General features: G+C 44.7%; 2 protein-coding genes and 1 long non-coding RNA gene across 8 annotated transcripts; 1 reads left to right on the forward strand and 2 right to left on the reverse strand.

The window, feature by feature from the left end:
* Positions 1 to 5,232: 5,232 nt before the first annotated feature.
* On the reverse strand, positions 5,233 to 7,513 carry LOC142029090 (uncharacterized). Of its 2 annotated transcripts, none has more exons than XR_012649809.1 (3): positions 7,296 to 7,513; positions 6,799 to 6,954; positions 5,233 to 6,233 (listed from the first exon to the last, which is right to left on the reverse strand). It is a non-coding gene; the product is annotated as an uncharacterized LOC142029090 (long non-coding RNA). The 2 variants fall into 2 exon arrangements; XR_012649810.1 differs by having other exon boundaries at positions 5,233 to 6,236.
* TRIM55 (tripartite motif containing 55) lies at positions 6,329 to 47,210 on the forward strand. Of its 5 annotated transcripts, none has more exons than XM_075023375.1 (11): positions 6,329 to 6,909; positions 7,324 to 7,496; positions 15,449 to 15,614; positions 17,335 to 17,430; positions 21,296 to 21,529; positions 22,596 to 22,618; positions 22,718 to 22,842; positions 25,034 to 25,254; positions 27,188 to 27,475; positions 29,777 to 29,867; positions 44,535 to 44,624. In XM_075023375.1, the coding sequence occupies exons 1-11, from the start codon at positions 6,721 to 6,723 to the stop codon at positions 44,543 to 44,545; spliced, it is 1,617 nt and encodes a 538-aa protein (XP_074879476.1). In that variant the 5' UTR covers positions 6,329 to 6,720; the 3' UTR covers positions 44,546 to 44,624. The 5 variants fall into 5 exon arrangements, with proteins under 5 accessions (XP_074879476.1, XP_074879480.1, XP_074879475.1 ...); XM_075023379.1 differs by having other exon boundaries at positions 6,338 to 6,909; positions 27,188 to 27,334; XM_075023374.1 differs by lacking the exon at positions 29,777 to 29,867 and having other exon boundaries at positions 6,340 to 6,909; positions 44,535 to 47,210.
* A 2-nt stretch (positions 47,211 to 47,212) lies between these two features.
* On the reverse strand, positions 47,213 to 48,516 carry CRH (corticotropin releasing hormone). The gene is made up of 2 exons (XM_075023381.1): positions 48,378 to 48,516; positions 47,213 to 47,837 (listed from the first exon to the last, which is right to left on the reverse strand). The coding sequence occupies exon 2, from the start codon at positions 47,820 to 47,822 to the stop codon at positions 47,295 to 47,297; it is 528 nt and encodes a 175-aa protein (XP_074879482.1). The 5' UTR covers positions 47,823 to 47,837; positions 48,378 to 48,516; the 3' UTR covers positions 47,213 to 47,294.
* Positions 48,517 to 71,251: the final 22,735 nt, after the last annotated feature.

A 71,251-nucleotide genomic window follows, 5' to 3' on the forward strand; every position in this document is an offset into this window, starting at 1 on the left:
CTCACACACAGTATATTTGTTTAGTTCTAATACCATAATGTTCAATCCTTTGTCTCCCAGCACTGAATCTCTATTCTGTCCTGGAGGAATGACCCTCAAGATGGGGATGGATGAAAACATAACCTAGACCAGCCTAGGGAGCTGGGACGGAGTCTCAGCAGGTCTCTGGTGTGGTGTAAAGTCATGTGCCGAGTATAACCTTAAACCCAGTCTCTCCTTTGAACTACAGACCTCAGCATTGTCCTGGAGAAAAAAATACGCACGCTCCTCTGCTCTGCCAGCTGAGATATGGAGGGCACATACTGAAATAGCATCAAGAGTGGCTTATGTTGAGCAGTCCAAGGCTGGGGAGAAACCTGACACTGGGACAGGGCTGTATCTCTGCGAAGTGATGAGCTGACACCAGCTGGGAAGCCTGAGCTGGATCTGTGCTGTGAAACACAAGCCGCTTCTCTATTGAGCATCATTCCCCTTTCCTAACAACAGAGCTGGGGTGGGAGCAGCGGGGTTTAAAGGGGAGTGCTGTGGCCTGTTAAGGCCAGAGCAGAAATCAAATCTGTACCCCAGTCAAAATTCCTACTGTTATAATTCTGCAATAGCCTTTTCCTTAAATTCTGGTATGCCTGGGAGGCCCCCTAGCACTGCCCCTGCTGTGCCACCTGCATCCAGCCTCTCTGTGACAGTACCGACTCCTCCACTGCTAACCCGGCACTCGACATCCATGTTATTCCACAAAATGCAGGAACTCCAGGAGGACCCATCATTCCTTCCTCTCTGCTAGCAGGGGAGACATGTAGTGACGACTTACAAGCAGGCTCCCATGGGACACCGTGATACCAAAGTAGAGGGGAAAGGGTCAGGGCTGTGTTTAAAAAGCAGGGGACTGTGTTAAAATAGTAAAGCCCTTGGTCGCTTACTCTCCAACAGGAAGCAGGATTCTCCAACTTTTCTAACTGGTGTGTTCTCTCATTTTTCTAACTGGTTTTTATTTATATCCTTTCTTCCTTCGCGTCTCGTTCTCACTGCAGGGCATATTTGGGGGTGTGGAAAAGCAAGCCTGTGCCTGTTATCTGTGAAACTTGTCCCTAGCCCTGGAGAAGACCTATTTTTAGGTAGGCAGTAGTGCGGCGCTATTTCTTCCCCACATGCAGTACTTTCTCCATGCAGTGCTTTGGACATACTTTTATGCCTTGCCTGTGAAATGTAGATCTCTTTCTACCAGTAATGTGTTGAGGGGATGAGGGTTTGGGAACCTCTGGGCTTGTAAAGTCGTGTATGGCTCAGGGAGATGCTGAACCACTAAACTCATGTTTAGTTCCACAGCACCAGTAGCCTGTCTTTTCAGGCTCGCTGATTTTGAGACTTTAGGGAATACAGGCAATTGCAGGGAAGATGATAAACACCTCATCTTAATCACCATTCAGGGCCATGCTGCCTCCCTGAAAGGGTATGGCCCAACCACCGTTTCTCATCCTGATCTCGAGGACTGTGAGGAAACCAGGACTTTCTGTTGGTTGGGCTTTCTGTTGCCCTGTGGCCCCTAAAGCCAGGTGACACTCAGGTTCATGCTGGCCTGCTGGCATTGCTGGAGGGCAGCAGAAAGCCATAGGACCCTCCTTCTTCCAGGCAGGCAGCTGGGAGCAGTGACCCCATGGCTTCATGTCCCACCAGTGGCAGAGCCACGGCACGGAGGGGTGACTCCCTGATGGAGTTCGTCCACGGAGTCTCCCTGTTTCAGGGTCTTTTAATCCAAATTTCTGAGGTTTGTCCACTATAATTTATGTTGGTACTGCTGATGAATCTGGAGCAGAAATGATAATCTAGTTCATCTGCCCTTTTATTCCATGTTTCTGTCTGCCTGCTGCAAACTGTGGAAGCTCCTTGAGCATGGATAAGCCCAGAGAAGGCTGCTTTCGAGCACAATTCAGCTTGGGTCAGTGTCCATCCCCTACTTGAAAGAAAAGGGCAGACATCATCCCTCTGACTGATCTTTGTAGCTTGTCCCTGAAATCCTGTGCTCCTGCACATTTGATGTGCTCCCAGGGACTCACCCTTAGAAATGCTTTGAGCTTGCCCCTGCTGCTGTGATTTTGTATGTGCAAAAGGAAATTTCGACAGATGTTGTTATGTCCTGTGCTGGCCCTTGTTTTCCTGGAGATCTGAAACTGCCTCTCAGATTCTTTTTAGAAGGTCTCCAAATACTGACCACATATGGCCTATCATCATGTATGAGGTACACAAAGACAAATATATATGTTGAGTAGAAAACTGTCAGTCTCAAAAGGCAACTGTTTTTGAAAGCACTTGTCTGTTGCAAAGGCTCTTTTTGGCTGCATAAATTGAGTTGCATACAAGGGTAGTTTCAGTATTTATCGTGGGATGTTCAGCGATCACAATAAAATCATGAAATGCAAGATACTGTTTGCAGTTTGCACTTGTATAGGCAGGAGGGCTTCATCTTATAGCTGGCTCATTGGCTTAGTAAGTTGTTGCAAATGTAAATGAAATTTGAGTTTCTGCAACATGCTGGCTGTAGGTGGAAATGCTGGTGCTCACCATCCGCTGCTGAGGGACTGCTCACTGCAGGGTAAATGGGCACAGATGAAAGGTGAGATGGATGGAGAGCCTCCCCCCTACCTCCCCGAGGGATGCTTGTCTACAAATGCAAATATTTTCAAGTCCAAAAACCAAGCAGAGTTAGCAGGATGCGGAGAGGGGAAGGCCACATTGTTATTTTACTCTAAATCTCACATTCAGGTGGGCCGAAATGGAGGCAGCAGCCTCATTTTTGTTAGGATGTTGTATTGCTTGGGCAGCCAGGACTTCTCACCAGAGGTGAGCAAGGCAGGGCAAAGCTGGGGGGAGACAGGCAGGTGGGCCTGGGGGTCCCAGCGACAGTGGCTGCTCCCCTCTCTTGGCCCGAGAGGGCACCCACCAGCCCTGTCCTCTTCCAGCAGCTGAGCTGTCAAGCAAAGTCCTCAGGCAAGCCCTGCCGGCCTCGGGAGTGTGGGGAGCTGCCGGAGGCAGGGATGGGTGTCGTTCCCTGCCCAGGGGACGACGGGCAGCTGCCCACCTGCTTTAGGCGGCTGCCGGTGGAGGGGTCTGCCCACCCCTGGGCTGGGTGTAAGGGTGCTCGCTCGTCCCCGAGGACAGGCGGGAGGTGGGATGGCGGCAGGCCAGGACACCGTTGCCCCGTGGACCGGGATGCTCCACACCACCCACCAGGTCCGGGTGAGGACGCCTGGGCAAGGAGCCTGGTGCTTGCAGAGCGGGCTTTGTCTCTGCTGGGCTCCGCGGGGAGGTAAGTCACATGGGAGTTATCCTCTGGTAAAAATATGCTTTTTTCTCTTTGTTTTCCAGCCATGCGAGAGCCACGGGGCAGATTTTCTGTGACCGACACATGAGCGCTTCGCAGCACTGGTACAAGATAAGAGGTTGCAGAGGGGAATTCTGTGAACGCAAAACCCAGGGATGTCATTATGGCATTGAAACCTGAACCTGGACATCACTCAACCTCTCTTTCCTACTCCAAATCCCTCTCCTAAACCCACTGCTTTGCAGCCAGCCTCCCAGGCTCTCCTGGCCGTCAGTCCACAGACAGCCTGCAAGCTATTATTCGGCTGCAAAAATAGAGGAGTTTGCAGCAACGTCTGTAAAACCAAGAATAACTCTAGGACCTAATGTTCTGGTTGTGTCAACAAAGCCAGGTAACGTTCCCGGGCAAGTAACACTGCAAAAAATATCATTAAAAAATTATATTTTCTTCTTGGTGATGTCTGGCAGACACCCAGACTTTCTGTCCAGGACTGGGGTTAAAGCAGGTCCTCTTGCCGTTTGTTAGTCCCCCTGTGAGGCTTGGCTTGGTGACTCTTTGGAGGTGGACAGCTGTGCATGTTGGTGGTGTTCCTTTGTGGGTGTGGAAGGGGAGGAAGAGGAGGGTGACAGCACTGCCAGGGAGAGACAGGAGGGTGCTGGGCTTTCTCAGTGTGAGTCCTTCGAAGTCCAGCCCAAGCAATCCCTGCTGAAGACCTGCTGAGGACCGCCCCATGGCTCCACAGCCTCTTGAGCTTTGCTCTTCTCTTCCTCCTTGTTGCAGCGTGGTCATACAACGTGTGGCTTTCCTGGCACTTTTCATCCAGCCTTTGCAAGCACGGCCAAGCCTCTGCGTTTCTTTACCTAGCAATCACTGCTGTGGTTCGTAATACTTTGACAGAAAAACCTGTACTAATTTTTCACGTCTCTGAACTACATATTCCTGCCAGAAAAATATTTCAGCTTAGGCCCGGCTGCAGAAGATGGGTTTATCTTTGTTTTGTCAGCTTCTTTTTGTGGTTGTGCTGTTTATTATCTGTTCTGTGTTAGCGTGCTTCAGCAAACAGAAAGGGGAAAACCTGCAGCAGACTCTCGAGACCTCACCTTGTTGCCATCAGATGTCCTCTGCAGATGCATCAGGTGTCACACCTAGCCTGCTAACAGGAGGCTTTTGTGGGCTACCACAGGTAAGTATAAATTCACCAGAATTACATCCCAGAGGCATGTTACACCCTGAGAGGTGCCTCAGTTCATTGTCCAAAGGGCTGGCACAGCGGCACGATCCCCCGGCTTTTTTCCATGCCGTGAACACCTCCTTCCCTACATCACCATATGCAGGTGCTTCTGTGCACTGGCATTTCTAACCTTCAGCTTTTCCTCCCAGAATTTCTCTGTTTCTCCCTGTGCAGCGAAGTGGAAGTGCCTGCCTCGCCAGGCAAAGACGGCTTTCCTCGTCTCATTTAAAGCCCCTTATTAAAGCAGGTTTTGATGCCCAAGGGGCAGCTGACTCAGAGTTAAGAGGGTAGGAATGAGGCATTCAAATTCCTCCAGACAGGAAAGTCACCTCTGACCCAGCCACGGAGGGGAGGGGAAGAAGAGAAATATCTTCTCACTGCTGCCAGGAAAGACTCCCCGCCAGCCCTGCCAAAGCGCCAGCTGTCCGCAACTCAGCTGCTGGAGCAGCTTCTCCTGCTCGGCTCCAGGCTCTTGTCTGCACCAGGCAGTCAAAGCAAAGGTGTGATTTTAAACGGATTTAACTAAGCTAGCACAAATTTCCCGTGAATGCAAGACTTCAGAAAAATCTATTTGGTTTTATGTGACTGCTGACAAATGTGTATGTTTACATAGGGGAAATTCCAGCTCGGTGGGCTGCAAACGGGTACAGGATTTCACCCAAACACTTAAAAAGTATTCGAGGCATTGAAATTAAAATAGTCAATAATACATTTAATTTAATATGATTCATTGCCATTGCATGCAGAGAATAGTACTCATTTTCATGTGGAAATCAATGAAAAGCTTCAGTTTTATATTTCCCTGAAGTGCAGTTTCCAGACTGGTGTTGCAAGCAGATAAAGGGCCCTGCTTTGGAGTTGGGCTCTGCCCCTGGACGCGGAGGGGACTCGCTCAGCCACTCTACAGCATATTTCAGATGTAAGCCCTATACAGTCATGACGTGGAATAAACATGAGAGCTTTCTACAAGACACTTAACAGAGAAAGTATTAGAGTTATTGATTAAAAGAGAAGACAACATTCTGATTACATGTACAGTACAGTGGCAAAGTGATTTTATACAGTACACACAGGGACTTTGGCTTAAATTTGAGGATGAGATATTTATTGCTTGTACAGTTGTGTGATAAATTATTGGCAAGTAGAAGCACAGATGGCTTTCCCTTAAGATCAGGCATCACATGCCACAAATTATCTGGGAAATTGTCATTTTAAAAATAACTCTGGAACAAGTGCCAAGCTGAGAGGGATATCAGTGTCTAATAAACAGATATAAACACAGCAGTGCCCAAAACTAAAATATATTTGAATTAAACTATGCAGAGAGAGAGTATATACAATTAGCACCTATTCTCTAGCACTACAAATGGAAGCTTTTCATACTGTATTTCTTCTGTCTCTTTCTCGTGAGGAAATTCAAATAATCTTTTTGCTGCATATTTAAGTCGCTGTGGAGTTAATGGCTTAAATAGTTGTGTTGGATTCTTATGTCACAGCTCCTAAAAAAAAATTCATACCGGAAGAAACTTAAGCACAGTTATATGCAGGCAATTTTTTTTAACTGGTTTTCAAGGTGGTGACATATTTACACCCTGAAGTGTCTGAGCTCCGATGCAGCCATTGCTCCTATTGTCTTCTCCGGCAACCACGTGTGCTTCACACCTTGGAAAGGCAAGATCCTGGAGCCTGCTGAAACACATGGGCAAAATTACACCCTGCATCTCACGGCCATGGCTGCTTGCTCAAACCGGAGTGTTTGTTAGGCTGAGGCGTGTGGCTGGGCAGACTGGGGCAGCCCTATGCTCTCCACAGCCGTGCAGAGATAAGGGGGGGAGCGGGTTGTGTTTGCTTATCGCTCACCCTCCTCCTCAAGGGGTGAAGGCCATCATGTGCGAATGAGGAGAGCCAGGGCCCTGCCGGCCGCCCCCCCGTCCCCCCGCCAGCCATCACCTGTCCCAGCCTGTCCTCCTCTCACGCGCTTATATGGGCACGGCAGGATGGCATCTTGTGACGCTGCGCTGCTAAAAACAGCCCCAGCTCCCTGCGGCCCCTCGTTTAAACAATGTCCTCCAGCCAGAGCAACCCAGAGAGCCTCTGATCGCAGCACAGCCTTGGACTTATTTCAAGGGAAATTAACCCGGAAACCCCTCCTCGAGGCCGTGATCCTGAGCGTATGCCCCTGGAAAAGCTAGGGATGAGCACCTCCCTGAACTACAAGTCCTTCTCCAAAGAGCAACAAACCATGGATAACCTGGAGAAACAGCTGATTTGCCCCATCTGCTTGGAGATGTTCACCAAGCCTGTGGTCATCCTGCCCTGCCAGCACAACCTCTGTCGGAAATGCGCCAGCGACATTTTCCAGGTAGGTTTCTTCCCACAGAAAGCTCTGCTTCCCAAGCAGCACTGGCTGAAATGAATGGAAAGCAGATTTTTCACATGTTTTGGTTGATTGCTTTTAAAAGTCAGCAAGACGGGGCAGGGGAGTGATTTAAAGCAGAAGTTGAGTGTCCCCAGGGGCCAGGGCTGACCCCGCAGCAGATTAAAGTGTCACCTGTTGGCTGCGGGGACATGGCCGCGTGTGCGAGCTGAGGAACCGGCCCCTCACCCTGCGGTTGCTGGGTGCTTTCCTGGGGGTGGTTTTTGGAGCTACCCTCTCCTTGGGCATATTGACAAACAGTTTCCTACAAGCGTGTTTTTGCCCCGGTGCTTTTGAAAGAGGTTTTCATGGGTCTGCGTGGCCTTACTCACCTCTCCTTGTGCTGCTTGGCAAGAGCAGGCCTCCAACCCCTACCTGCCGACGAGGGGAGGCACAACCATGGCGTCGGGAGGCCGCTTTCGCTGTCCCTCCTGCAGGCACGAAGTGGTCCTTGACCGGCACGGTGTCTACGGGCTGCAGAGGAACCTGCTGGTGGAGAACATCATCGACATCTACAAGCAGGAGTCCACAAGGTAACAAGTGAGTGTGTGCCCTTCAGAGGAGGTTTGCCACAAAAGCAGACGCGGCTTAGGAGACTGGTGGCCTTTGGTCTTTCTGTTTAGGGCACGTGCGGTTGACTTAGTTGTTTTCTTTCTTGGAAATGCGGAAAGGGATTGTGCTGCCATGCATGCCTGTCTGTTTGCTGTGCAATGAAATCAGCTCTTGCTAAGCACAGAAACCCGTATCCAAATAGATGCTGGATTTCCCTGCTGCCACTTATAGCAGAGGATTGTGCCATGCTTATTCACATGAGCAACACTCACCCATGCAAGCAAAGCCCTACTGATATGAATGGCTACTCACACGAATAAGGGAAAAGTAGCTAGGTTCACATCATTTATTTTAAACAGTTCAGACAATTCTTATTTGTCTTTAACCTGTGCATTCTCATACTAAAGTAGGGAAAGAAATTTCAAATCTTGTTAGAAAATACTGAGGGACAGACAGTGCAAGAAGAAGAAAACTGAATTTCACACAGAAGATACCCTGCATCATAATGTCAAATCAAAACTCAATAAAAATAATCTTCATTCCTGTCAGCTTGGGATATGAACTCATGAAATCAAGTCTTATTTAGGTCTCCATAAACGAGAAGGAATAGCCAGAAATAATACTTATCAGTGCTGTGTGGCTGTGCACAAGAATCAGGACCTCAGGGCAGAAGAATGGGTTAATCCTAAAAAGTAAGATTACTCCTGAATGTTAATTGCCTGCACTGGATGTGTAATGGATCCAGCAACAGAAAAATGTTGTGTTCTCATCTCTCTTTCCCTGGGATGGGTTGGACGCCTGTTACCACCATGGGGAAGGTAGTAAGGTAGGGAGGGATGCTAAGCCTGGTCCCAGGCCACCAAGCAAGCAGCTCTCACCCAGGGAAGCTGCCTTTTGCAACCAGCATGGATCCATAGGGCCGGTTTTATATGGCAAGGTGTTTTGTATGGCAAGGTGTTTTGTACACCTGAAAGAAGGTGTAATCCTGGACGTGCTCCCTGACAATCTTCCCATCCTACCCCAACAATGAGCTGGGTTTTGCAGGGACAATGAGGCGATGTTGCTGGAGCATGTGGACACAAGTGTAGGAGCCCAGTGCCTGGGATGCCTTAGGGCACTTCTACCCTCCTCCGGCAGAGGAGGTCAGTCACCAGCAGAGAGAACGTTTTGGAGCCCGATAGTGGCTGTGGCTATTCTTGGCTGTTTGAGTCCCTTCGGGGACAGTTGTAGCTGGGCATAGGTTGGAGCTCCAAAGCATTGGAGAGCATGAAGTTGGCTTAAAATTGTCCTTTCTGCTGCCCTTCATGCTTGGTGCCAAGCTACCCTTGTGTGTGTCATTGATACCCAAATATTATTTTAGTCAGGAAAATCTCGGAGGAAATGAATCAGCAAAGCTACGGTGGTGGACTTTGCTTGTGATCAAATAAGCTGGACATGTGCGTCCTCATGTCTTTCTTGGTTATGTTTTTTTTCAGCTCACAGTTGTATTTAACTTAAAAAATAAAGAAATGCAGCTCCTTTTCCCATTTAGTTCATGGGCAATTGGAACAAAGTTCAGTTAAACAGAAATGTAAGAGATTTAGGAGACTTTTTTAAAATTCCATGACAGTAAAACACATGATGAATAAAAGGGGAGAATAGAAAAAAATACAAATATGAACATATATTTGCTGAGATATTTGTCCAAAAGATTTGTTTATTTAGTTTGTTAAGGTGCTTATTTAACCTTCATGTATGACCTTAGAACGAAAGCTATCGTCAGGGTTACGTAGCAGTAGCAATGCATAGCAGCATTATCTAAACTATTTGGCACTTTGTAGGCCTCAGCTGCTTATCTCCCTCTGCCTAACGTCCCTCAGGCTCCCATGAGAGTGTGAGCAAGATCTGCCATAGCTTTACCCAGTGCTGTCCCACTGAAACCAAAACGTCAAGGGAAATCACGTCTCCACTTCTTCCTTTTGTACCAGTCTGTTCCAAATGGAGCACTGGGGTCTGGCAGAGGTACATAAGAGGAAAGGTGAGATGTGACCTTTGCCTCCTTGTTTCTTCCCAAGACAACCCTTCAAACTGGCAGCACCTGTGATTTCCAGACAGGAGCCTCTTCCCCTCAAGTCCTCCTGTAGGTATAATTCACCATAACTGTGTGTGTGCCAGAATGGTGCCAGCTCCCAGCTGCATTTCACATGAACTTAGGAGAGTGAGCGGAATTCAGCTAGGGAGCAAGTTTTATCTCCTGCTTAGGCAAAAAAAAAAGAAAATTATTTAAAAATATTTTTTTAGAGTTGAGTTTCTATTTGGATTAAGGAATTGGGTTTTTTTAAATAAAAGCTGGGGCAGGAGCTGAGCTATGGTGTTGGGATGGTCTGCCCAAGCCTGCACAAGCACCCCCTCCTGTTACTAAAAATCACATCATATGGTCTTTTATCCAATTGCTCATCAAATTCCAGCTGATGGCAGCGTAGCCTGATGCCCAATTTAGAATCTATTAGCAACTCAAGGAAAGAATTCTTCAAGCAGGATGTGGCTCCTACAAAGCTTTAAAGGATGGCAAAGGACTGAACCCAGTGGAAATAGAGTTGGCTAAAATATTAAACCAATCTTTGAAAGTCTGTTAAACCAATCTTTGAAAGTCTGTAGGCCACTGATTACCTGAACTATCTGAGGAACATCAGGGTGCCTGCTGCCACCAGGAAAGGATAGCAACAGGAGGCTGTGACTTCTCACAAGATCTGGCAGCCTCTAACGAGCTCGGCTGGCTATTCCTGATCAAAAGGTGCTTTGGGCTTTGTTACCAGCTGCATCCTGATCAGGGAGGGTCGAGCGCTCTTTCTGCCTTGCACCTACCAAGGAGAGCCCTAGGTACAGGCTGTCCCTGCAGACCCAAGCACAGATGGAGCAGTGTGCGCAGCAGCGCGCGCAGCAACGTGCGCAGCAGGGACCAGGCACTGTGCTGAGGGCAGTGTACGTGGGCTCTGCAACAGTGGTGACATGCTGCCGGACGGGGTAGCCAGCACCACCAGGAGCAGCTATCCCTCACACCTCAGAAGCCTCGGCCAGAGCTCCCAAGGGAGGATGTGGCTTTCCAGGATGAGCTGCAGGGATGCCTGAGGACCTCAGATAGGCTGGGCCAGGGAGACGGGCTCCCTGCCTACAGGTCGTGAAGCAAGGGAGCCACAGGAGGAGCCCTGCAGACTGTGCAGCAAGAGAGATGAGGAGAGAGATCACCTGGATCTTCTCCAACTCCCCACCAAGACAAAGACCCAAGCTCACCTGCACCAGTGGTTTTCTTGGGCCAAGCATTCACAATAGTACTAGTGTAAAGGAGCTGCAGGAATCCCTAAGTCCATATGAACTTTTATGGTGTTCTCATTTTTCAAGCCCCATTTCTACCCTGGGTATTGATGGGCTTTTCACTGGTTTGGGGAGGGTCCATCATTGTTGTTGATTTTCAAGGAACACCTCCTCCAAGCTCACGAATGGTCTATCCCCATATACATGAACTCAAGCAATGGTGGCAGGATACCAGCTTTGATTAACAGGGAGCTCCTGATAAAAATAAAACATTAAAAAAGAAGCAAAAAGAAGGTGGACAGATGATTCAGGAATACTTTGAGAAACTGCCCAAGCATGTACAGATAGAGTTAGGAAAGCCAAAGCCCACCTGGAACTGAATCTGGCAAGGGACATGAAAGCTAAAATGAAGAGCTTCTACAGGTACATCAGCAGCAAAAGGAAGATTAGGGAAAGTGTGGGTCCACCGCTAAAAGGAGCAGGGGCATCTGTGGCAAAGGACATAGAAAAGGCCAAGGTACTCAATGCCTTCTTCACCTCGGTCTTTACTGGTAAGATCAGTCTTCAAGAGTCCCAGGCCCCCAAGACCAGCGGGAAAGTCTAGAACAAGGAGGACTTAGCCTCAGTGGAGATGGATCAGGTTAGGGAATATTTAAAAAAAAAAATTGACATCCTGATGAGAGGCACCCATGAGGGGTGAGGAAGCTGGCTGATGTCATTGGAAGGCCACTCTCAATAATCTTTGAAAGGTCGTGGTGATCGGGGTGGGTTCCTGAGGACTGGACTGGAAGAAAGCAAATGTTACTCCAGTCTTCAAGAAGGGCAAGGAGCAGAATCCAGGGATCTATAGACTGGTCATCCTCACACTGGTCCCTGGAAAGCTGTTCGAGCAAACCCTCCTAGAAACTATTTTCAAACATATAAAAGACAAGAAGGTGATTAGAAATAGTCAGCATGGATTTATGAAGGGGAAATCAGCCTGACCAACCTGATAGCCTTTTATAGTAAGATGACTAACTCAGTGAATGAGAGGAGAGCAGTGGATGTTGTTTACCTAGACTTTCAACACTGTCTCCTGTAACATCTTTGTTGACAAACTGATGAAATAAGGTCTAGAGTGGACAGTGGACAGTGAAGTGGACTGAAAACTGGCTGAACTGCCAGACTCAAAGGGTCATGGTGAGCACCATGAAGTCAGGTGGAGGCCAGTCATTAGTGGAGTGTGTCCAAGATTGATACTGGGGCCAATACAGTTTAATATCTTCACTAATGACCTGATTGAGCCTCATGCAGTCATGCAGATTCTCTCCATGCCCTGACCAGGTGCAGGCACTAGGTGATGTTATTGTACAGGAAGGGCTACAGCTATCTTAGGGTCCTCAATAAAAACACCATCAAAGTTGGATTCAGGATTTCAGTAGAGACCTTTCTGGATTTGTAAAAATCCTAAGGAAAACATGCCTTCTAACTAAACAGCAGTTTTCCTAAGGTCTTACCATGTCCTTAATTAAAGTGTGCTCCTTTATATGCCCAGCAACTTTGCATTTTCTCACCAAATCACAGAATCACAGAATGGCTGAGACTGGGTGAGGCCTCTGGAGGTCATCTAGTCCAACCCTCCTGCTCAAGCAGGGCCACCCAGAGCCAGTTGCCCAGGACTATGTCCAGATGGCTTTTGAGTATCTCCAAGGATGGAGACTCTACAACCTCCCTGGTCAACCTGTGCCAGTACTTGGTCATGCTCACAGTGAAAAAGTGTTTCCTGATATTCAGAGGAAACCTCCTGTGTTTCAGTTTATGCCCATTGCCTTTGATCTTGTCACTGGGTGCCACTGAAAAGACTTTGGCTCCATCCTCGTTACACCCTCTGTTAAAGTATTTAGATACCTGAAGGTATTGGTAAGATCAAGGCCATCGTTAAGATCCCTCTCAACCTTCTCTTATCAAGGCTCCAGGCTGAAAGTCCCCCCTCTCTCAGCCTTCCCTCACAGGAGACGTGCTCTAAACCTTTAATCATCATGAGGGCCCTTTGCTGGGCTTTCTCCAGTGTGTCCATGTCTCCCGTGTACTGGGGAGCCCAGAACTGGACCCAGTACTCCAGGCTGTGGCCTCACCAGTGCTGAGAATCTTCCTTTCCATGAAACATGCACAACACTCCACACATTAAGGTCCAAACTCAATTTTAACGGAAAAGAATAAGCCAGTAACAGTCGAACACAGGCTTAGCATCTCAATAAGAGAATGAGAGCACAAAGCTATTAGGCCATTTCAGCAACCTGCCACTTCTTTGGTCACAAGCACATTTGTGACAAATCTTTTCTTCTACTAAAGCCATGCTGTCATTTCTCTATCGACTACTCTTTAATCTCCTGTTTCAGGAGCAGTCACCATTTTAAACTCAGAGGTTGTGTTTTGACCTTTGCTACACCAACATAGACCTAGAGGATCCCCTCTGAAGTCAGGGAATGTTGTGCTAAAAGTCTCTCCTTTTGCACAGCTTAGGAAGGAGACTGTAGATCTGTTTACTTCTAGTCTTCTGTCACTGCCTTCAGGGCCCCACTAGTTCAGGGAGTTCTGCCAGGTTTCTTCCAGCTCTTTGCGGCACCTTTGAAGGTTGGCTACTTCTGGCTGAACTTGCTTGACACCGTCACCTTTTTGCCCTGTGCAATGTGTGTTTTATGCTAGTGACACCATTCCAGTGTCAAATAACATTCTGGTAGTTTCTGCTTCTGGTCTTGTAAATATTTGCAGGAAAAGCAGCTATTTCAGGCTTAATTAATCACTTTGAATTTCATTGTCTGTTATTGCCCTCACATGCGGGCCCTTCCACTGGTGCACTATAACATGAATATATTAGGCACTGTTTGCAGTCATATAAAGCATTGTTTGCAAACAATGTAAAGCAGTTTTTGTCGTGGAGAAACACCTCTCTTGACTAGCATTGAAACGATGCTGGATTTGACACATTGAGTGCCTTATGTAAATGTACATTAGAAATCTGACCCAAATTATACTGGCTTCCTTCAGAAGTGTCCATCTTGGTTTATTCTGCTGTAGCGTGTTATATTGCAGATTACAGATTTTCCTTACAAACCCTTTAAATTCCAATGCCCTTTTGAAATTAAAAAATATGAATGCATGAGACATTTTATTTGTTGCTTGATCTTTTTTTTAAATGCATCTAATTGATCACATTCTGTTCCCTTTGGAAGAGAAAACCTGTACTTTGTCATTAAAAAGTAAATGCCATGTCCACTCTACCAAATTAAATTGAAAAACTCTATTGTGATATAATCTAAAATAATTATTTTTTGATACATTTTTAAACTTGAAGAGAGTGACTGGTTGCTTCCTTGCTACAGAGCTCTGCAGAATGGCTTTAAAAAGAATGTTTCCATGTAATTTCATTATATTCTATAGTTCGGGAAAATATTTTCTCTCTAATGATGAAAAGATATATTTCTATGATACCATTGCTCCACTTGCTACAGGTAAGTCATAGTTCTCCTTCCAGATAGTAGCAGAAGGGGATAATGGCTTATGCTGGAAATATTTAACATTGCTACAGTAGGAGTGGCAAACTTTGGAGGCTTGAACCCCCAGGCACACTCCCTCCATCAATCTACTGACCCTGTCCTCTGGTACCACACACTCACATACTCACATGCTTGCCACGGATGTGCTGAGGGTGCTAAGCCTGAAGCGTGGGCTCAGAAAAGCATCAGCCTGCCCACAAAGACTGGACCAGAGAGTTCACTTACACTGGGAATGTCAGTTAAGTGCCTCATTTAAAGGAAGCTGAAACTAAATCAGTTCCTAAAATAGTAGGGATTGACTTGTGTATGTATGGCTAAATCATTTTGGTGAAGAGAAGATCAGGACTGAGCTATAGTCTGGTAACAGTTCCTGGCTTAGCACAGGGGAGGAATGCTTCTTGTGTAACCCATGCCCTTGGTGACAGTTACAATCAAGTTACCTACTGTTAAAAAGTTCTATACTGTACAAGTTAGGAATATGCCACCCAGCTAAAATTAATTTTTGTGAGACTATATTTTGGTTGCTGGCCTAGTGTAAAGGCCATAAGGACCCAGTCCTGTTTGATATTGACAGTCCTGACCTGGGCCTCACAAAGCTCATCAGCAGAGATAGAGAGTTAAGGGCATAAAGGTCCATCAATACCTACAACTCTTGCTTCAGATTAGTCCCCTGCAAAAGAGCTTTGCTGCATTAAGGCCAAGTGCCCAACATTTTGCATGATGAACCCAAAAGAAATTACGTATGTTTCATATTTCAGACAGATGTTAGATAACATGCTAATTAAAGTACACAAGTAGTCTAAGATCAGTCTTAGTGAGGTTATTTACATTTTTAAATATGAGTGAGGGTTCAGTCACACGCCCAGCTAGAATCCTCATATGAAGTCATGTTGCTATATTTTCATCACATCCTGTTGTGTCAGGACATTAAACTGTACCACTGTCTATTTAGTCATCCCGTGTGGCAGGTTTAAGTTTACGCTGTGTATTCAGGTCAGCCTTGGGCACTGCTACACAAATGTACCGTATTTCATGCTGATACCCTAAGTGCTGTCATCAGAAACTCATGGGCACCAAGCTTGTTTTAAACTTGTTTTCTTTTGCAGACCTGAAAGGAAGTGTGACCAGCCAATGTGCGAAGAGCATGAAGATGAGAGAATTAATATCTACTGTTTGAACTGTGAAATGCCCACCTGCTCCTTGTGCAAAGTTTTTGGTGCCCACAAAGACTGTCAAGTTGCTCCTCTCACAAATGTTTACCAGCGACAGAAGGTAAATATCTTTTTGTTTCTCATATTCCTCCCAGCAACTGACAGGACCATCAACAAGAAAGTATTCCCATGGGCTTCCTGCGAGTTTCCAAAGGGGCCTGGGGATGCCTTTACCATTCCTGTGTGTGAGTGAAAGGCTCACACAAATCTGTAGGAACTATTTAGAAACACAGGAAAGTAAATTTATGAGAGATCACACAGAAAGATATTACAGTGTCCCAATTTTTGTTAGTACAGTGAGTAAACATTTTAGACAGTGATTTGATGTGAAGCTGAGAACCTCTCTTTTGAGGTTCCTAATCTCTTTTTTTCAGTGTTTTTAGATCAGAAAAACAAGTGGAATTCCAACACATGAACTGGAAGGAGAATAGACCACTACAAGCCAAATAGTTATCTATCAGCCACTTTTGCCTTTCAGCATCCCATTTTTTAAGAAAAGTTAAGTGAAAAACCTCCTCCTGCAAGTGAATGCAGGAATATTCAATAGTTGGCTGCACAGGACGTACCTAACATCCTCTGCCCTTGCTGTCACCAGTAAAAGACTTGTTTATTTTTAATACAGTATTAATTTAAAACCTGACTCACTGAGTTATCCTCCTGAGATAAACAGCTCATTTTTCTGGAGGGCCCCAGTGGGGCAAGCAATCAAACAGGCCAGGTTTGCAATCCCAGCCTCCAACTTTGTCACACAGATGCTTGTGTGTGGAAACTACAAATGAGAAGTCACTTTAGGAAAGTAGTTACATATCATCCTTTTCAATCAAAAAAGGAGGGAGAAGGGGGAGAAGTTTCTTGGACTGAATCCATGCCCCCAGTCACTCCCATTGCATGGAGATTTGCAAGCCATGGTTTCCTTCCCAGAGTGCCTGTGGAAAGGGGCTGTCATGTCCAAGACTGGAGGCGTAACCCAGAGGCTGCAGGATGCATGCTTCAAAGAATCCTTTACAAAGCTGTGGAGGCCACAGACATGGTTGCCTCTGTCACTACAGCCATGTGCCAAGGGCCCCTCACCTTCCCCAGCACCCTCACCAAGTTCCCTAGGGACTAGCTTCTGTGTCTCTCCTCTTCTAAGGATACCTCACAGTCATCTCCATCCCCACACTCAGGCCATTTCCTTCTTCCACCGGTTTCCCTCATGCCAGTGGCTCAGCCTCTACCTTCTCCTCCTCCTTTTCTTCCTTCCCCTCTCACCACAGCCCCAGCCCCGGCCCCACTGCCCTTGTGCCAGGGGGTCTGTAGTGCCCGGGTCCCTCCAGATCCATTGGCCACCTCTTCTCATCTCCAGGGCCAAGAGCCACAGTCCTCAGGGAAATACCGCAGCGGCATGGCTAGACGGAGACACTAAAAAAAACAGCCCCTCAAGAAACAGTCTTTTCTCTCAACAAACCCAAAGGGAATATTTTGGGGCTTTTGAAGCATAGCACTTCAGACAAAAACATCTGGAAGAGCCTCCTAGAACAAAACACTTCCTCCTTTCCAAACCACAGTTTCTTCTCCATGAAAAGTTTCAAAATGACAATGTTTTCATAGTGTTTTGGGAGAGGAAACAAATGTCAAAGTACTAGCAGGTAACGCGTGGGCAGGTAAAGCTCCAATTTTCCATGGTTCTGGTGGAAAGAAGATATTATGGCTCATTTGTCTCCTGCTCCCCGCTGTTAGATGTGCCACCCTGAAGTGTGATGGTGTCTAACCCTCCTGCTTGCTCTCCCCTTACTGCCTAGTCCGAGCTGAGTGATGGCATTGCAGTCCTGGTGGGGAGCAACGACAGAGTGCAAGGGATAGTCACGCAGCTGGAGGAGACCTGCAAGACGGTTGAGGTAGGTACCATCTCTTTAAATGCAGTTCTTTCAGTGTGAAGTCACATCTTTTAAACTGCTGGTAATGACCATTCTTTAACAGACCTCACTTTGCTCAAATGCGTCCCCACACAGATTCGCAAAACCATTACCTGTGGCTTTGTACAGTATCAGCTGTACTTCCTCAACCAAAGGATACGTCCTGCTCGGCACCCTGCCTCTGACATTGGCCATGTGGTTGAGGACAAAGAGTAAGGATAATCCATACCAGCACGTTTGCTCAGCATTCTCAGTGGCATAGAGCCTGTGAACAGAGCTTTAGTCTCAGCCACAGGGTAGCCACAGCGTGGCTCCCAAGCATATCAGTGAGCTCTGTATTTGGTTGCTTTACCTTCTGTGCAGAAGTACTTTTAAAATAGACTTATGTTGCCCTTAAGGAGTCTTGTTTTGTTGCTCATGGGAGGGAAGAGTTTGGGTTCTTACTAGATTTTCTGGTAAAGTTCTTACTCTGACTGGGCTGGAATTAGTTTTGTGTCATTCAATGGCAGAAGTGGCTTTCATTTCCTCCAAGAGATTTGCACCAGAAAGGCAAATATAAATATCAGCTCTGACCAATTTGAGCATCACAGAGCAATAGGCTGAAAGCTCATATGAATTGATTTTGTGATCAGAGTTTGATGAAGCATCTAGTGAAGGAGTTGCATCCCTCTCAGCCCAATTAGAATTATATTGACCCTTTAGAACTCGAGCAGAAAAGAGAAATGGCAGAGAAAAAGAAGTTAATCCAAGATGTATAGATTCTAATTGGTAAGAAAAGTTGATTCCACAGTCTATGTACACAATTGCCCAAGGCTCCTATTTCCTCAGAGCAAGGAAGAACAGAAAATGTCCAAATTTGGTTCAAAGAACATCAAACCATTAGGCCAAGTAAATGAGAGAGCATGTTAGCAGCAGTCAGAACTTTGTAGTCAGGAAGCCTTCATGTCGCAAGGATGAAATTAACTGCTATCAGGACTTTGCAGACAGAAACAAGCCTTTCAAGTAGGTTAACTGCAGAAATTTGAATGATACAAAAGCAAAAGCTTATACTCATTTAAGTTGAACTGGCTGAACCAGAAACAAAACTTCAAACATCTAGTCTGAAGTATGGAGAAAACACTGTGCTAAAAATACCTTAATAAATACAACAGTTTCTGAAACTAGCTTCCTCAGAGTCATCCACTCAGTTTAAAGTCTAACCTTTAAACTCAAAGCCCAAAGAAAGTGCAGCCATTTTACCTTCAGATGTTTTAACAGCCTTTTCACCTTTAAAGTCAAAGATTGCAGAAAATAGATCTTAGAGCTTACCTTGGCACTTCCATGTTACATTTCAAGCAAATCACATTTCCCACCACGTAAGAGCTTTGTCTGAATTGACATCAGTTTGTCCTTGAAGATGAAAAGCTACAGCTAGAGCTGAGAAATGTGCACACATGGAAGTAACACTTATAATCCAAGGAATGTCTCCTCTCTCTGCGTAACACTTTGTAGGGAACAATAAATATCAGCTTTAGCAGAAAATACATGATCATTTTCCTTTTAGCTGGAGTAAGCAATAGCCTGCAGTTCTATATTTAGCTATTGCTCCTATCCAACCCTAAAAGCCAGAAAAACAAACAAAAAAATTGATTAATACTTGTATAGTTTTTAACTCATTGAAAGGTAGACCAAATTCACATATTATACTGAAAATAAAAATAAAGGGAATATAAAGTGCTAAATACTGGAAAACAATAATAAATAATTAAGTACTGTTTAGCCCTGTAAACAATATGAGTCAAACAATGACAGAAAAATTACAGTGTTTCTTTCAAATGCTAATAGCGTAGTCCAGTCAATACAGATACTTCAGAACAAGCAGTGCGACTCATGCTCAGCGGCAAGGACTCCTTTCTTTTTGCTGTAACTGTGCTTTAAAGAACAAAAAGGCTGAGAACTTTTCAGATTGGAAAGTCATGTATTTGTTAACCTTCTTCATTACTCAGAATCTGATTAGAGTAATTCCATCAGGCAGAGAACATTGTATACAGAAAGAGAGTATTTCAGAAATATTTCAGCATTTGCAGTTTGGAAACCATTCTGCACTGTCACTCTTGAGGTTCAAACTCTGTCACATCTGCTGGCAGGAAATATTATAGCTTAGAGCTTAGAGATAGGGAAGGCTCTCTCAGGGCAACCTGCTATCACTCTCTTGCTCTTCTTCCCCTAACACTTGTCCTGTGCCAAATGGCAAAGGCAGCACACACCTGTCTTGAAATTAAGGTTACTTTACAAGTGATCTGAATGACGTTTCAGAGGAGGTCATTGTAGACTAAACCGAAGAGGAGCCTGGAGCAAGCAGAAGTGAAGGAAACACTGGGAGGAAGTTAAGAGAGGAGGGAAAGACAAGAGGAAGATTATTTGAGGCCTGAACAATAGAATGACACCCAGGAACCATGACTCACTTGGTTCAAAAGCTTCCTTATCCCCACCCTAGAATTCACTAATCAGGAATTTCTGGGAAGTGGCAAGGACCTCCAGAAGGGCAGGCCAAGCCTGCCCCCATGCAAGGAGTTTTAAATTAGAAGTGCCTGTTTAGCCTAGTCTTCCTTATTGGGAAGCAGAGGTGGATACCTGGGTCAATGCAACAAGATCTGTATTCACCCCCCTCCCCTCAATCTATTCTCTCCCCTCCCCTCAATGTAGACAGTGATTTTTGGCCACACGTCCATCTTTGAAAGGCTTTCTCCTTTGAATGATACAGAGCAGACTGTCACCACTCATAGGAAAGAGCTCTGGCTGAAAGTCAAGAAAAAAGTGGGATTCTCTCTAGCCAAGTGCTATGAATAATCAGTCTTATCACTTCCAAAAGTACTGTGGGACTGTTAATAATCCTGTGCTGCCAGGATCTCAGTATTATGCCTTAAGGGACAAAGATGAGGAATTGATTCAGCCTCAGTTCCTAGCAAAGAGATTTAAATAACCGCCACCACCCCCAACCAGATATAACCACAATAAGGTTAAGCCCTGGGGCACACAGATGACTCAAGTACTTCTGTTTGGTAGACCTCAGACATTATAGATAACCTGTCTCCAATTTCCTCCCCATAAATCCTCCCTTGCAAGTGCAGCGTGTTCTTGTTAGAGAGCGCTCAATGAAGCAGTCATCAAACCCATTCTCCTTACTCAGTGAAATATGCTATGTTGTCTGGTTGGAAGGACAATAAAAGTGTCTCAAAAAATGATGTGAAAAACAGTGCCTGAAGGTAGGGTTGGAATCGGATTCCTCGTTCTTGTCTTTGTGTTTTTGTCACACACCATTTTCTTTGTGGTACCTCTACCTCATTCAGTGCACAGTAAATGGAACATAATGGACACCTATTGTCAAAATAAAGTCTGAGAGGGTGTATGTGAAAATCATGCCCAGCCAGGATAGTTCCAGGTTCTCTGGTAGAAAATGAAAATTCTCCAGAGCTGATTTGAGATGATCACTTCTTTAAAAAACATTCTGTTCATGCAAATGAACGCAGCTGCTAATATGGTGCGGTTCTTTACTTTTTCTGCAGACTTTGACGTCTCACTACAGACATCATAAATACCTTTCACAATTTTTTAGCAGACTGACAAGTTATACAATAATCTGTTTAGGGGTTTTCAGTGGCTTGAAACTCAGAGTTTGAGAACAGTTTTAAAACTTTTGTTCCAATAGCTTGGACTTTGAAAATTCTAAAAGTCTCTGGGGTCATTCAGAATCCTTTGCACTGTTCAGAAAGAGGAATTTCTTTGATGAAAATGCTTCCAAGTAACTGTAAAAATAGAAACTCTTTTAAGAACATAACATGTTAAACATAAACCAAATGATTCACAGGAATGCTGCAGACGACAGAAAGAGCAGCTGTGTGAAAAATTTGATTATCTCTATTCTGTCCTGGAAGAAAGAAAAAATGAGATGACACAAATAATCACTAGAACCCAAGAGGAGAAACTGGAACACGTCCGCTCCCTGATGAAGAAGTATGCGGATCATTTGGAAGCTGTGTCAAAGCTTGTTGAATCAGGAATCCAGTTCATGGAAGAACCAGAAATGGCCGTGTTTTTGCAGGTATAAAGTCTATAAATAGAGATAGAAAAAGAATGATGGGTTTATCGAAATACTATTTAAGCATTTCTTAATTTTAGGCATATTCAGAGTTTGGTCATCTTTGAGTGAACATTTATACAAATTCATTTTTTAAACACTTTCATCAGCACAGACAAATGACTAGTCTTCTTGTGAATAGTATCCAAACCAGGAACATAAGTATTTGTTATTTGCACCAAAATATACTATCCTGTGTATGAATTTCTGGTCCCCAAAGAAGAAACAGGAATTTTAACATTTTCCAACATATCTTTATTGTCCCACCACTATAATATATGTGTATAGGAACTTCTGTGAGTTATAGGTTTCATTTGCCTATTGACAGAGTGATTAATTTTCCAAGAATTAAATATTTATGTTCTAAGTCACATTTTTATGCCTTTACTTCATCTTCTTTTTTCTTCCGTTTTCTTACTATAAACTTAGGAGAGCTGATTAGGAAACCATTAGCAGCCTGTTCGCTGAATTCATTGGTGTAGAATTTCTCTCCTGCGAGTTTACAATTTCTCTATATTAAAGGCTGGAAGGGTGTTTTCTAAAAAAAAAAAAAATAACACCACAAAAAAAAACCACAAAAACCAACACCTTATTTTCATCAAAGAATTGCCTTTGAAAAGTACAGTATTCGTTCCAGACAAATAAAATTTTGTGGCTCCAGAAGTATGCCCTTATGGATAGTCAAAGATATAGTTACTGTGACTAAAGGTGGTAACAGAACAATTGCTTTTCACCACAAATACACAAAACAAAAGAGCAAAAATATTTCCATTTAATTTTTGTAGAAATTGTACGTATTTCCCATCATATTCAGATTTTAATTTAAAGTCTTCAATTAACTGAAAGGTTTACTCAGCTGTATACTAATTACCATCCAAATTTGATCTCATTCATAGATCTCATGGCTGTCATTTATGAGATCCATAGTGTGTTTAGAAGCAGCCAGTGTAAGAATTAGATCTCAATGCATAAAATCTTTGAAAAAATGGAACCAGTTAAGAAGTCAGTTCTTTCCTTTTTGTTTTCACAGAATGCCAAAACATTGCTACAAAAGTAAGTATTTAAACTTGAGACTCTTGATCTTTATAATGAATTACAAATTACAGATTTATCTGCAAATCCAAATGCCAATAACCAATCTCTCTGTTTTAGAATTACTGAAGCATCTAAAGGTTTTCAAATGGAAAAAATAGAGGATGGGTATGAAAATATGAACCAATTCACAGTGAACCTCAGTAGAGAAGAAAAGATAATACGAGAAATTGATTTTGACAGAGGTATGTCATTTATTTTACCTAAGTTACTTTCTTAAATTGTAGCTGTGTGTGATTTACATGATGATACTGAGTAGGAAAATACTCAGAACTTTAATCAGATATTTCTCTCCATCCCAAAGTGTAACTAGACCATTTTGTATCAATTATAAGCAAAAGCAAAAATCCATCACAGTCAAAAAAATCACATAACCTGTTGAAACCGTTAATCTTAGCTTTTATGTGGCCTCAACACTTTCCTAAGCCCATGAACTTTACTGACTCCTCATGTGAAGGGACCACAAAATTAAGCTTTTATCTCATTCTGTAAAGTCCTTTTTTTCCCTAAAAGATGTCTTTATTGTATGGCCTGTCGGCTCTAGAAAGTCATTAAAAAATAGAATGTTTATTACTAAACAATGTACTTATGAAAGATACTTTTTTAAAACTCTTTTTTATAATAATCAAAAATATAATCGAAATTCAAGATCACAGAATTATAGAGGGAAGCAAAAATTGTCATCATCTTTCATGCATTTGACATCTTGTGTCATGTCAGTTGTCATGACATCATGACTAAACATGCTTAATATGTCTATAATGCAAAGTTGTAATTCTACATTTACCAAAGTAGCCTGAAATCTAGGCTCACCTGTGCTTTACCTTGCAGAGTAAGCCACAAGAAGTTAATGGAGATAAATGTTTCAAATAAGCAGATGTCTCCTATTAAAAGGCAGCAGTAATAGTCATCTGGATATCTCCAATTTTGTTGCTAGCACTGGATTCTGCTGGTACATTTACATTTACCTTTCTCAGCCCAGTTAAGTCTCATGCAGATGCCACCCATCGCTTACTCCCCTGCCACGACTTATACTAACTTAAGAGTGCGTGGCTGCTCCCTGCGAGGGACCCTGCATGCCTGCTGTGCAGATCTTGGTCTGTCGGTTGGGATCCGTGGACTAGCTCTACTCGTACTTGGCCCAGGGGTTCATGTAGCAGGACAGCAGCTGTGGCACCAGTCAGCACCAGAGGAGCAGGTGCCATCTTGCAGGGCTGTGAACTTTCAGGGATTTGTCCTGGGAGGGACAATCCCTAGTCACAGCCTCATGCCCAGTTCGTCCCTGTGATCAGCCCCAGCTGCCACATCCCTGCCACACACGCGCATCTGCCAAGACCGTGACCTCCTGCTCTGGGCAACCCCCCCCACCATCTGATGGGGAATGTGACACCCACCTCTTGGGAACAAGGCATTAGCAAGGGTTTTGGCAACTGGGAGCTCAGTCCTACATTTGAAACTGCTACTACAGTCAGTGAGGTGTTCTCTGCACCCAGGGGATGTGGAACCAGAGATGCGGCACTCTGCTTATAGGAGTGTATTTGCCTGCAGAAACATGCCTCTGTTACGAGGGCATTACGTACTTTGCAGATCTACATTCCTTCTACATACTCAGGCAGAACCATAACCTGTGCAAAATGTGCAGCCAGTTCGGAGCTTGGGTTAATGCATCCATCTAAATTTATTTCTCTGAAGTGCTAGGATGGCTCTGAACAATATCTGACATTTGTGAAGATGAATAGTGTGATTATGCAAAGGAAAATGCATTGTTGTAGGGCTCCCTCTGGAAACGAGCCAAGCCACAAATGCTGACAACAGGATGTGTCAGATGATGCAAAAGCAACGGTTTGACCAAGTTTGACAGTCTGGTTTTAGGGAGGTTGGTATCCCAAACCTCCAGTCGTGTATTGCAAAGCACTGACCTGGTAAAGATTTATTATGATGGCTTCAGTGGTGTTTAAAAAAAACATATAACTAAAATTGCGAGAGGGACTGTTTTCCTGGCAGATTGTGCCAGACCAGGTGTTGTCTCCCCTAAAAGTGCAGGGCCGTGCTGCACGTCACTCATGAGGATGACTGCATTGGCGGGACTTTCTGTCCTCCTTCCCATGGAAAGGGCCAGTTTAAGATTTTAACAAGCATGTGTGTTCTGTGTCCTCCCTGCTGCAAAGCGCCTGCTGGCAGCTCCATGGCAGTGCCCAGTCCAGGCTGTCGGGAGCAGGCTCTTTACCAATGCCCTCTCCCCAGCCTGTGTCCACTGCCAGGCAGCAGATTATCAGTAGCTTTGCCATGCAATTGTAAATGGCTTTTTAATTACATAAAGACTGTAGCCATCTTCACGTGGTGCTCAGCCCTGTCCTTTTACGCATGTCCTATCAGAGGAGGAGGGAGAAGAGGAAGAGGAGGAGACAGTGGATGGTGAAGATTTGGATGAAGTCCACACGGAGTCATCAGGAGAGGAGGAGGAGGAAGAGGTGGAGGAGGAAGGGGCTGAGAGAGCATCACAGCCACCTCAGCAGGACCCTGAACCACAGAGTGCAGCAGGAGAGCCCCCAGCTGAACCCACTCCAGTGCCACTGCCCACTGCCCCGGCTGGTCAGGTGAGTGCCCCCGATGTCCCGCTGCCCTGCCAGCTATTCTGACTGCACCCCAGCAGAGCAAGAAAACACTCCTCTGTGACCTGTAGGCACTGTACGTCAGGAGCGTGGCTAAGGGAGTCCATGCTCTGGAGAGCAAAATTGTTTATTGTCCTTGTACACATATACGCAACTGTACACTGTGCTCTCGACCTGCATATACATTGCTCGATAGGCAAAAAATTACGCTGCTAGATAAATTGAGATATATATGGGATACATAAGACAAATAAGAGATGCTGTTTGGGAGTTAAACGCATTACAATGGATGTTCTGCTTGCTGTGATTTAACTCAGACTAACTATTATAAATGAAATGGTTGTTAAAATATTTATACTAAGAGAATTTGTCGTTCCCTCTGGATTTAGTGAGCTTTCCACCACTAATTTTTAGATCATACTTCTAATCTATTTTCTGTGAATGCTGTTAGCTGCCTTCTGCCCTGGTCATCCTAGGGATATCATCTAGGTGGAAACAGGGATGTCATACACCAAACAGGAGAGGAAACTGCTCCTTGCAACCTAGCAGCAAAAAGATTCAGGTTGTGAATAATTTAGGCGAGCACTTTTTCTTAAGGAATGTGATTAGAATGAGACCATGATTGCCGCATATTCTAAAAGACTTACATAAAAAAATATACTTTATGTGCTACTTTAGCTGGCCTCACATTCAATTAATTTAGCAAATTCTCCTCTTATGCAATTTACCCAGTGAAGTTGCTGGGCGGGTAAAGGCTGCTGTGAAGATATTGGAGGAGGCCAGTGTGAAAACAAGAGAGCACATAAAGAATCTTTGATTGTAGCAAGCTCCCAACATAAAAAAAAAGGAAAATAAACACTATAGATTCATTCTTGCTTTGATTTAGAAAGATATGTGAATTTGCACCAGTTTTGTGAAGATGCTCTTAAATCAGGCTTTATTAATATAACCAAAGTTTGTCTTTTGAGGATTTGCACTGACTTAACTAAACTTATGTCGCCTAACTGATGTAGGTTTTTATGCAAACAAGAACTAAACATAAGCAATTCTGCCCACTAACATGAAGTCCCTCACTTCTAAGACTAAAATGGGAAAGGTACGGCATGCTGCTGTAGCAATTGTAAAATGCCATTAGGAGATGGTCAGACATGGAGTCAGACATGGCATGTGGGTGTTACGGTGTGTGGGATCCCTGTATTTCACCTTTTGCCTTCTGGTGTAATAAAGGCAGAGCAGAAATGCTGTGGTGATAGCAGGTGCTGTGTGGGTGAGCCCCGAGAGCTTGATGCAGGTAGAGAGGTGTAGTTCAGCCAGCTCCTCCTCTTCCTGGCAGAGCAACTGTGCTTATAGCATTGACAGCAAGGCTGGTGGGAAAATGTTTCTTGCCAATGTCTTTGTATTCTCCTTATTCTGACTGCTCATATCAATAGACTCATTGGCAAACCTGTTGTTCTTAACCCAAAATGCAACAAGCCATTCAAAGGTACCTACACCTGTCGTTCATGGCTGGTACTGGTTCATGAGGCTCTTATGCAGAATTTCTTATATTTTTAGGATTGAATTGGGTGTTTATCTGAATTAAGGAACCGCTTGCTCACTCCCATCTCAGTCAGCATCCCCTTCCCAGATAATTCTATTCTATTTTTTGAGTATTAAAGTATATGTATTTGAGTATATTTTTGAGTATCTCTCCTATTCTATTTTTTGAGTAACTTATTTTCTTCCCCATATCTGTGCTATTCGAATGATAGTTGCTTTGGCTTCGCGTTTTGATTGTAATTCTTTCAGACCATATATTAGGACAAATCTATTCCTTGCAGTGAGCTATAAGAAACATGGCATGCAGAGCAACGTGGCTATGGCAGGAAGGTAACATGGTGCACTCTGCTTGTTCTTCTCTTTATCTGTCCTGATTAAGGATGATGTTGTGACACCAAGTGGTTCTCAACAGACCCCAGAGTCTGACACTCAAGTGCCGGCCACAGCAGAAACCATCGATCCCTTGTTTTACCCTAGCTGGTATAAGGCTCAGACTCGGCAATCAAGCAGTCCGAGCTCAACCCCGGTGAGTGGGTTGGGGAAAGTAGGGCCTCCTGTTTCTCTGGAAACAAGTGCAAAGAAGGCAGAAGCCCCAGCAGTGGCAGCAATCGAGGAGAGTGCACCGGGGAGTGGTAAGGAAAGTAATACCACTGCAGCGACGTCCAAGGTCAGTGCTACCGAAGTCACTCCAGAGGGCTGTGACATGCAGCAAGGCGGGAATGGCAATTGTTAAGGAAAATGTGACTTAATTTTCCTCTGCATGCTAAAGAATACGAATAATTTCAGAAATATGGAAACTGCATAAGTTGTCATTTCAGCAAATCCACTGGATTTACAGATGGTTTCAATATGTGACAGGCTGAATTTTCAGCTTCAGAGTAGCATGCCGATGGCTGCTTGTGCTTAACGGCCAGTGCACCTCGCTTGTGTGAGCTGTTATCCAAGTTGCTCACGCACACACTCAGGAGCTGTTGGAGAGGCTGGCAATGTCTCTGTGCATCAGATATTTGCATGAATTAGTAGCAGACAAATCCTGTGCATGACATTATTCTCATCACCTGTTGAAAGCCTGTGTACATCACATGTCATCCCACCACCGCTGATTGAGGAGCTATGGCTTGGCTTTGCCTTCTGCAGCTCTGTGGCTGCACCTGGAGTGTACGGCTTCCCCACGTGAACACGAAGCTATGCAAATACCCGGAGCCTTCTTGTGTGTTTGATTGCCTCTCAGTAAGCAGTGTGATTTCCTGGGTTCAGATCTGTTGCAGAGAGTTTCCTCCAAGGATTCTTGGGACTCGATTAAAGGAGAGCATGAAGATAATATATTCCGGTTCTAGGTTAGACTACCAGCAGCATGATGGGATAACAGAGACTGATGTGTGGGTATGGGAGGGGGTTTGCCTTAAGATTACAATATTAGAGTTGGTATAACCTGAATTTGAATATTCCTTCTTCTGCATAGTGTACGAACTCCACATGGGTCAAAGGTCCGAGGAACAGAGCTGAGGGAGCTGTGTGTGAAGGATTTGCATACTACACCAGCTCCTGCTCTAGTGCCTGGCTACCAGCCCATGAGCAGCACTCTCTAAATTAAACCATCCTGATTTATAGGCTTAAGCCATATGTTTTAAAAAAAAGCAATTACCTGTATGTGTGCAACGAGAGAATATGTGTGTGTGTGTGAAAAAGCCCAAGTAGGTAGTATTTCATACTGTTTCCTTTAAAGTTGGGAGTCAACCATCTAACATACATAAGCAGCCGTACCATGATAAACCATCACATGGCAGGCAAAAAGTTAGGAGAAGGAGTTCATACAGATATGATAAAAGCTGGAGGCTTTAGTCAGTGACACTTGAATTTGGTGGTGGAAGGATTCTCGATGACTTCAGTCTTAACAAAAGCAACATTTGACCCCCAAATTTCAAGTCAGGGTTTGATTTGAGAATATTTGAGTGGAATAAAAAAAAGAGTATTTTAAAATTACCAAATCTGCTATGACCTTGTCTTCTTAAGTATATTCCAAATGAGCTGGCAAAAGCATGTAAATTCACAGTGAAATTAATTGCTGCTGGTTTTTTGTATTGGTTCCGCTAATGACTGGGCAGCCAAACCTCACCATAGGGAGGTAAAATCCTTACTGGGTAAATTCCCTGGGACCTTGCCGGACTGTGGTCTGCTTCCCTGTGTCCTAATTTACCAGCAGCAAGCAAAGGAGCAAAATTAAGGTTTGATGTGGCCAACTGTCTGAAAAAAACAGTGGTAGTGGTTTTCAGTCACACCAAAGCAGCAACCTGGTACCCAGCTCTCTTCATCATCGGGTATTGGGAATAAAAACAGGCAAGTGGGAAAGATGTCAATTCCTGTTGGCATGTGAATTTGGGGGTGCTGAGTTTTGATATTTTCCCACATCATGAGTGACACTGACATTTTGGGAGGAGGATGTTTAGAACAGTAGCATGTGGTTCTGGGGATGGGGGGAGGAAGGAGCAGGGGACACAGCTGAGGATGGGGTTGCCCCTGGGCTGGAGACAGAGGAAGGAATAGGAAAGCTTGGAAAGCAGAAAGGTGCAGAGTGTGCTGAAGAACAGAAAAAGCAGAGTGACCAAGCTAGGAAGGGTGATGCCGCGAGATGATGCCATGGTCAGATTTGCAGATCTGAGCTGAAATGTGGCTATGTGATGAGCAAAATGGCCTCTGTTGTGTGGCAGTGATCATTTTTAAGTATGTAAAGTTCAACTTTGGTTTTTTTCCTGCATGTGATTTTTACACAACCCACTCTGAAATGACATATTTGTTTATTTTTTTAAAACCTCAGCTGATTTTCCTCACACCACTGTTTCTACTCCCTCCAATTAAAGGATATCATGGAAAAGTGCTGTGGAAACAGAGCTTTTTCACTGAACATGGTGATAATGACTAGTTCATGTCATGACAATATTGGTGAAGCACTCTTCTTATTTTCTCACAGGAGTTAGCATTCTGCATATCACTTTTGGCATTTCTTGTCATACTACATCATCTTTGGAATCTGATTCAATACATGATTTGTACTTTCATGGGTAGGAAATATTTTGTTTTACCATTAACTAACAGTTAAAATAGTGTCTCTGGTGATGTTCCTACATGGTTTTAAAGGATTTTTTCCCTTTCTTCCCATGCAAAAACATCATGCTAGTTCACAATACAAGCTGCCTAAAACATTTCTTCCTCGCACCTTTGAAACGCCGTCCTCCAGCTTACTCCTGCATGGTTAAACATTGCATCTCCCTGTTTCAAAATGACAAGAGACATTTACTCCCTCAGATAGATGGGCTTATATTTTAGTTGCTGTTCAGGTAACCAGCAGGATGGAGAACCTGTGGGTTGACAGGAAACATGAAGAGCCCCGAGCTTGTTCAGTCCAACAAATGCAGGAGGAAGATCTGGAGAGTAATGGTTGTCATCAGAGAGGTAAATATCAGGAAGAAAAAAATCCACCGAATAATCCTGCTGTTGAGATTCCCACTGTGAGGAAATCACTGGTGCTCCCTGGGGAGATGGCTCAAGCCCCGCTCCCTGGAGGTCCCCATGTTGAGAGTGGAGAGAGAATCCCCTCACACCCCAGCCCACACAGCACACCCCACATGTTGGAGACTCCTTTTCAGGTCCTTTTCCCACCAAAGGCATCCAAAGCCATCTCTGCCACATTCCCAGTGAGCATGGAGTACCAAACATGGCCCTGAAATGTGGCTGGAGGGATCCCAACCCTTTAGACACCCAAGGCTCTGTATGTGCTTTTAAATATCCTTGCTTAAAAAATGTTTTTCTGTAGGCAAAGGCTTTTTTTCCTTAGGTCACACTAATTAAGAGCTAAAATATCTACAAGATCAAGGACTAAGAACTTCACTACCTGGTGAAGTTGTCTGGAATGCAAATACTGTAAATTAAACCTTAACTATTCTATAACATCTCTTCTGGAGTAGCTCCTTTTTGGTAGACACTGTTGGTGATTTAGTTCTTCCAGCTCCAAATTCACACCCCTCTTAGGTAAAATATATGTGTATATTGAATTTCCAAAGTGATATGGCTGATCTGCTGAGAATTCTGTGTTACCACAGGGGCATTTAATCTTATTTACTGAAGACCAAAGACCTCTGACACAAACCAACTGTAGTTACCTTTGGGTATTTGCTCTAATGACAGAAGAATTTAATTTCAGTTTGTTCTTCAAGACAAAAATGCTTGTTTTTCCCTGCTAACTTTCTGTACTGCACTCTAAACACTATACAACATGATATGGTGCATCTATGAAAAAGATGAATTATTATTCACCTTTTATGTGCAAAAATGCCAGCACTATGACTAAAGTATATCTCTCCATAAAAAAGGGGAGAGGGGAGGAGCTATCACCTGTGATTTAGCTGTCTAAGTTATGCAAAAAGGTGCACTATTTGGTGGTAATTTGAATTTGAAGAGCATCGGACAATGTGAATCTCAATTAAATTTATGGATAATAGTTTAATTTTCATTTGTTTGTGTTTGGTTTTGAAAATTTGTTGTATTATTACAAGAGGACATAGAGCTTGTTTGTACTCCTGGGAAATCAGGCATGCGAATAGCATTATGCTCTTTTATCCCTCTCTTCCTTTTTTAATTCCAAATACCTTTTGAAATTAAAAATAGACAAATGCAGAAAGCTCTCATTTCTACCATTTGAGACCTCCTTCTATGTGGTCTCTAGTGACAGCTTTATGATTTATTTAATCATGAAACAGAAAGGAGGTGAGGGAGAAAGGCATTTTGGTCTCAGACTCTATTTGCATAAAAACTATTTTCTTCTCCATGTGTAGTGAGGTGGCTGTTTAGACAGTTCATGTGTCTTTATCTTTCATGTGAGATATGAGGTCACTGCCCTTGTTTCTTTTTGTGTGGTAAGCCACTGAAAGCCAAATAACAAAATTACTTGAAATAACTGTAATAATAATTTATAATAATAATATAAATCTGCATAATTGTCATCATAAAAGCAGCATATAATTTATTTTCAGGCTATTTTGATAGAATGCACTGATAGGGATTTCCTTGGTTTTCAGCAGCAAAAAGAGGTCAGTTCCACCTATTAATCCCCCAAATTTACTTTATTTAAGGGCCACTTCACTCTAAGGAATTGTATCAATGCATCAAGAAATTTCCTCCAGAGTGCAGGAGGGTGTATCAGCAGGGATACGGCAACAGGAGGTGCAGCCCACAGGTGTACAGATTGCTTGGTCTAAGAAGGGACGGCAGGAGATGATTCAGCATGAACAAAATAGGAAACTCCACACTAGAGGGATGCATCCCACTTCAGGGAGTGTCTAAGTCAGAAGTATAGTCACCACAGGCTGCTTCTGTGTCTGACGGAGGACGGGAGGCATCTCCAGTAAGAGAGACAGTTCACCAGCTGCTGCTCATTCACTCTTGGCACCTCTTCACATCTGCATGCTGAGTGTAAGGTGACATCGCTCTTAACCCAGATGCCTCTGCTTGGTGTCTAAATTTGGGAGGGTCTTTTGAAGTGAATCTGAGCCTCTGCGGATGACAACTTGCAGCGAATGATTAAAACACAGGTAGCGGGAATAGCTTCAATGAGCTGCCTTGCCACCATGTGGAGTAATGTATTAGTGGAGGGTGACATAGATATTAACAAGCAGCCCTTTCCAGTGCATGGGAGAAACAGACCTTAGAGTCCAAACCGAAAACTTAGAGACTTTAGAGACAGTCTGTGTAATGGGTTACATAAGGAGGTGAAGCAAGCCTTCACCGAGTCTTAAGTTGTCTTCTTGTGTTCGGTCTCAGAAGACAGGCCAAAAATAAGCTAGGAAGAAGAATATGTGTTTTGTGCATTAGGCTTCAGAAACTCATTCACCTGTTTGGCATTCCAGGACTCAGGCATGTGGTTTTGTGGTCTTTACACCTGAAGGATGCTACCAATGGCATATAGGTGTGGAGCTTTAGGCATATGAAGGATGATGTGTGTGTTTTGTAAATGCTCATGGCACCTAACTGTTGGACTGGCACACCTGAAGGGGCATATGGCCCTTCAGGCTCTTGGAAATCTGACTTCTAAATGTGCATTGAGTCATCTTTAGTAGTAAGATTAGTTTGCAGGAGTGCTGAACATCTATCACTTCTAACAGTGCAAATGCTCAACACTCACAGCTAACAAGCCAGGTATGTAAGCCCCTCTTGCTGGCCAGCTTTAAGCAACCAAACGTGAAAAGCTGGCCCTAAGTTCTGCCCTTCAATTCCCTTGTGCGGACCCCTGATAGCTAGAGAAAGCCATGCACATCAAGAACAGTAAAACCACTTTCCAGGAATGTGTAGTCCTTAAATATGTCTTCACATGCGGAACCACTCTACCCCTTGTTTTTTAATAGAGGAATCCCAAAAATCAGCAGTCATAGGTATTTTACAACAAAACTTACTTGTGTTGTCACTGGAAGAAGGCAGATCCCAAAATACCTTATATCTGCTCAAATTATTTCAGTCTGGTTAAAATACAATGGATGCAATGGATGCATAAGGAAAAGTTTGTTCAGTTTTTTCCCGAATCAGATTTTTGTAGGCAACATCTCTCATGCAGTGACACCATATAAATTTGTGAGAGTTTATGAAAGTCTTGTATTCACCTGGGTCTCTGGTTATCCAGTTTATTTCACCTAAGATGAAGTACTGGACCCTATATTCTGTTGCTCAAACTCCCCGTCAGAGAAGTGGTTGTCTGTGGCTCCGAAGGACTCAAGCGCGTATACTTAGTTGGAAAGGAAATGCAAGTTAATCATCCACAAACAGTATTCTGATCTAATTTCCCTTTGCTGCCAGTAAGTACAGTGCTTTAATTCCGTAAGGATATAAAATATAATCAGGCACTGAGCTGTTTGGGAGGAGAAATACTAATGGAGTGGCCTATGTTAATCTTGTTTCATTAGTTTTAAAATTTTCTATTACTTGCTAGCAACCTTATGCCATCTGCCAGAATTACCATAGGGACAGTCCTCTCTGTATTCATGTACTGTAGTTCTCTTTGCCCTGCTGCTGAATACTTCAATTTCAGCTGGTGATCCTTCCAATATTTTTCCATGAGACAGCTTTAAATCACATGTCAGAGAGGTCAGTGCTTAGCTAAGTTTTAGCCAATCGGTTGTCACATCAATATGCAGACAACACGGACAAAATAAGATCATTCAAAACCAAAATAAGCCTGAGAGAGATCATGCTGTGCTCATTGCCCATGTACCTCTGCTTTTCTACCGCTCTATGAAAGGTACGGTCCCACATTTTAGAGCAGCACTGCTCTGGAATGATTGTATGAGCATGGTACACTAATGTATGTATGGCAGTGGTACATAAATAAAAATTTCCTTTCTCTTCTCCAAATTGGAAACTCAGTCTTGCCAATCTGCTCAGGTAAGGAAGCTAAGTCTCCCTTTCAAGCCAACTGCTTGAAAAGATGGGATTACTTGCTCAAGAGAAGGCAGTCTTGCAAGGCTGGATCTTGGAGGAACAATGCTAAGTGAGGGTCTCCCTCCCCTATGGCCCACCCAACACAGCCTTCCCACAGTTTGCCCCCAGAGCAGGACAAGAAATTTGTTAGTGTCAGCAGCAGGCACAGCCCAGGCAACTATCTCCCAGGAAGCCAGCTGCTGCTCCGAAAGCTCTCTGCTCCCTGCAACAACTTTGTTTAGTGCTAATGAAGGATCTGGGAACGCGGAGAGCAGAAGTCAACTTGATATTTACCATCCAGGTCTTGATATACTTGTACTGTAGCTTTTCTTAGGTAGAAAACTGCATGGGTTTATTTCTGCACCATTAAAAAATCTGCAGGGTTTGACTGAATGAAAAATGGGTCATCTATCCTCCGTGTAGTTTTGTAGGAGACCCATGAATCAGCTAGTATACAAGCCCAAATTAAATTCTGTTTGAAGCTTCTTCCTAAACATCTCCTAAATTTCACTTGGAAAAAAAAAAGTGTTCAGCCTGTAGCTGAAATACAGGACAAATGCTAGATGCAAGAAACTCAGTTAATGGTCAAAAAATTCTGCCTTTGCTTCTCTGTAATTTGATTTAGTGAGTTGGGACTCGGTTATAGCGGCCGGGTCTGAGGCCACGCAGGCTGATGTTCAGTTGTTGCCAAATTCTGCCTGTAAATTTCCATTTTGCATCTTGACTTTGTGCTTCAGGTGAGATTTTTTTTTTTCCTCAGTTTAGCAAATACATGCAGAGAAAATCTGGAAAGCCTTGATTGTTCCTCTTTTAACACCTCTCTGTCCCTTGCTTCTGAGAACTATCTGGGTGATTCAGAGGCAGCAGTGATGAGTCGTGAGGGCAATGCATTAAGACCAGCTTCCAGACAACAGTTTCTCATAATTAATATGAGAGGCAAATACTTTACCTGAAGTCTTACCTCAAATAGTCTGCTCTGTGATTTGTCTGGTGAGTCATAGATACCATCTGATTTATGTATATTTCATTTTTTCAGTCCATTACTAGCAAAAGGACCTCCACAATGACAGCATGGACAGAATTATTTCTCCTGTTCAAATTAATACAAAGCCAGGCTCACCTAGACATTGCCTTTCTGCAACTAGCTCATTTAAATACCGAATTCTACCTCCACTCGACCTCCTCCAAGCATCGCTCATTCAGGTCATTGTTAAGGCATTCAGAAAAGACAAGAGAGTGTAAACAAAAAATATTTCTTAATCATGGATGAACTGTTGCTGTTTTGCATCACATTATGGTAGATTTATGTCACAACAACACAAGCCATCTGTTTGTGAAATATTTGGTTAGTTGTCATCCTACTGCCTTGAGACAGTTCAGGCTTTCAGTGTAGCCATACGCTCATCTATGGAAAGCAGTGCTTGTAGTCCTGTAACTATCAGAGATGGATCAATATTTAAATAGCAGCCTATCTACCACTGGCGGTAATTAGTAACCGGGCCTGAGTCCTTGTGTTTGGATATTGTATCATGTAACTTCCAGGCTTTCCTGACTTGTGAGCAGGCGAGGGGCTGGACCACAGCACCCTGCAGGATTTGGTGCCCACCTACGTGGTATCTGAAATGGAGATAAAGGTTGGGGGGCTGCACGTACAGCCAAAATGAAATGGAAAAAAAAAGAAGGGGGACATATCAAAAAGTGTGGATTCAGTCTTAGATCCCTTTTCAGATTATATGTATTCTTGACATCTTTACGTGACATCTTCAGGCCGTTAAGACACCAGTGACTAATTCAGAAAACTTGTTATCCCAGGTCACTGGCCAATGGAGATAGGTAGGTGCTGCAATGTTCAAACCATGCTACAGATGTCCAACATAGGTGTCATGCCTTTGACTGAGCAGAGAATAAGGATCTCACAGGCCTGGAGAATAAGTAATCTGAGTTTCACATTGCTCTTTTTAATTTAGAAAGCACCCTGTAAAGCCTGCCTAAGTCTATATCAACCACCAAAGGTGGTAATCAAAATACAGACCCAGTCTCTTAGAGCACTCCTAGTTCAGCACTTCTGCACACAGAAGAAGTGGCTTTTTTTCACAGCAAAACACTTGCTGTATGACTTGCTCTATTACAAAATGCCTTACTGAGGAAAGGTAGCTGTTGTTTCCCCCAGCAGTGCTGGTGAGCCTTTTCAACAGCTGGCATCAGATTTTTTTTTTAAACACATTCACTTTTCTATTTATGCATAATTTCATAAATTAATTTTATAAAATAAATAGATTCCTTTTTTAAAAAAATGGAAGTGGTGCCTACCCAGATGCAGGTCAGTTCCAAGTTTGTCTCTGGTGACAGTGGCCTGTGATCTGTGCTCTATACTCTGTAATAACCTGACCAATAACTATGATTGAATCCAAGGCTTTAAGTGCAGCATTTATTACAGCTTCCTTGGACTTCACCTGGGAACAGTGTGAGATGGGCAGAAGGAAGCTTGGTTTAATATCTTGCACATCAGTTGGCCGAGTACTGTGCAAGCAAGACAACATTGCTAATAGGCAAGCAGAGATTACAATGTGAGATGTGATACAACAGACATCTGTCTGGGAAGTCACGGTGCTGCTCACTGAGCAATGTATTGTTGGAGTAGAGTCATTTTTTGGCTACCAGCTTCATTTGCTGTGGTGGTAGTAAGGAGGAGATACAGGCAACTGAAGACATGTCAAAACAAGCACACAAAGGAAAAGGGGCAGCAGCAACAGGTGATGAGGGAAAAAATGTTTTAACTGTGGCCAAGACTTTCTTCTTCTGTTGTGTGGTGGCTTTAAAGAATGGCAACTGGTTGCTCTAGCTGATGTTCCAGCTTGTCTTCCTGCATCTCCATCAGTGTGGTTTTGTCTCTGAGAGAAGGTATGCTGTGTCCATAGCTCACACATACCACCCCCCGCATATTTACAACAGCCCAAGTCAGTCAGTCACTCACCATACGAGCAGTGCTCCAACCTCCAAAGCACAGTGTGTGTCTACACACCTTGCAGCTATGCTGGCCCCCTTATCTGCTCCCATGAATGGAGCTCCGGGGTGAATCACAGTCTGAACTGGCACTCTGTCTCATTCATGGGATTTACAAAAATACCATTTGCAGAGGAAGAAAAAGCTTTAATTTACAACAATCCATATTACTCAAAGGAAAGGCCACCTGACGGAGACAGACATGATGTTAAACCATTACGAGGTTTGTGACTTCTCCCTGAAAGCTAATAGCGAATTTTCTCTCACATGGATTAGATGGGTTACTGCCACAGAGAAGTTCTTGGAAGGTCTTTACTTCACATTTAACTTGTTGAGCTGAAGTAATATCTACTTGTCTGATGAAACAGCAGTAGGAGGAAGAGGGGAGAACTGGTAGCCGTGAGTAGGTTTCTGGCACTGGTGACCAGTGCATACCACTTACTCCTACAGCCTCTCAAGATGATCCTTCCTTTGCTAAACAGTTCTCCAGCAGGGCTGGAAGGGAGCAGAAATGATAGATGGCTGATTGATCAGGAGGTCCTCAAAAACTTCACTCTGAGAAGAACAAAGCATGATGTATGGATAGATCCAGGAAAGACTGTTCTGGTCATGCAGCCTTAACATTCACGTGTTTGTAAGACTCTCCTCTTGGGTTTCCCTCATTTTCCTGGACAGTGGCAGGACCAGGTTTTATGCAAATCTGTAGTTAATCACTCTCCACAAAAAGTAATGCCAGTGAGGTGCAGCAATGGGTGAAATATTACACAAGTATGTTATTTCTGGCTTTTTTGTTTCAGTCATGAAAAAGATAGGTGACATAAATAAGGGAATTTTATTTCCTTTTTGACAAGTAACAGTTAGAAGAAAGCTGCTGCCTCACACCGTTCCCTAAAACTGTTTCCACCACTGTTTGAAGTGTCTGGACCTCCATATCCTATGGGAGATGTGTGGATCCTATACCAAAATAAGCTAGCCACGCTATTTACCTCTGAAATATATTTGGCCTCTTTAAGGTCATTATGTAAGAGACATTGCATTAGACATTATCTGCATAATGTTAATTGTAAAATAATGAAAATCTATTGAAGAAAGGCATTTCCTCCCAATGGACTTTTAGAATTCATTACTGACCACTATTAAGAGAGTGACATATCTAGTACCGTGACTGATGGAGCTTGTCTGTGCATATTATTTTCTCTGCTACCGTATGTATTTCTGTGGCAGGTAATCATAGCAATTATTTTGGAGAATATTCTGTTGGTTCCCGCTAATAAAAAAGAAAAGATCCATACAAAATAAGCAGCATCTTAGCTTGAAACAATATTGTTGTGATATATGTGACAGCTGCCAGGTGGTATGCTGAAGGAGCTAGACTGCATAAAAATATGAAAACAAAATGCTTGAACTAAAGTTTAAACTATTTAAAAATAACCTGTTGTGCTCCCTTTGTTTCCACTGCCTGGAAGTGTTGAGCACCAGAAGTGTTAACACTTGACATTTGAGGCAGACAAACATAGCCTACAGATTCTGTGATTGCTTTGAGACCAGCTAGCATTTTTTAATTATTTCTGTTCTTATCAACACTGGAGATTGTTTCTAAACAAGCCAGCTAGAATATGGGAATTAACGTTAATTTCTCACTCATTTTCTGGGGCTACAGAAATGATAGAAGCAAGAAGCTTTTCACTGCTTCTCTCTCCAAGACCCACATTTTCTAAAAAATTCAGTCTTGCTCTCCTGCTGGGTAAAGAAGAGACAGCGAAGGCATTGGGTAGTTCACATGCCTCTAAGGGTGTAGATCCATTTTTTTCCTCTGGCAGCAAAGGTGATTTGGAAGTTTCTTGCCAAATGGCCCTGCTTCTTATTCCTACCCAGATGCCACCACTCACACGGCATTCATTTGTGCTGAGGCAGCTGCTTGTTGGGCTGTGTTGGAATCAAGTCATTCAAATAGTCCAGGTTTAAAAATACCTTCCTTCACCTCAGAAAACAACAAAAAATTGACATCATTCCAGTGACATTCTCATTCTTAGCACAGCCCTGCAAACAGTTGCAGCAATGCAAATGGACAGTGAACCGTGGAGGCAAAATGGGAAGAGGTGGATGGGGAGCCAAGGGGTAGGACCTGCTTTGGTTAGCATTGCTGCTCCAGAAAATATTCATATAGCTGCACAAGAGGGCTATTTGTAACCAATCATCCCACCCATCTGCATAGTTGTAAGAAATAACCCCCTATCCTAGGGCATACTGACTTCTAATAAGTCATATGCATTCTTTTCTCACTTACTTACTTCACTGTAAATCTAGACCTTTCTCATTAATTCAGTCAAAACTGAGACCACGACTCCACAGGATGGTAAATATAGTTTTGGAGAATTCAGCAATAGGTCAGAAATAACATACTCAGGTGACACAAAGCATTCAGCTACTACAAATTCACTAGGTAGAAGCGTATTTGTTTAAAAAATGTGAGGCGGCCATTTTTGCTTTGCCAACAAAGGCATAATCTATTCTCCTGTAGCCAGCATAAAACTAGCAACCATTTTTGTTTTCTGATTAATTACAGAAAATTGTGATTGTTTAGTTATGCTCAATCCAGATAAAATATACTGCCGGGTGATCTACAGCCCTGGAGGAAACAACCATTTCAGCCCTCACTTCTTTTATTTCACACATCTCCTTGCAAGCTGGTGTGATACAACCTCTGAGACAGACATCATAACAATGGTTTCTCCAGATCCTACTTTATCAGAAGTCACCAAAAATAAGCAAAAAATTGCCAAAACAAAAAACAAAGTAAAGAAGACTATGAAGACCCTTCACCTTTCCTCCCCACTTCCTAAATTTAGGAGTTACTGATCTTGTAAAAGTAATAGAGCAGTCAAAGTTCTCAATTCCTATCAAGCAGTTTTCTGACATCCTGAAGTATATGACTGGAATCTTTCTTGTGTAATTACTTAATAGCCAGATCTAGTCTAACCTGGTCACCAAGAGTGTCTCTAGAGTCAGTAGAAAGAAACAGGTACCTCCAGAGGGCAATCCACCCTGTAGACACTTCTTTTAGGACAGGACAAATCACCCTCTGGTTGTGCCTTTCTCTTATCACTCCCATTAGAGGGAATTAATATGGTTTGCTTGAGTGGATATCTTGTTCCTGGATGACTCAAGTTTGGCAATATGGATCCCAGTTTTTGTACCTAAAGGCTATGGAGATTAATGTTGGTAAAGCAGAAAACAACGTGTAGACTTCACTGTGTTTCAAGTATCTAGAAGGCCTAGACTGCCTATTTTCCCCCAGCACACACAGGATAACTGCTAGGCCCTAATAAATGAAAACTTATGACAAAGCCATCCCACTCACTCTTTTCCTCCCCTCCACACCCTTCACAAAAACCTTACACAGATTTAGGTAGTGCTCTGCTTAAGGAAGCAAATGCTAAAAGATGCTGAATACCTGCAACTTTGATACAACTCATCAGGTTAAAATCTGAGATCCTTATACTGTTTATTCATGCAAATTCTAGTGTACCATATGCTGAGGAGTGCTGAATGGCTGCTCAGTGGGAGTTGTGGTTGCTCAGCACCTCCAAAGAATTGGCATGTAAACTCCAGCCTGGACTTTGCTTATGGGAAAAACAAATCCAATCATCAGTCATGCGGGGTGTGCTTCCCTCCCTGCTTCATGAGCTGGCCTGGTGAAAATGCCTGGTGCTTATTGAAAGCATCATCTGATGTCACTCGACACCACAGGGGAAAATATAAATCAAAGTGTAAGTATTCAGCACTCTCTCAGCATTGGTCTAATGTGATTAATGTAATCTGAGGTAAACAGTTTAGTTATTCCTTATTACTGTTAGGGACCCAATTCAAGGGTTGGGACTTGTTATTCTAGGTAATGTGAAAAACAAGCCCTACCCATGAGATCTCCAAGACTAAGATAAAGCTCAGGTAGAAGCTTGACAACAGTTACCTAATAGCAATGGACGGACACAATGAAGCGTTGAATCTGAACCGTCTGAAGGGCATGTGGCAAGGGCTGTGACGTGCTCAGCAGACAGCTTTTCTCTGGCAGCAGAGTAGGTCTGTGGTAACAAGGAGACCAAGGTGATTCGGGATGAGTTTGGAAGGACCTACAGAGGGGTCGGATGCTCAAATTCCATTGACACTGAGGAGACCTGCTTCTGCTTTCTACCTTTCAGAATCACTTCCTGGTTCAAAAAAAGTTGTTTTCTGTAAAAGTCTACAGCTGAAATCTTTGTCTCAGACAATCCCAGCACATTGTATAACTCTGAGTTGTGTGGCCTGCCGTTGGAAGGGGGGGAGTGGACTTAATAATGTGGACAGAGTTGCTCCTGGCACCTTTTGATGGTCTCTTGCCTCCCATGAGGATAGCATACCTCAGTCATTGTATGACTCAGAGCACAAATACTAAAGTGTCACAGGTGTGAAAACACAAGTCTAAAAGCCAAGGAATGGCTCTATTGTCAGTTTTTTGCTTGCTTCACTCCCGGCTGGGTGTGATAGCAAATGATTGCTCTTGGAAAGGCACACTGAGGTATTGCAGACTGGCAGCCTGCTGAGCCCAGCGAGGTGCAGGGAGTAAATGCTTCATCCAGCCAAACCCAGTGGGAATATGTTGGAGCTCCGACATTGTTTTGCTGACACAGGAAGATGTCATCACAGCAGAATATGAAGGAGTTAACACATTACGAAATACAGTTTTGGCAGTGATGCAGACAAAGATTGTTTTGTTTGAAATGCAGTACCAGCAGTGTTGGTTAACAAGGTAATGCAGTCACCTTGCCAGTCTAAGTCATTACATTGTGGGGTTTTTTCTTCCACTATGTTAGGTCCAAATCCTATGAAAGAAGCTGCTTAACTTCAAGCCCATAGATAGTTCTTTGCTTCAAAGTTAACCTTAGTTTAATGTATATTTCTGGATAGTGGCTGGTTGGAATAGCAAGTGGAGGTGCTAAAGGAAGCCCATCTTGCACGGGAAGAGAAATGACAAGGTACCAGTGTGGTTTTTTAAGTAAAAAAGAATAAAAACTCAGGAAATTATTTTTTAAACCTCTTGCCACTCCTATTCCTTTGCAGGCTGAGAAGTGAGAAGGGCTGTCCCATGCCTGCTTACACACACTACTGAGGGCTCAGTGCACAAAATTGCACAACCAATTTCAAAATGACTCTTAGCTAGTCCAGGCACTCCAGCTGTCCTTCCAAAAATAAAAGGCAAAATTTTCAACATCACAGAGGACTAATAAACCACCTACGCTCCTGCATCTACCGAAATCAAGAGAGCACAGAATCCCTTACGACTCAGAAAGTCTAGCCATGTATTTACTGCTGATACCTGACTTTTGTAATCCTGTTGAAAGGTTTGCATTCAGCACTTTCCAGGGCTGAGAGGCAGATCTTCTATAATCGGGACTCAATTAGGTATCTGCCTTTTCAGCTGAAGATCTGGCCCCGTGGGCCCAATTCTTTACAATACTTTTGCATAAGCTTGGGAGACGATCCTCACCAGCATTCCTGAAAATGGACTTTTGTATTCAAGTGGGCAGCTGTTTCTCCCAGATTTTTCACCAGGCTTGTGCTCTCATTAAAGTATGTGATAAACTTAGCAAGCAAAAGCTATATTCTTCTGCAAGATCCTTGTCCATAAAAATCCTTTCTGAGCCCTGTATTTTGCAGTGAGTAGCAGTGAGTGCTGTGCTTTGAAAATACGAATATAAGTCAAAGATTAGTCCACATTTCAAATCTTAAAGCAGATTCTTAGATAGTATTTCACTGGAACAAGTGGGGCTATTCCAGTCTAGAGCAACTGAGGATCTGAGTCTAAAAAAAAAAGGAGCTATGAATTCTAATTAGATATAAAGAAAGAAATAGGGAGCTACTTTTTTTCATACCTCCATGCTTTCTTGTTTGTTGGTGTCCTGACACTTAAATAGGTAGTAACTGGAAGGAAGCCCAGTAGCTAAAATATACTTAACATATCACTGGTTCTTACTAATTCCTATGGTCCACTTTAACATTAAGCACTTACAAAAATGCTCAGGAAAATAATCCATCCCATGCTTCAGTTCCTCACAAGCATCCCTGCTTCATTGTTTCTTCCTGGATATGCCTGTTAGCATCACTGCTTTGGTAACTTTCCATTTTAGGACAATATTATAAATGATTGAGTCATGTTAAAATTCAGAGGACACTACTCTGGCATTCTCCCTCTATCGAGTAGTATCATGACATCAAATAGTTTTCCTCAGATCATGCTGAAGTTCCCAAAGTAAGGTGAAACCCTGCACAGAGAAGGCTGGCAGTATGGCTATTTTAATTTTAAGAATGTATAATAATGTATATGCATATCTAGGAATATAGAGGGAAAAAATTCCTGTATTATTGCAAGTTAAATTTTGGATTTAATGATGAAGACACAAGGCATCCCTTAGCTACCAAATCACCCATTTTTATACATTTTATCTTTAATAGGATTTCTGATACTATGACAAAGCCAGTCTTCATTCTCTGCCAAAGGGATCTGAATACACTGAAACTAGTGAAATATTTCTGCATATTATACTGGTCTGTTAAATATTCAGCTAATTTTAAAAATAGTAATAACTCCTGTGATTAGCAGCTACAGCATATCATGTCCAGATTCCTTTTTTTTACTGTAAGCGTAGGATACCTGTGCAAACAAAAGCAGAATTGGGCCTGGGATATAAGCAGAAGCTTATATCTTTGTATTATTTATCTCCTGTTCTTGGGCTGAGTGAAATTGAAGTGAAATAAATATTAAAAGACTTTAACAAAAAAAAAACCAAAACACATCCAAGGCAGATTTCATGACAGCAGAACAAGTATCATTTTGAGTGGCAATGCACTGACAATAACTTTTGGCTTTGGTCCACATCAATCTGGAGGCCCAGCTACACAAGCCAAGCTGGCTCAGGATCCCTTCTAAACAGGCAGTTATCACCTTCAGCGCAATAATATTCCAGAGGTCCAAATCAGGACTAAGCCCTTTGCACAGGTGCAACACGCTCACCCGGCGTAATCCTTCCTCTGCTGTTGTCCATGGCAAAAGTCACTCTGACTTCTCTGGCGTTAGAAGTCTGGCTGGCCTCCCCAAATTTTCATGCTCCCTGCCTTTTCCCCTCTTTCCCCCTTCATTCTGTTTTTCTGCGTGTTGTGAAATCTTAAGGATTTTAATGCAATTCATCTTTGCCTCTTCCATTTGTCAACCTTTCCCTCCTTTACAGACTGGTCCTGAACCATCCCCTCAAGGACGAGTGGAGGAAACTCCCGTGAGCAATGAGAGGGGTGATGAGCCGGCTCGTCATATCTTCTCCTTCTCCTGGTTGAACTCACTGAATGAATGATGACTCACTCCAGCTGGCTTCTGGTGTGCTTCTCCTCGGAGGGACCGCGAGTGCAGGCAGCCTGGCTGCAGTCAACAAAGAAACTGGCCTGGAAAGGAACATCTGAGCAGGTTTCGTTCCCAGGAACTCAGTTGACCTCCACATCATACCCAGCCCTTGAAATGACAGTCCTGAGAGGGATGGGAGCATGGGGACAAATTACTATACTGTATTGTAGTCAGAGTGTTTTCCAGTAATTTCTTGTTTCCAAGGGGAAAATAGCATCACTACAGCTGTAGGCTGAGCACTGCTCGTGTTTTGTTACTCACTTTTTGGCACGTCCCCGTGTAGGTGTAAATGCTTCACCAATGTTGTTAGCTAAAATGCTAGTATGATATTCACTAGTAGCATCCTTTGCCAAAACATCGTTTCTCCTCAGTACCCTGCTGCGTCCCTGCTTGTCAGTGCTGGTGACTTCAGTGACACTATTGCACCCTTGGCACCCCCAAGTCAGGGTCGTGTCTAAGCACCTCCCTGCAGTCACTTGTAGCCCCCCCGGTACCAGTGCCTCCCCAGCTGCAGAGGCTGAACACGGGAGGGCAGAGGGAAGCTGCCATTTCTTCTTTTGCACTTGCCCTTCCTGCTAAGCCACAACAGATGACGCTCACATAAACAGGTTATTTGTAGGGAAGGTGCCCAGCGGCAGGGATGAGGAAGGTGCACACGCCGAAAGCACTGGCCAAGCCTCCGTGCATGGGTGCAGGACACAGATCTGAGTGTGTGGGGCAGACACTAGAATGCTGCCCACGTCCTGTCCAGCTGGAATCTGTGTCTACGTCTTCTCAGTCATCCGTGTGTGTAAGAAAAGGGGCATGTTCTTGCATGAAACCAGAATGCGGTGAGGGTTTAATTTGAAGGCCCCGTGGTGCGCTGTAGAAAAGGCGAATGCAGAATGTCCTGATCTGTGTGCATGTCAGAAGTTGAGCTGTCTAATGAAATCAGATTTGTGTCTTAAAAGAAGCTCTACAAGTTGTACTGAAGGTGACACTCTGCAAGTTTTGCCACTGGGGACAGGGTGTCAGCACTCGGTAGTGTTTAAGAGAGATTGGCAGGTTGCCGGGAGTGCTCGGTGCCATTGGGGACCAGGTGCCAAGCTCTGCACTAGGGTTAAGCGCGGATCTTTCCAGGAGCCCCGCGCCAGGCCCTAAACACACCGCTTTGGCAGGGGATTGTGTCGGACCATAGGGCTGCCCTGCGCCCCAGCAGGACTGGTGAGCTGGCAGTGCAGACCGTGAGGGGTCAGTCCCAGTCCCGGCCACCCCTCGCTACAGGGCTGAGTCACATCAATCCTCACTTTTCTCTGTTTCCCCTGGAAAACGCTCCTGCGGCAGAAGTTTTGGAGGGTTGCATCGGCCGAGCTCCAGGCAGAGCTTTGAGATTCGCCCAGCCCAGAGCGAGCATCGCTCCGCACCACCACTGCCACCACGTCGCCTCCGGCTGCGGGAGCAGCTTCCCTGGGATTTGGTTCAGAGTGAGAGATTTCCGATTTTCTCCCGGTCGCCCTGAAGGATTTCCCCCAGTTCCTCCCGGGAAGTTTCTCTACACGCACCGCCACCTCCCCAGCGTCCCTGGGAGGGACCCGGCTTGGGCACCGCCGCCGGGACGGCGGGGCAGCCGAAGCGGGGAGGAACCTGCCCTTTGGGGTGCGGGGAGGACGAGCAGAGCTAGAAGGAAAACACAAAAGAGATGCCGGAGCGCCTCACCCCTTTCCCACCGCTGCGCTCTGGCAGGAGGAGGCTGCGCAGCCCCGGCCGCAGCGGCAGGAGCCGGGGACCCCCCTCGGGGTGCTGCTGAGGTGGGAGTCTGCAGGGCTGGGGGCCACCCACCCTGACACCCACCCGTCCCGTTCTCTCCGTCCGTCCCCCGGAGCAGCCTGTGCCGCGGGCGGCGGAGGGAGGCAGCCCCTGGCCGGGCGGCACGTCGGGGAGTGCCTCTGGGAGATCCCGCAAGGACGGGGGCTCCCCGGGGTGGGCAGGGGAAAAACATCCCCGGGGGTGACTTAGGGGTCCCTGCGGCTCTGGGGGTCCGCAGCCGTGGGTGGCCCCCCCCCCGCCCCAGTAAGCGCTGAGGGAGGCGGAGCAGCCCTCAGGCGTCTAGACAAGAAAGTCTATCAAGCCATCTTTACTTTGCAGCTTTTATTAAAAATATAAATATTAAACATTCTCTTACACAACAAAATCGACCGAGCGCTGAAAAGATGTTTTATTGTGAAAATGTTTACAGGAAAAAAAGTGGATTTAAAGTAGCTTACAGAGATTCCCCCTCCCACCTCCCTGCCCCCAGCAGAAAAGTTATCTGTCTTCTTGGCACCATTTCTGCCAATGCTCACACATCCCTACGTAGCGATGGCACTAGAATAACTGGGAAATGGAGAAATAAATAAAGGTAGGGGAGGTTACGAACGACACTCGTGTTTCTGCACTTGGTACACGGTTGTGCATGCTAGTCAAGGGACAGAGGCTGTTCGGAGTACACCCTTCTAGGTTTAAAGCTATATAAAAATAAAGAGATGACATCAGAGCAGCACTATGGTACTTCGGACGGTGTAATTATTCTTGTGCTAACTGCGGAATCTCTTTGGCAAGGCGGGGAGGGGCCGTTTCATTTCCCGATTATCTCCATCAGTTTCCTGTTGCTGTGAGCTTGCTGCGCTAACTGCTCGGCTCGGGCCATCTCCAAGACTTCTCGCAGGAGGTGGAAAGTCAGATCCAGAGAAATAGGGGGCTCCTCGGATCGCTTCTCCCTCTCCACGGCCTCCCCCTCGGCTTCGCCCTCCTCGGGGCTCCCCAGCGAGCTCTCGGGCAGCTGCTGCAGCTGTTGCACCGCCGCCCGGAAAAAGTTGCTGGCGGAGGCTTCGGGCTGTAGGTGGCTGGTGCCGCTGGGAGAGGCGGAGAAAGAGCCGACGGGTCTCTTGTTGAGGTTGCCCAGGCGCAGGAAATACTCTTCTCCCATGCGGAGCAGGACGGGCAGAGTTTGCTGCTGCTGCTGCTGCTGCTGCTGCTGGAAGAAATCTGGCTGGTGCAGAGCCCCGTGGGCGGCTACCGGGCTCTTGCTGAGAGCTCTGCACTCCTGGCAGGGCAGGAGGGCGACCAGCAGGATTCCCGTGGAGACCAGCAGCGGGATCTTCATGGTCGGGGCCCAAACCTGCGGGGGCAGACGGGGGACGGGGGACGGGGTTACGCAGCCGAGCCGCGGCGGCGGGGAGGGCAGCGGGGGCCGGGGAGGGGGCGTCCCCCGCCGCCGCCGCTGTCCCGGTGCTGAAACGAGCCCCTCCGCGCCCTTCCGCGCCCCTCCGCGCCCCGCACACGGCAGCCCAGCCGCGCTCAGCCCCGGCCCGGTCGCCCCCGCCGTCGAGGCGGCCGCCCCGCGCCGAACAGCCCCGCGGGGCGGCTCCGGGCTGCTCCGGCAGCGGCTGCCGCGGACGGGGCTGGGCTGAGCCCCCGCGGAAAGACTCCACGCGTGTGCTCGGACCCGCGCCCCTTCGCCCACCCGCGGGGCGGGAGGGTGCGTGGGGTGCCCGCGGCGGGGCGGCTGTCCCCGAGAGCCGCGGGGTGCGGGCGGCCGGCTCCCCCGCGCCTCCCCGCTCCCTGCCCGGCCGGGGGAGCTCCCCGCCTCCCGCGGGACGCTCAGCGCAGCGCAGCGCAGCGCAGCCCGCTCCGCGCCCGGGCGCGGCCCCGCACCTACCTGGGGCGGCGGCGGCGGCGGCGGCGGCGGCAGGGCAGGGCAGGGCAGGCGGCGGGGCTCGGCGGTGCCCGGCGGTGCCCGGCGTCCCTTCCTCTCGCTCTCCCTCGGAGCCGGCTCCTGGCGAACTTGGGATCAGATTTGGTCCTAATCAGAGCCGGGGCGCGGGATTTTTATAGCTTAGACCCTCTCCTGGAATCACGCAGAACTTGCCTAATAAGCTGACGCTCTCCTGACAGCCCGATTGCGTGCCCCGATCCACTGCTGAATAAATCATGGGGGCCCGTCGGAGCGGCGATGGGCCGAGTTTCGCTATCGCAACCCCAAATCTCACGTCCAATTATATCAACAGATATTTATCGCCTCTGCAGTGACGTCAGCCGGGCCGGGGGCCGGGGAGCAGGGTGCCCCCCCCACCCACCCCATTGACAAAAATACTTGAATGAGATTTCCTAGCGGGCGCGTACTATGCGAGGTCACTCCGGGGAAACTTTCCACTCGCGGGCCGGCCCGCGGGGAGGGACCCGACCCGCCCGGGGCCAGGGCTGCTACCCCGGCCGGTGTCCTCCCCCCATGCCCGGTGTTCCCCGGCGCTCCCCCCCCCCCGCCCCCTCCGGGCCCGCCCGCAGGGGGCGGCTGCCGCCGGCCGGTGCCGGAGGCTCCACGGGGCGCGGGGTTTGCGCGGAGCCCGCCTTTGCTGCTCTGCGCCCGCGGCCAGGGCAACGCTCCCCCCTGCAAACCGGTCAGCAGCGCAGCCGACCCCGCGGGGCAGGGCAGGTGCCGGTGCCGGCGCCGGTGCCGGTGCCGGGAGGGACCCGCGGCACCGCTGACACCGTCACGTCGCACGGGCTGCCCGGGCCCCGCCGCCGGGAGAGGGGATGGAAAGCCCTCGGCGAGCCTGCCCCCCGGGGGCGGGGGCGGCGGGGAGGGCCGGGGTGCCGCCGCCGGGGCCGCCCCGGGAGCATCTGCCGGGGCAGGGACGGCAGCCCCGGCACCGCTCCGCCCGCTCCTCCTCCCCTGCCGCCTCCGGCATCGCCGCCTGCTCGTCCCGGCCCTGCCTCCGCGCTGCCAGCTCCCACTCCCTCGTTCTGGCCCTTGCTTCTCTCCATCGTCTTCCCCCTTCTTGCGCGGAGGCAGCGACTGCTCTTTTTTCTTTTCCTTTTTTTTCCCCTCCTCGACTCCACTAGCCCATCTTCCCCACCTCTTCAGCCCCATGGCCCTGTGTTTCCCTCTTCGCCCTCCTCGGCTAAGGCCCTCCCTCCAGGGTGCCCTAATCCCACGTTGAGCTCCCTCTGAAGTGCTCTCCCGTCTCCATTATGTCTGAAGGCTCCCGACCGTATCCCACCAATGTCTCCAGCTGGGTTGCTTACCCTCCAATCCCCTCTTCCAGGAGGAAGCGCTGCCTATGGAAGTAACTTCTGCCCAACGCCCATTCCCCGTGTAATGTGCGCTCTTCGATGTTTGCATCCCATCAGCTTTGCCACTGCATCTCGGTCCTGCTTCCCCACTGCCTCGGTTGCAACACCAATCACGTCCCTCCCTTTAAATTGGAAACTTTACAGAAAACCTACTGGTTTTATCCTGCCTAGACCGTAAATGCATGGGGTCATGCCCTTGCATGTCTCCCATCATAGTGAGGAGTAGCAACAGACCACGGAAGGTGGTCATATGCTATCGATGCTAAATCAGTGATCAATCTGAAATCCATTTCCTTAATAAAATAACAAAGTTCAAACAACTTAATACATGAGGTTGGCCACAGCCCAATTCTGAGCATCTCCTTAGGGATGCTATACACTTTAATTTTTGTTATACCTCCCTCCAGCCTCAGACGCTGTTGGTGAAGTGCCAAAGAATCAGATCTTGTGCATCATAAAGAAACAAATGGAAAAACAAGTAGTAATACCAGAGATTTATCTCTGCATTACGTCTGTTAACTCAGGCATTCACAAACTGAAATGTGTATTACAATGAAAACAGAACGGAATATATTGTGTAGATAGTTGCAGCAGAAGCTATTTGTATGCTTTTAAAGGATGTCAGCACGGCTTTCAGTGAGAACAAGAGGTTCAAAGAAACAGGAGCTAAGTTCAATCAGTGGATGGAAAACGCAGGAGGTACTTAATAAACTCAAACCCTCCAGATGTACTCTGGGGCAGGTTTTATCACAGTGCCTCCATTTTTAGGTTTAATATACCTTTTAAAGACACAAAATGTCTTAAAAATAATGTGACCATAAACGTAAAGAAGGAAGCATTTTGATCCAAATACATTTTTTTAGTGTCGTGGGTGAGATCTGAATAAGACATAGAGCTGCATCTCTCCAAAAGATTGATGCTAGTGAGAATTGACTCACATTATTTTTTTCATCATTTACAATATTATTTAGGTCCCTTTAGGCAGACAGTTTTGTCCCTTGAAGAAATCCAGGGATAGCAAATACAGCATAGGAGTGGACTGGGAGAGCTCCTGCAATTTTCACAAGAGCTGTACAACCTGCCAGGTTCTTCTCCCCTTTTTCCTGACCCCTGGCTCCGAGCTGGGTCTGCAGTGTCGCACCCATGCTTGTTTCTAATCCAACATGGTCATATTACCCTACTTTCCCCAGAGATCCTGAGTGATGCATGAGAGGGCTTGCAACAATTTAAATGTGGGGAACACCATGAGACGTTTGGATGCCTTGATAACAAGGAATATAAAATACCACAGATACACAAACCGAAAAGTATTTCCCTCAGCACTTCAGATGCAGAACTGACTGCCTAGGAACACAGACATCCTTCCTCTGGAGTCACCAGTTTCTGAGTGAAATCTCAGCTGCTACTCCTGCAGGAGTTTACAACAGAAGAAATTCTGGGTTCTCACCGGAGGGGTGAAAGAGAGAGACAAGGCAGATATCAGGTATAACTGCATCAGAGTTTTATGTTTAGTGATATAGTTTGAGATTAGCATACACTTCATAAGAAAAGTATTCATCTTTGACTCATTCTGCAAACATCAGGGGCAAACAGAATTTTTGCAGTGAATCACAAAATAACATTGCCTAGAAATAAAAAGCGCTAGCGAGGCCCATCTCCTGTCTGCTGACTTGGGTTGGATGCACCTGCCCTTTAGCCTTGGTGATCTCAAACTCGGGCACCTACTGAAAAGCAATTATAGCTACTCCGTGGTAGCTAATGGAAAGCAAAAGCATGCCCAGAGTATGATACATCCCATTGCAAAATAGTACCTTCAGGCTTCTGGAGAAGCTCACCTCGTTCCCTTGTCTATAAAGGGAGTGCACAGAACTACCTTAGCCTAGTCACTGAATTTTTAGATAGCTAATGTGAGGCAAGAAGAATCCCCTCCTCAATGATTGACCATACCAGAGAGATCACACAGTTCTAAAAATAGCAATACAGAAGGGATGTTGTTAAACTGAGGGCATGGCTCTTACCCCACGTATTTCTGAAGATGTCCAACTACAAACATGGAAGAACACACACTAGGTGTAGATCAGCTTTCTACCACGGTGCAACATTTCATTACCACTCCGGCTTTTGTCAGAAGGCAGTAAGAATTTCTGGTGGTGTTGCGTTCAGCAAATATTTCCATGTCATCTCGCATAACCACTTCATGTGATCACCACTATTACTCAGTCCCTGTGATCAGCTCTGTAACATGCTATCTTACATTCTGTGACTATTTCAGGTGAACTCAGTGCATCTTGCCCACTCTGAGGTGCCAGCAATCATACACTGGCACATTATGCACTACATTTCTGTTTCACCTTTGGTACTCCCGATACTGAGAAATCTAAATCTGATGGTCATAAATATTATGGATTCTAGGGCAATATAGAGAAAAAGAAAAAATATTCAAGGTATCTTACTGTGCCTGAAGGTGATAAGTCATTTTAAGAACAAAATACGTTTGCTTATTGTTTCTCAGCAAGCTGAGTTTGCTAGACTAATCATAGAGGACCTCAATTAAAGTGAATTATAAAAATCAATAAAAATAAATCAATTAAATACAAAAGAGTATGTTCTAGGTCAGGACGAAGAACAAAACTTATAAGGAGCTCAGCTATCTGCCCTTTCTTCTGACACCAGAAGTCTTCAAAGTTCTCTCATTCAGTTTTAATTTCTCTTTCAATTTTTCAGTGACCTCACCCCGGGAAGGGCATCACATGCTCATGTCACAGAGATTTTCTGTGGTATGTCTCACCGTCGTATCAGAGCTTCATCTATAACTTATAACAGGTTTTCCTACAGTCCCCTGAGAGAAAGGAAGGCACCTTAATTTCCCAAACTTTTCAGTGGGGAAAAGCAACATGAGAGGATGAAGAGATTTAACCAGTGTCCCTCAAGGGTTTGCGTATGAGGCAGGAGTGAATCTTTGCATTTCCCAAGACCAAGTTCACAAGCTCAACCAGAGGACTATTTTCATTCATGACTTAATGTTCAGACTCTTGATCCCAGACAGCTGCCCACAAGACACACTTTTATGGGCTCAGGATCCCAGAGGAAGGAAAAAATCCTTGAGAATATCCTCTTGGTTCCACCGTGTCTGGGGAGAACACAGCCGCTTGCACACGGGTGGATTTGCAAGGATGGTTTTCCTCCCAAAGCCTGACCCCCGGCTGAGCAGAGGCCAGCACACGCTGCTCGGGAATCTCAAGCATGGACCTTCTGCCCCAGCAAGAGCCTTCCCTCTGCCCAAAGGCCCGCTCACCCGGAGGGGTATTCCCACCAGTGCGCGTAACACGGAGACGAGCTGCGCTCTTAGCCTCTTGGACATCACCAAAAAACGCCCTTGGAGGCCTCACGGCCTCGCTCTCTCTTTCTGAGCAGCGAAGGGAAGCGGCAGACACAGGCTGGGAGAAGTGTGCAGGCAGCAAGAGCTGCACCTCTATCCTCCTGACAGTTCTCATCCAGGGAGGCAACAGCTGACCTTTATATTTACCTCACAAGACTTGTCAGTTGCTATTCTTGCTCTCGAATAAGGGCTGGAGAAGGCTGCACGGGTACTTGTGAGAGCCCACTATGCCGTTAATGATAATGCTGCTGGAACTAATCTCACAGTTATTGGTAGCAAGAAGGAAATCCATTGAACAAGCACTCCTTGAGCACGCTGAGCAATTGGCATTCCTGGCTGTCTCGGTGTTTGGGTACATTTGGCCATGAGAGAAATTCTGTTGGTTTGCTGGTCCAATCTGTCTGTCTGTCTGTCTTTGGCACAGACCGGGGCAAGGACAAGGGTTTGGGTTTGCATCTCGCACGCATCTGGAGCAACCCACTGAAATCACCAGGTTCACCCTAGTTCGCAGTGACAGAGAAAAGGACACACACAACCTGTACGGGCAGCAGGGTATGGGCTCCCGTCAGCGGCAGGGGAGATGCCGAACCAGAGGAGGGCAGGCGGCAGGCACACGGGCCAAGCCGCCGGCCGCGGGGAGGCAGGGGAGGCCAGGGTGGGCCTGCAGGGAAGGGCGGCTGGGAATACCCCATTGCCTCTCCCTGGGCACGTTCCTGCCTCTGGGACGCTAGAGCCCAGAGCTGTCCCTTTATTCGGCACCGGGAGAGGGGCACGGGGGGGAGGACCCCGCAACGCTCTGACCATATTGGTGATGGCTGCTTGCGGGCTCGCTCCTGGGAGTCTGCGAGGAGCCGTCCCCCAAAGGCCAGGCACAGATGAGAGCCTGTCTGTCCACCTGGGACGTCCCAATGGAAAGGGCCACCAAGCCAGTGATGGCTTCAGCCATCGAACACACGGCTGACGCCAGGGACCCTGACTTGCTCTCATCACGTGCAGCCACAGGCCTGCCATCAGCCGTTAGCATCAGCAGCAATACGTAGTTCATTCAGCTCTAAAGTTGTAGCCATGTCACAAGCACGGGGAAACCATGCTGCTGGGATGATGGATCCGGGCATCACTGCGAAAATCCAGAGAAACATTTGAGCGCAGCTGGGCTGGTGTGGCATTTTCAGGCATCCAGGCAGAAGCAGTTTGAGCCAACTGCTGGGGCCTGTGTTTCTTCAGAGGCCAACCCACTGCTGTCCTGCTGGAGGAGAAGATAACAGGAGAAATGTTGGAGTTGGAATTTGCAGAAAGCGAAACCCTCACTCAGTGGTAAAACATCCACTGTGTGTGTTTGTTGCAAACCAGGATTTCCTTCCTAATGTAACATACATGATACATTCACAGGTAAGAGCATACACAACATAAGAATGAGTCTGAGAAATGACAAACAGTAGAGCGGGAAAATGATCAGTGCAATTTAAAGGAGGTTTGTGGTACCAAGGGCAACTCCTGCTCCTGGAATCCTGTTACAACCTCAATTGTTGCTAAAAAAAAAAAAAAAAAAAAAAAAAGTTTAGCCTTCAAGCTTAAAAACATCACCAAGCTATGCTGTCAAGGCTGAGAATCCCCAAATAAACTCCAGAAGAGCTGAGAATGTCATCTGCTTTAAAAATCTCATGATTCTGAAAACAATATCTGGGGGAGAAGGAGATGGGGGCAGCACAGTTTTGGAATACTTGAAGCTAGAGATGTTGCAATTGCCTTCTCACTCCTTTCAAGTGAGGAAATATGGGAAGAAATACAAACACACTATCTGTCTTGAATGGCTGGGCAACGGGCTATATATAGAATCTGCTCTGTCCTACTTAAGTTATGACTAATGCTAAACAATTAGAAATTCAGATGTCTGCATATTTGAAGGAGCAAACATCTCTAATGCACCATTTGTTCATTAAAAAATGGAAGAATCAAAGTCTCTCTAAGCTCCAACTAGGCTGCACTTATCAACAGGTGCGTGTTGCTGGAAGTGGAGCCCCATGAGACTAATTGCAAGGCATAATGAACAAGATGAGGCGTTTCTTGGAAAAAAAGATTGTTATCTTTATAATGACCATACTCATGCCAAAGACTGCAAATTCTTTAGGGAAGGGACTTTCTTTTTTGTTCCACGCCTGCCTGGTGTCTAGCACAGCGGCGCCCTAGTCTGTGACTAGGAATCCTAAGTGCTACTGCAATTCAACCAGTACATTATAGTAAATAGTAGTATTAAATTAGCTGGGAACATGAAGGTGGTTTTCATCAGCATCTCTGATGTACAGGATCAACAAACATTTCTCTAAGCCAGAGGCCAATGGAGTTTTGTTTGAAAACACTTCATTTTTATGAGGAGAAGACAATGCTAATACAAAACTATAGTTTACTCTCAGGAATTTGGCAGGACTTTTTGTCTGGTTCCTCTAATTCAGGGCTGCAGTGTCTGGAAGCACTAGAGTAGTTTTTGATAGAGCCAAGATGAAAGACTGGGTGAAGGAATCAAAGTACAGAATAAAACCACAAATCATGCCAGCCAATAAATGGAAGAAATGATCAGTCTCCGCCAGACAAAATCTCTAGATTTCTCAACTGTTCCTATTCTCACTCTGGCTTACTGTTATTGCAAAGCATATACTTAATGAATTTACTTACTGGATGGTTTCCTTCATCTCTCTTCTGCTTTGTCATCATTACAGATGTGATGACAGGGGCTACGGATGACACTGCCACACACACATCATCATATACTATTCTTTTAGCAAAAGAGGAAGATTTTAGTCTGGAGGAAAATACTAGCTTTATTCTTAACTCCTGACGCTGGGAGAGCAAAGGCCAGTAGCAATGGAGATATTGTACTTGCTTCTCTACCACCAGGAGCTTCCAGTAAACTTAGAAGCAGGTATATTTTCGGCCCGAGGATGTCATTAAAAAACCCTCAATTCCAGGCTAGTGGATATGAAAATCAAGTAAGATGGACTATGAATATTCCTAAGCACTAAGTTTTTGATTTCTCCTTCACCAGGAAACAGTGGTGCCAGTGGCGTGACATCAGGCCACTTGATAAGAAGCAAATCTCAAACTTCTTTGCAAATATTACCACTGAAGTTAATGAATAGCCATATATAATTAATTTTGTTTAGCACTGAAACGCTTTCTGTACTGAGATAGTCCAACACCGCCCAGAATCAAGGCCCACGGACTGAGCTAAAACTAGCACCAGGACATGTGTATGGATACTGCATCCAAGCAAGCCTGCAGGATGGGGGTGTTACAGGCAAGCCTACCTCATGTAATGGGCACAGAGATGCTTGGACCACCCGAGCTTGCATCATACTGCTCTGGCAATGCAATGCCACATCTCATGTAAGAGTCTTGCTGAGGGCTGGTGGCTCCTCGCTTTTCTTTGCAGGAGCAGGCACATGGGTTTGGAGCAGCAGTAGCTCAGCGCTCTCTCACTGTGCTCTGCTGTACATGCCCTTGCATCGACAGTTAAACTGAAACTTGGCTAAAACCATCTAGATAAATGCCAAGAGCTCTTCAGCACCCATCTCTGATGTAACCTGGCTCATCCAGATGAAGTTTTTACTAAATGACAGAGGAAGGATGAGATTTTAGAGTGAATACCTAAAGCAGAGTACCATAGGGGGCCTCAAAGACATTAGGAGCTACAAGCTCACAACTTCTTCTAGGGTGCTTTCAAAAGGGAGAAGACAGCTGTTACCAGAGGGGCCAAAGCTTTTTTTAAACTTAAGAAATAACATCAGATCTGTAATCAGTAAATAAAGTCCAATTTTAAACAATACTTGAGTTGATAGTGTCTCTTTTGAGGCAGCCACATATATGGGCATACAAAGGTTGGGAATGTCCCTATAAGGCTTTTTCACTTCCCCTAGTGAAGGCTGTGTGAGAAATAATTTTAGAGCAGCCAAATTTAAGGTGTTAACAGTGACCTTTGGGTGTTGCTGTAAGACAGCAGCGCGAATAATAATAAACTCCCTGAGGTTGTCTCTCTTCAGTTTTCTATGAGTATCTTGTGCTCAGGGAAGATTTTAAAAATCCTTAGCTCAAACAGACAGCTCATCTGAACCTCTGAGGGATGCCACCTCAGGAAGTCTGCTCAGCAATGTCTCTAGCATGAAAGACAGATTCAGAGGAACCTGAAAACACACCTAGTAAAAGGGTTGGCACAAAAGCACTTAGAGCTTAGTCAGAATTGCTCTTAGGCTTGAGAGTGAGAAAGGTCTCTCCCTCTGCTAGTAGGAGAAGAAAGAGGGTCCTTGGGTGTAATGTGGGGAGTACATCTCAATCCCTTGCTTGTCCTACCTGTATTAATGATCCTGAGGGGGAAAAGGTACTGGTTTTGACTCAGAGGAGATGAAATTGTGCATCCTGAAATCTAGGGGTTTGACACTGACTGTAATTAAACTTATTTTGGCCCCAAACTGAAAAGCACACACTTTCCTCCTATTTGTCTTGGCAGAGCTTTTGGCAGAGCTGCGTGGTGGAGGCTGGCTGACTGTTGCAGAACAGGAATGGAAAGGAGATGCCAATAACAGGAAACGGGTGAACTGGAAAAGAAGGGTAGCAGTAAATGAACTGGATTCTACGTGGCAAAAGGTGATTGAACAGCACCGTCATGTCTTTATCGTGTCAGCAAGAACAATGACAGTAGGTACATATATGTGACTCAAGATACATTCCAGATTTGCTACTACAGTGACTGTGCATAGGAGGTGGAATTTCTCTCTGGATCCTTTTGCTATTTCTATTAACAAACTAACCTCAAATTAAAGAAATGAGTAAGAAGGAGTATTGTGCATTTTACAACCAACTCACATTTCCAGCCTAGCTCTCTCTAGACCCAAGAAACACTCAAGCAGGTCCTTCAGGGAGCAAGGAAATGAGGTATTAATCCATTCTGAGAGTGAAGGAATTGTGGCACTTGTTTTTTGTTGTAGCTGGGAACTGTGTCTCTTGCCGCAGGCACAGGACTATCCTCCCTCCTTCAGCTGCTTAGTGACATGTGAGGACATACTTCTAATAAACAACATGTCCTAGATACCTATCCGAGGGGTAAATATCCCAGTTTTGGCCCCTCAGAAGAGGTCTTAATTTCAAAAAATTAGCTACATGATAATCCCTTCAAAAATCCATTACAGTCAACACCAAGCAGAGTCAAAACTGGCTGATGGAAAACAAGGCGTTATTTGACTCTTCCTTTGTAGAGAATGAAAACAAAGTCCCAGTTTGGGATCAAGGCCAGATTTCAAATCTTGAACACCATCCTGAAGTGCAACCCTGTCTCTGCATGATTCTGCTTGAGATACTACACAGAGCTTGAGGCAGAGCTGCCTCATGCTCCAAAGAACGAATGTCGTAGCTTAAATATCTTTACATGTTATCTGTCATCATGACTGGAGCCACAAGGAGTACGTTTTCCATCTGCATGTATTTCTACCACATTATCACAGAGATCCTATTCAGTCTGACTTTTGTGTTCAAAGAATTGGACATGAACGATGCCAACTGCAGAGGAGTTGCCGGCAACAGTCTGGTGAATCTTTTCAGGCTCATTGACACCTACTGATAACCAATCTCTGTTCATTATGGAAACCAGATAGTCTACTTACCCTTCAGCCTTCAGTTATGGCTACGATGTAGCTTGAGACAGACTAAGATGTTTTCAAGAATCTAAACTGAAGTAAATCTTACAGTGACTTCTCTCTTCCAATAGTGAATGAACTGAGTTGTGAACTTACGGCATGTGTAACTTCTGGTGGTTTTGGAGAAAGAAAGTAATATTTTGATAGCACAGTTTCAGGTGGGGCACATACAGATTTTATACTCTAAATAACCTGGCCTTCTCTAATTTGCCAAGCACAACATCAGTATAATGCCACTACCCAGGACACCAGTCTCAGACTGTATCTCCCAATCCTGAGTTCATTTTCCCTTGGGAACTAACAGATGCCTCACTTACTAGCCATAAACTAGCTGCATCTTCAACTGTACTATGCTTCTGAGTGCCGAATAACAACTATTACAGAGCTTACCATACTTCACAAATACAGCGCATGTCTGTCATTCATTTGCCTGAGCCTTCAGTCAGACGGTGCTCTCTGCCCCCTCCTCCATGTGCTAGAGCCTGATCATGCAGGTCTGTGTGCCGGGGCTCTGGTGGGAAGAGGTCTGCGGCTTAGGGACTTTGTGATCCAGCGACAGGCTTTGTATTTAATAGAATAGAATTTTAATAGAATAATATAGAATTTTCTTTCATGAATCTGTCTGAACAAAGATTGATTGAGAAGTGTTCTGTCTGTGAATGACATCTGCATTAAAAATAAACAAGCCCCATAACAGATCCTATCGTGTAACGTGACTGTGATAGGAAAAAGATAACTTCAGTTATACAACCCATCTATAAAACCGGAGAGATCCTTCTTTTCCTAGGAAAGATAGCTTTGCACCTGACATTGCTGCCCTTACACTGGAAAAGTAGGAATTGATTTTGCAATTCATTGTAGAACTCATGCTTCTTCCACAACATAAACAGTGCAGGTGATCACCCACAGCTCAGATTTCTAATTGAAATACCAGAAATTCCAGCAATGCTTTGTAAGGCTGGTACATTGCTTGCTTTCCTCTAGCTGAGAAAATAACATGTCTCTAAGAAGAAGAGAAGAATCGTATTATCTTTGTCCAAAAAGGCTAAGCTTCCTGACTACCCATCATTCATTTATTTAGTTTGAATCATCCCATACCTACAGGTGGGAGCCAAGAGGTGGTGCTAGAACTCAGCTATCTTGTACCCAGCAAACCTATTCCATCTTGTCTGCAGGTGGAAAGATGCAAAAGATGGTTGCGCTCACTATCCTTTATAATACTTCCAACCCATGTTGTGTAGTCTTTCCCAGCTGTCTATGCTGTTAGGAATATAACCTGTTTTGTAGTTTTAGGGGCTAGCTGTTCTGGAAAGCAATCATCCTCAATTCTTCCTGCTTGCTTCCCAGCGTTCTTGAAACTGTTCACTCCTCGGCTACATCCAGAAGCACTCATTATCAATATAATGAGAACAACTACCTCAGATGCAAATATTCAAGAGTTAATCTATCAAATTGTCCCTAAATTGAGCACTAGAGCAACACACCACCAAACATGAATGAGTCAAATCATGCTTAAAACTAACACCAGGCCTTTCATCAGTGAAAAATGTCCTACTTTGGGGATGAATTACCAGAAGCTCTTTCAGTGACAGTGAATTGCACTACTTCTGGGATAGGAACTCACGTCACATTTCTTATTGACCAGGGGCCTTGAGTAAGACAGCAGGAAGAACACGAGAGATACTTACAGCATCACTGACAGAGGCATCTGCAATAGCTGAGGCTTTACTTGCCCCACCGGTGTGGCTGAACTGGGAAATCAATCCCCTGGGAATTGTTCCCTCTGTGCAGCCATCCTCAAAAGGAAATTTTGTGCTGCCAGTGGAAAAATGAGCAATGTTAGGAAGAATAGGTACACCTCTGCTGAGAGGACCACACAGCGAGGTTTCAGTGGCAGTTTTGCAGAGCAGACCTTTCCAAATCAAACTGAGCAGAGACCACAACGAGAGCAGTGAATAACCATTTTTATTATTGGCTAACAGTACTGGTCGCTTGTTACCTGTGCCACACTTTAGCAACTGATTTTAAAAGGCACCCGAAAGAACCCTCCTCTTACAGTTTCCAGCGTGTTTTCTATATTTACTTCCATTAAAATCTGGACAATTAAGGCTCCTTCATCAACTTAATTTGTTCTATGAAAACAGCCCACTAAAGACTTTTACTTCAGAATCAACAAGAGGTAGCTAATAAATTGTAGCATCATGATCAATGGTTAGGGAATTTCTTGAAGAGCTCCTAAACAATTAGCTGACAGAGCACTTGAAGTGAAATTTTCGTAAGCTGCTTATGAATAAACCTGGTTTTATTTCATCATAAAAAGGGCATACTGAGATAACAAATTAAAACGCTAGGATATTACATAATTTGTTATAATTATATTCTTATATAATTTGTATAACATTGCATTGTTATGCACTAGACCAGTTTTCTTTGGAACAGATGAATGTAACAGCCACCTTCCATTTTGGGATAAATGTGAGCATTGATTATAGTACTCTAGGGAATCAGACAATAAATGATACTATTCTCTGTCCCCAAAATGCACATACGTCACCAATAAAGCCATACATCAACATAACTAGCAGGGGAAGTTTATTGGATGTTGGTTTTGGACGGCTATCCTTCTGAAAGAGGCTGAGAAGACTAAAGCTGCTGACAAAGAAAAGCAGAAAAGCTCATGACATGATCAGAGCAAGCTCTGGGCACAGAGCTCCGAGTACTCAGTACTGCAAATCTGACCTGGCGCCTGCCAGTATTGGATCAAAAGTGCTGCAGCCACCTGGTGCAAAGTGCTGCTGGATCAAAATTCTTCAAAAGCAAGTTAATTTTGTACCAGCGGGGTTTGTGCTGCTCTGGGTATCATCTGTTCCCCCTAAAGCTGGCACAGAAGATGGAGGCAGTATAAATACCACAGCACGTGATGCAAGTAATTTGACAGAAATGGGAGCATATATTCATGCTCCAGCTGGATCGGTGGGTGATCTGGTGGTGAGCAGTTCTACCAGCAATGAATGTGGCACCACCACCAAAAAAAGAAGGGGGACTTTCAGGCTAAGAACTGACTGAAAAAGGAGTCCAAGCTACAAACAATTATCCTTTGTCGCTTGATTCTTTCACCAAGGTTTTGACAAAGAAACACCATTTTGTCAGCTTTTACGTTTCAGTGGCTACGGACTCATGTCCAAATGGGGAACAATAGTACATTTAGACTACAACAGAATATTTTGCTTGAAATAGCCCACTTGGCAACATATACCCAAGCTTCATAATAAAACAGCAATAGAATAGTTATTTAGTATTTTTAATGAACTGAGAAGACCAATGCATTTCAAATAAGACACAAACCAGCAGATAAAGTGTTCTGAGCATTCATGGTCCCTCTCTCTGCCAAAGAACACACGAATAAAACTAAGTCACAAGATTGGAGATTATTCCTCTCCTTTTTTTCCCTAAATCAATTTTATTACTGAGCTATGTCCCAAAGGCCTTACCCAGATGTTACTTACTTCAGTAGAATGTCCTTCACCCTTTAGGTTTTGCCCATGACTCAGTGGAGACAATTGGTGGATGTGTTTATCCTATAGGAAATACCTGGAGCTAGCATTTCCAGGTAGGTTCTTTCATTAGCAATTGATGAACACTTGGTAATGCAATATCACAAGAATTACAACCACCAGAAAGAGCACTTAAGAGTGACCTACAGACAATTTGTAGTTCCTGGTCTTTCCATAATTGTGTGCTCACCATTGTCTTTTTTGAGAAGTTTTATTTCCCACCTTTTTGTGGACAGCCACTTCCACCCTTGTGTAAGGAATAAGAACTAGATTTAGGCTAAGACTTGGAAGACCAATGCTCACTTCCTTTCTCGGGTACTGTCATCTTAGGTGACTTTGAGCAAGCTGTGTACTGTCTCAGTGCCTGACTTCCTTACCCTTGAAATATTCTTTCTAAAGATGCTACAGTAAAGAATATAGGGTACACAGACTTTACTGTCCTGGAAGCCCCGTGACCCTACATGAGATACAGATGGCCCAGTAGCTTCCTAGGTCATCTCAATCGTGCCAGTTCCTCAGTGCTGTGATCTCTTCTCCCCTCCTACCAGGTTTATTTCAGAGCTCACAGATGGATGTCTCAGTAGAATGCCTCTAATCAGGCACAATATTTTGCATGTAGTTAATCATTCATATGGGACTCTACATTTCAAACAGTTCAGATTTTCCTAATTAATGTTTTGCATCATGATCGTATTTACAGTAATTGGGACTGATATTTGAAGTACAGTAAAAGCTGTCATCTCATTCCCTCCTAAAGCACCCAATTACCTTCATTTGTTAGCAAATTCATACTAACATTTGGGTTTATTACACTTGACAATATAAAGCCAGCTCCTTCCACGACACAGTTCAGCAACGTACCATCAGCCCAGGCCTAAAAGGTGCTGCAGACCTAGTGCTAGAGTTGGGACTGCCTTCCTGACTTATATCCTGACAGTGAAATCAATCAAGAAGTGTATCCAGGACAAGAATTTCCCTTGTGCCTGTGCTTGACTCCAGCCCATCACTACTGAGGAAGGTGACAGCTTTTGTAATCAGCCATTTCTCTGACGTTCATGTGCTACAGGAGACAGCTTGTGCCAGGTTCACTCAGCCCAGCTTCCACCTAATTCCTTGTGCCTAGTGTTTTCAATTAGCACCTCTGAAGGCCTACAGCCAGCCAAGAGGAAATATTAGGCACGGAAACTGGGGCAAAAGTCAGACCACATGAAGCAAGGCATTAGTCTTTTCGGGTTTTCACATCTCAGGATTGTAGTCCTAAAGGATGGCTCATGCTACTCGTGTTATTGAAAGCCATAGCTGCCATTGCATCCAAAAGTTAATTTCATGATCAGGTGTTAAAATGCACCTGTGTATATGGCTATGCCGTATAGCCATATATGCCTCAGCCAGGTGTTTACAAGTATGCCGTATGGGCGCTTCAGAGCGAGTCAGCCATCCCACAGATGGGAAAGAGGATGGAAGAGTGCCATACTTGTTTCTCATTCTGGGAAGTCCTATTTCAGCTACTGATTATTACCTAATAACCTAATCAGCAGTAACAGCAATATTTGGCACTTAAAAACACTTTATAATCAAGGAGCTACACAAGCAGATTAGGTAGAAAATTAATCCCCAAATAATTAGCAAAGGAAGCAAGCAAAAACAGTATTTTAGGATTAGAAGACAGCTACAGAAACAAGGTCAGATCATGAGAGCACAGTCATTCATTTGTTGTGGCTTTCTATAGGGAAACAGGTGGTTTTCAACAGGGAAATAAGGTAAACTATGATTTTAACAGATGTTAGTGGGTCAAGGTTAGGCCTACTGGGATGCTTTGAGTTGCCTAATTAATAAACATTTAACCACTAAGAAAAAAGATCTTCAGATTACACTCACTCCAGCTACAGCAGAGGTTTAAAATGGGCTTGTTACAGTATGTTAGTGAGCACCAAAGGTGCCTCCCTGCCTGGGGTAAGCAAGATGTGAATAAGAAACAGAAATCAGGAGGTCCCACCCTTCCCACCTACCAACTCTACCTACTGAGAAAACAAAATTTGTCTCTGCATGAAATTTCAGCACAGAGTTTTCTGACTGAAATCAGTTCCATGATTCAACAGTTCAATAAGCAGAAATCTCTCTCTCTTTTTGGTAATTTTCCCAAGCGTTTTCTCCAACTATTTTAGCTCTTAATTTATCTCTCTCTCTCTTTTCTTTTCTTTTTTTTTTTCCTACAAGCAACTTCTTCCCCAAGCACCTATCTACAATTGAATCCTACTCTAAATTCATGTCAAGATCAGCTTATGTATTCACTGCTGAATGAATTTCAAATATGTGCTCCTTGTGTTCCTTTCCCAACAGGATAGAGAGGCCTCTTGAGTTGCTTTAAATGTCTCATTACAAATGCTTCATTAGAAACTACGTCACAGATTGTGTCAATCTGGTCCACACTTTCATGCCAAAAAGTAAAGACTTTCAAGCTGTGCCTTTCTTACCATTAAGTTTCCAATCTGTTTTTAGAATCTCAATCAGTTCTTTAAGGAATGCAAATGTTACTTCTCCCTTCAGTGCTGAAACTAGCCATTGGGAAATGCACATGCATAATGCTTTCCTGTTTCTGCATGTATTGAAACAATAATCAATGCTGGAAGGGCAGGCTACTTTCTATATATTTTCTGAAGGACACACAGACCTTCCGTGCTCATAAAGACAGACCGCCTCGAAATAATTCAGTTGCAATCAATATTACATGTGACAAGAGTTTAATCAAAATCAGTGTGAGAAACTTAAGTCTATTGGGGCTGAAGCTGATCTTATGATAAAGTAACATGAGTCAAGTTTCTTTGAGCCTGTTTTTCCCCTCAGCCAGGCCTGACTTACACCACCACAAATGTACTTACTTCAAGGGATTACTCTTAGCTGCTACTTTCTGCTTAGTGCAACATGGCTCCATTATTGTTTCCTACATACTCAGGAGCCCTACCTGCTTTACAGACACTGTGGACATCAGTTTTGTCAGTAATTCTTACTATGCTCTCTAATATCTGAACGGTAGAGGCCTCCTGCTTCTGTGGCTTCTGAACCATGTGGTGAAATACAGATAATTTTTTTTTGCTACTAATTCAGACTCAGAAGCTGAGTTAAAAGCTCCTATTTGGTATGAAACTGTAAAGAAATAGTACAGAAAAGTGTTCTCAAGCACACGATAAGCAGTTAAAATAGAAGCAACCAGTGAAAAGGTGAGATGGAAAACCCAGCAGTTTGGGTATGGGAAGCTCAAGCCAAGTGAAAATAGGAGGTAGAATATACGAAATACACCACAAATTATTCCTTGTTGACTGTGGCAGAGCAGAAGGTGGATTAGGACACCTCTGCTGCTGGCACCTGTGCATCCAGACAGCCTCACCTGTCTGATGGTCCTGGCTGAGATACACGAGACCATCATCTTGCCTCAAGGTAGGATCACAGAGATTCCACAGCCTCTCGTATCAATCTTTCCTTACCATTGCCAAGGTTTCCTAAGATCTAACTGCAATATCAACATAGCCCATGAGTTTTCATCCTATCAAAACATTATTTGGAGACTGACTGTGTTTCACTCAGTCTTCTTTGTACTAACCCCTCTCGGTTGCTTTCGTCTATCCACATACACTTTGTTTCCTAGGACTGCATCGCCCATACTACTCTCCCCTAGACTCTACATCTATCTTGCAGGATGGTGGACACAAGACTGAAGTGAAGCCTTATCAGCAGTGAGTAAAGCACTCTTTGTCACACATCCTGGTGTGATATCTGCTTTATTGTCCAAACACTGTGACATGGTTGATGTAAGTTCAGTTGTGATCTGCTGTAATACCTAGACTCCTTTCAGTAGATCTGTGTCTACTGAAGACTCATTTTATGTTTGTGCATTTTTATTCCTAATAGTAGAATTTTGTTTATTGGGCTGCAACTTTTTATCCCAGTGGGGTTTTTTTTCAGTTTGTCAAGTTAAGGACTTCACTTAAGTCCTTTGCCATTCATGCTGCCCCTCCCAGAAGGTGTCATATGTATACCCCTGGGTGTCATATGCAGGTTTAGCAGGTATATTCTCTATTCCATCATCCAAACCATTAATGAAACACTGAAGATCAAGCCCAGGTTATAACTCTTTGGATGCATCTCCTCAGTTGGAAAGGTAATCATAACTAATCCCTGAATGAGGGCTTTAAAACCAGATTTGCACTGTTGCATTTTCACCTAGACCAATCTTCTTCAATCTTAGTCAACAAAAAACACTAAACCCCTTTGAAAAAAAGAAAAGTAAAAATCCATGGACCATCTTGTGTAATGACACCACATGAGATTTAGGTGTGGTGAAAACTAGATGAAAGCTTATTTCTCCTCCTTTCTTGTTCAGCATTCCCAGCATGCATAAGAGTGTGCACACATTTCTTTTTAACTGTTGTTAGTAACTGTCTTGCAACTCACCTCTGATATCTTACAAAAGACTAGAAGTCAGTCCACAGACTACCAGAAAGAAACTTGAACTAGACCAGGTTCCTCTATACTGCTTAAGACAAATATCCCTGAGACAGTGTCAAAAGTCTATTGGAGTCAAGTTTGATCTGTTGCTTCTTAATTAACGCCCTCTCCAGGTCCTGGAGAAAAGGGAAAGTTCACACATTTTGTGTCCCAACATCACAGTACTTTGGCTAAGAGGCAGTAGGATCCTGACAACTATATGCTTGTCCTGGTTAAACCACCATAATGCTTTCTTAAGTTTATATGATTTCAGGGATTGTTAGGAAAAAAGCACAATAGCTCAAAGAATGGTTTTAGAGATTGCTAAGTGCTGGAAACTGTTTGTAAGAAGGTGTTGTTCCCAGACGGGCACACCGGCCTGCATCAGTCTCAGGGGCAATCTCCTATAACATCCAAAGCTGGGGCATGCTTCACATTACTATGGCAATGGCTGTGCATGTCCATCTATCTCACTTTCAGAGATTAAGTTTATCACAGATGCTCAGAGCCTCCAGCCTTCAGCAGACATATCGCCTTCTTTGGCTGGAAGAGTTAACCCTGATCTTGCGACCACAGATTACATGTTATGTTGTGCACCGTGCTGTCACAGGTGTTTTAACACTTTTGTATGCCTGACATGAGTAGCAGGATCCTCAAGGGAAGCAGTAACCACAAATATATTACATTTAATCTTGTAGGAGAGGCCATACAATGTCTAATTAGATTTTCCTCATTTCTTTTTCACATTTGGCCAGTTGCAACGTTATAAAGATTCATAACATCTTAACTGAAAGCAAGGACTGTTTTCTGTTGGTGTTGTTTTCTTCCTAGCTGACTAAATGTCAATTAGATAGTGGAAGAAATTTAATTGAGTTGTGCTGAGTTCTCCAATGACTAACAAGGCTGCTCCTGAGCTCTGGAAGAAAACATTATATCACCTGTGACGTGTGTCATCCCAAGAATGAGGCAGCAGAGATGAAGGAGCACTGGAACATGTACAGCTGGATTTATTCTTTTCCAGGTGAGGCCCAGGCAGTATAGTCCGTGTATACACTGTCTTAAAGAGAACAGGCTAGTAAAGGCCTCCAAATCAACACACCCATATCTCATCACAGAAACTACAGGCTGCTAACATTTACAAGTCCAAAAGCTTGAGCACAGGGTTTTGAACATGCAGATTTAAATGCTTTGTTGAGGCTATCAGAGACCCCTGGGAGGGTGTTTACTGGGCTCGTTCAGGAACCAGCAACTGTCTGACTGCATCAGCTACGCACTACACCCACATCTGCTAACCTTGCTGAGAGGTGGGACTTCTTAGCTCCTACAGAGGACACAAGCTAGTACTGCCTCACAGGTCTGTCCTGTACATTCTGGAGGTACTAGTCAGGTCAGGAAACTTGACCCATGAATTTCTGCATTTTGTTCCTTTGCGTAGCTTAGATGTATCCTCCAAAAATGTCATCTTGCATCTTGGTTATAATCTCCTTTTGCAACTTTGACAATAAAAAGATCCCTTTAAGTGGATGTAAAATGCAGTGTTATTCGCTGTAAGGTACCTCGGTGTTGCCACAGCAGCACTGAAGAACTTTACGTTACTGAAAAGAGGCAATTTGACTATACAGTCCGTACACATTTTACAGTTGCCGTTAAGTTGCGGCTGAACCCTGCCCTTGGACACAGGGCAGTGAGGGTGGAGGAGCAGCCTGCAGTCCATGGAAGAACGCGGGCAGGGTGGAGAGCACACTGCTCTCCCTGAGGTACCCGATGCTAAAAAGCTGAATCGCCTTTGCACAATTTCAGTTTTACAGCTGCGGAGGGTAATGCAGCCTCCTGGGAGCAGCCCACAGCACAGCCCTTGGTGCTCCAGCGAAGCTCCTCACTTGGATCACCCATGCAGCTGGTGTTGTAATTAAGACACCTGATCCGCTGAAAAGTGGTGTCTACTGCTCTGATACATTGAGCTCTCTAATCCAGTGGGGAAACGCATAAGAAGATGTGGGTGCTGGAAGTAAAGATGGGCCACACAACTCCAAGTCAGAGCAGAGACGCGCTGGTTTTATGTATGAAACAGGGTAATCGTTGTCACAGACTGCTAGTCAAGACCTAGGCTCTACAGTTCTCAAGTGTTTTCCAAACAGGATTCAGTGCCTTTCTGGAGGTCTTTCATCAAATGTGTTACTGAATTCAACTTAGAGGTGACAATGACCTGCATGTATGTCACGCAGGAAGGGTTTCAGGCTAGGTGATCTAAAGATGCTTTCTAGCCTTAAATACCACCCATCTTCATACCTATTTTGTCCTTGATGGTACAGAACCAGCAGCAGGGACCGGCCTGAAGAAATACATCTACTATGTCTCTTCTGATGTTAGCCTTTCTAGAAGCTGTTTTATTTTTTTAAATTGACATCCTCTTCACCATAAATGTTTTCTACCAAAGGCTCATAAGCAAGTATGTGCCCATTCACAGTCTTTTCAAGCTCTCTGCCATTGTTAATTCAGATTTTGTTTGTGTTTAAAAAATAATGTATCGATGCAGTGAATTTTTGAATGACTCATCTAATTCTTGGAGTAGGTGGATTGTATGTCTTCACGCAGTAAAAGTATACTTTAATCTCAGCCACTCAATTCTTTTAATCTTCAAAGGCGGAACAACGCAATCCAGCAGTGCAGTTGACTGCTGTTTGAATTTATGAGGAAGATCTCTGGTCCTGCACCTATGTCATAAAACAGACCTTCAATTACCCTAGAGCTTGCCAGCATGGCTTCACACTACTTCAGCTTGCGTCTGGCTCTGAGAAATTGATTTAGACCATGGCATATTTCAGGCCAGTCTTGAATTCTGCTGGGGTCCATGTCCCTATAGGGCTGCAGGAGCTGATGAGGCCAATGGCTGTAATATCATCTCTCCATGCTCCTCTTTCCTCTGGCTCAGACTCCAGGCTTCCCAGCATCAACTGGTTTCAATCTGACTCCACTTAATGGCACCAGCTCAGAACAAGATCTTGAGGTGTACGTGCACAGTTAGCTACTACTGCCTTTGGACCATAAAGTTGGAGGCTGACATGCAGCAAATGTCTACATGTAGTCAGGTGACCTAGAAGACACCAAATGCAAGGTTTCCTGCTTCCTAGGTATGGCTACAACAGACAGTACAGACCTACAGGTAAAGAACTCAATTAGGTCTCATCTGTATTTTTAAGAAGGACAAAATATGGAGATGGGTGTTTCCTCCCCAGTCCCACCTTGTGCACAATCCAGCCTCAGAAGGAGGACATGAAACTTAACTCCTGTATTTAAGTTTCATTTGAGCTGCCTTGGCCAGCTAACCCATCAGCTGCTCTATGCGCCAAAATACATGCCTGATTAAAAAAAAAATGTAAAAATCTGCCATTAAATTTGCAGACAAAACAGAGTAGATGGAATAGTTCCCCTTTCCCAGCCTATGTACTGTTAACATCCCTTTGGCTGAGTGTCAGGCTGTCTAAGCACATTTCTTAAAGTGAGGGTGAAGGTGTTGTCTGCATCAGATTTGCTGGAGAGAGTCTTTAATAACTGTCCTTAATCTGGGACAAATTGCATACAATCAGCAACCCCAGCTTCAGAAAATAAATCAGAAGGAGTAAGAAAGTGGTATTAAATCAGCTAAATCAACTCAGCACAGGTAAATACAAGTCCTGCATGCAGCTTTTGCCTGATTTACAATAACTTAATTCCCTGAAATTAAAGAAAAATGAACTGCCTGATTGGTTTTGTAATCCAGGGGCCACAAACTGCCCTTGTTAATAGAAGACCTGCTGGTTTGGATAATAGAGAGAATTGATAATTTACTTGCTATTCACTATGGTATAATTTTTCCTCTGAACTAAATTGTTAAAAATAAACAATTTCTTTTCCTTTCCAAATAGGAAAAAAGAGAGAATTTATTACCAGGAATGTTTTGTGGCTTTAGGGGGAAAGTTAAATTTAGAACTTAGACTAGTTGCACAAAATGCTTTATAAATATTTTAAGGAGCTAGCTTCCACTTTCTTCTGAATATAGATAGGAGCAGGGAACAAACTGAAACAAGGGTTTGGGATAGAGTATTATTCACAGAGCCTGATGTACCTCTGAAGATGAGTGAATATATTTTGCTTGGGATGTAACTTTTCTTGACTCTGTACCTTGTCTATATAAAATTGCAAAGCCTGTGGTAGCCAGACTGGTCAGACAGGAACCTGTTGGTGACTCAGTCTGTAGCCCAAGAACTCTCTGCCTCCTGCCCAGATGTGCCTGCACTGGTCCTTCCTCACCTATAAATTGGGGTACAGCTCTGGCTGCTGCTCCCTGGGCATGGGCCCAGGTGCTTTCTCACTAGGACTGTGG

Source organism: Buteo buteo, chromosome 3 (genome assembly GCF_964188355.1).
Source record: "Buteo buteo chromosome 3, bButBut1.hap1.1, whole genome shotgun sequence".
Classification (NCBI taxonomy): domain Eukaryota; kingdom Metazoa; phylum Chordata; class Aves; order Accipitriformes; family Accipitridae; genus Buteo; species Buteo buteo.

Bases quoted from the DNA above. Each gene is read 5' to 3' on its own strand.
- CRH (XM_075023381.1), bottom strand. From the start codon at position 47,822: ATGAAGATCCCGCTGCTGGTCTCCACGGGAATCCTGCTGGTCGCCCTC.
- TRIM55 (XM_075023374.1), top strand. From the start codon at position 6,721: ATGCCCCTGGAAAAGCTAGGGATGAGCACCTCCCTGAACTACAAGTCC. The intron at 17,431-21,295 runs GTAGGTACCATC...AATGATTCACAG, and splicing joins AGACCTGCAAGACGGTTGAG to GAATGCTGCAGACGACAGAA. The intron at 22,619-22,717 runs GTAAGTATTTAA...TCTCTGTTTTAG, and splicing joins GCCAAAACATTGCTACAAAA to AATTACTGAAGCATCTAAAG.